At 27.6% G+C, this 72,089-nt stretch overlaps 7 protein-coding genes across 7 annotated transcripts; 6 read left to right on the forward strand and 1 right to left on the reverse strand.

Annotated features, from left to right (window-relative positions):
* The first annotated feature begins 210 nt into the window (after positions 1 to 210).
* On the forward strand, positions 211 to 1,558 carry LOC124925536 (transcription termination factor MTERF9, chloroplastic-like). Its single transcript, XM_047465572.1, has one exon. It carries the CDS (start codon positions 365 to 367, stop codon positions 1,496 to 1,498), a length of 1,134 nt encoding a protein of 377 aa, XP_047321528.1. The 5' UTR covers positions 211 to 364; the 3' UTR covers positions 1,499 to 1,558.
* Positions 1,559 to 2,422: 864 nt separating this feature from the next.
* LOC124926761 (transcription termination factor MTERF9, chloroplastic-like) lies at positions 2,423 to 3,996 on the forward strand. The gene has a single exon (XM_047467049.1). It carries the CDS (start codon positions 2,601 to 2,603, stop codon positions 3,780 to 3,782), a length of 1,182 nt encoding a protein of 393 aa, XP_047323005.1. The 5' UTR covers positions 2,423 to 2,600; the 3' UTR covers positions 3,783 to 3,996.
* A 4,497-nt stretch (positions 3,997 to 8,493) lies between these two features.
* LOC124927668 (protein DOWNSTREAM OF FLC-like) lies at positions 8,494 to 10,074 on the reverse strand. Its single transcript, XM_047468123.1, has 2 exons — positions 9,895 to 10,074; positions 8,494 to 8,974 (listed from the first exon to the last, which is right to left on the reverse strand). Exons 1-2 carry the CDS (start codon positions 10,064 to 10,066, stop codon positions 8,649 to 8,651), a joined length of 498 nt encoding a protein of 165 aa, XP_047324079.1. The 5' UTR covers positions 10,067 to 10,074; the 3' UTR covers positions 8,494 to 8,648.
* An 8,869-nt stretch (positions 10,075 to 18,943) lies between these two features.
* Positions 18,944 to 19,963, forward strand: LOC124923826 (probable xyloglucan endotransglucosylase/hydrolase protein 23). Its single transcript, XM_047463802.1, has 3 exons — positions 18,944 to 19,213; positions 19,293 to 19,486; positions 19,561 to 19,963. Exons 1-3 carry the CDS (start codon positions 18,944 to 18,946, stop codon positions 19,961 to 19,963), a joined length of 867 nt encoding a protein of 288 aa, XP_047319758.1.
* A 6,259-nt stretch (positions 19,964 to 26,222) lies between these two features.
* Positions 26,223 to 26,755, forward strand: LOC124923827 (xyloglucan endotransglucosylase/hydrolase protein 24-like; the record flags this gene model as incomplete). Its single annotated transcript, XM_047463803.1, has 2 exons — positions 26,223 to 26,465; positions 26,552 to 26,755. Coding segments are annotated over 2 exons (447 nt in total), but the record flags the coding sequence as incomplete, so codon positions are not given.
* A 13,904-nt stretch (positions 26,756 to 40,659) lies between these two features.
* On the forward strand, positions 40,660 to 44,311 carry LOC124927381 (probable glucan 1,3-beta-glucosidase A). The gene is made up of 8 exons (XM_047467789.1): positions 40,660 to 40,905; positions 40,989 to 41,108; positions 41,180 to 41,377; positions 41,456 to 41,614; positions 43,111 to 43,280; positions 43,372 to 43,527; positions 43,604 to 43,956; positions 44,035 to 44,311. Exons 1-8 carry the CDS (start codon positions 40,711 to 40,713, stop codon positions 44,214 to 44,216), a joined length of 1,533 nt encoding a protein of 510 aa, XP_047323745.1. The 5' UTR covers positions 40,660 to 40,710; the 3' UTR covers positions 44,217 to 44,311.
* A 19,964-nt stretch (positions 44,312 to 64,275) lies between these two features.
* LOC124923832 (60S ribosomal protein L23-like) lies at positions 64,276 to 65,535 on the forward strand. Its single transcript, XM_047463810.1, has 4 exons — positions 64,276 to 64,288; positions 64,378 to 64,575; positions 65,290 to 65,331; positions 65,426 to 65,535. The coding sequence occupies exons 1-4, from the start codon at positions 64,276 to 64,278 to the stop codon at positions 65,533 to 65,535; spliced, it is 363 nt and encodes a 120-aa protein (XP_047319766.1).
* Positions 65,536 to 72,089: the final 6,554 nt, after the last annotated feature.

Below are 72,089 nucleotides of genomic sequence, written 5' to 3' on the forward strand. Positions count from 1 at the left end.
CTGCTTAAGATATTGGAAAATAATTTATAAAAAAAAACAAAAATGAAAAAAATTTAATGTTTAAAATATTATAAAAAAAAGTTAAATATTTTAGTTAATAATTATTTAAAAATAATTTGTATAAAAGAGTTTGAAATTATTTCCAAATAAACATGAAACAATACAAAAGTGAGATTTTATCCTCTAAAACCCTAATTTTAGGAAACGCAAAGCTCTACCCGAAGTCACTGAACCAGAATCAGTTTTAGGGCGTCCGATTGTCGCCGTCGCCGTCGTCGTGTAGAAGCTCCAGTTCGTCAGGCAAGGATTCATTTCTCTCTGTTCTTCCTTAAATCACATTTGTATACCTTTAATCTCTTGAGACATGACTAAATATATCTACAAATCAATCATTTCTAACTCTCTCATGAAGAATTTGAACCAATCTACTTTCTTCAGACATCACATTTCCTTTTCTAATACAAACTTCTCCACATCTGCATCTTCGCCTTCTCGATCTGTTAACCGCGTTATCGCCGCAGAGTACTTGAATACACATCACAATTTCCCCCCAGAGTTCAAATCGAAGCTCTCATCCATTTACCGATCAATAGATCCAGATAAGTGCGACTCAATCATCTCAATTTTTAAAAACAACGGATTCTCCCAGACTGATTTGGAGCGAATCGTATGCCGAAAACCTAGCATTGTTGCTGCAAGCCCTAACAAAACAGTCGAGCCCAAAATCAAGCTTTTCCTCGACTCCGGTTTCTCTCCCGCAGAAACAGCAGACCTAATTGTTATTGATCCCGGGATTTGGAGTCGCAGCACAGATCATCTTTCCTCCACAATTGCCAAATTGAAGGAAATCTTTGACTATGATACCAGTAGAGTTCACATGTTTCTGAAAATTGGGCGATTTCCCTCCACTTGTTTGGAGAAGTATTTGATACCCAACATAAAATTGTTACAGAGTTTTGGAATTGAAACAGAGCAGATTCAGCGATACATTCCGAAGAGCCCGAGACACTTTTGTTCAAGAACAGTGAAGATGATGGAACTTGTTAAGAAGGCGGAGGGATTGGGTATCAGTAGGAATGGCAAAATGCTTCTTCCAACAATGAGAACTTTAAGTTCACTTTCTAAAGGTAGTTGGGAGAGAAAATTGAGGGTTTTCAGAGGTTTAGGTTTTAATGAAGATGAAATTGCTCATATGCTTAAGAGGATGCCATTGGTGATTAGTGTTTCAGAAGGAAAGATTAAGGATATTACAGAGTTTTTAGTTAGTAGTGGTGAAGCTAACGTTTCTACGATTGCAAGATACCCTTTTGTGTTGATGTTCAGTTTGGAAAAGAGATTGAAGCCTCGGTTTCAGGTGCTGCAAGCTTTGAAGAGTAAGCGTTTGATCGATGAGAAACATACTTTGTTAACTGTTTGCAAGTTAACGGATGCCTACTTTGTGAGTAAATTTTGTGTTCTTCTTCCTCAATCAGAAGATGGAACTTTATTGTGTTCTTAATCTGGCATAGTGTTGAATAGAACTGAATTTAACTGAGTAACTTTATTGTGTTCTTTTGTTCCAACTGGAATTTGGTGTTCTATAGGTATGTTGTATGCTTTCTTATTCAATACAATATGCTAAGAGTTGTGTTGAAAAATCAAATGTCACAAAAATGTTTTTTTACTTGAGGTTGAGATAGTTTCTTAAATTAAAAAAAAATGTTTTATATGACAATATGATATTCATATTCAAATGTGAAAAAACCTTTGAAATATGCAAAGGTTGAAAATATTCTATTTCTTTATATATTTTCGAATGTTTTAAAATAATACAATTCAATAATAATAATTAATCAAAAAAATTAATGTGTGAATAGAAATAAGTATAGATGGAAGTTGTCCTTTGGTATATAAATCAAAATTCACAATTGAATTGTTCGGAATGCAAAATTCTAAACTGATCATTCGTACATAAAAAAAAAATTACTAAATAATATAATTATCCATTAAAACTCTTGATTTAATTAACTTATTATTTTATTTTTGTTATTTGAGAGTGTACAGATTTAAGAAAAATATCATACAAGTTAAAACTAATTTTGTTCTCAATTAAAACTTGTGGTGGGGTAATAACAAAATAAGTATATTTTGTTCTCTGAATTTTGAATAGAAAAATTATAAATATTTTATTAATTTGAATTAAATAATGTTTTTCAATATATTTTAATTAAATATAGCAATTAAATAAACGGCAGATTGATTATAGAGATGCAGAATATAAGAAGAAAAATAATCGTTGTTAGATAAAAAGAAAAATAATCGTTGTTAGATAAAAAGAAAAGGTTAATAATGACTATTTTAAGAGTATTTGGTCAAATTGAAATATTTCTATTAAGTTCAGGGTAAATCGTTAGCTTTTATACTATAAAACCCTACATATCGGAAGAACCATCGGAACAGAGACAGTTTGAGCGTCTAATCGTCGCCGTTGCCGTCGCCGTAGAAACTCCAGATCTCACTCCTCCGGTCAGGCAAGTCTTCATCTTCTCCATCCTTTTCATTTCCTAATCATAGTTTCGTTAATCACCGGCACAAATTCGCAAACCAGAAGCAATTGAGCCATGATTACACATATCTGCAGAAACTTCATCTCTTACTCTATCCAAAACAGTAAGAACCATTCCAGTCTCTTCACACTCCACAGTTCTATCTCTCTTAGAAACTTCTCATCATCCTCATCCTCATCCTCAACCTCTCATCCTCCTTCTAGATCTGACAGTCGTGTTGACGCCATCGAATACTTGAATACTCGTCACAACTTCTCCGCGGAGATCGCATCGAAGCTTTCCTCAATTTGTCGCTCTATAGATCCAGAGAAATGCGACTCCGTAATCTCAATTTTCAAAAATAACGGATTCTCTCAAACTGATCTGGAGCGAATCGTAGTCCGGCGACCTAACATTATATCCGCAAGCCCGGACAAAACTGTAGAGCCGAAAATCAAGCTATTTCTCGACTCCGGTTTCTCTCCAGCGGAGACTGCAGATCTCATTGTTATGGATCCCGGGATTTTGAATCGAAGCACCGATCATCTCTACACCACGATTGTCAAATTGAAGGAGATTTTAGGTCAGGTTGGTAAAGTCTACAAGTTTTTGAAAGTTGGTAGGTTTCCATCAGCTCCTTTGGAGAAGAATGTGATTCCAAATATCAATTTGTTAAAGAGTTTTGGAGTGAAAACGGAACAGATTCTTAGATACATGTCGAAATATCCAAGGAATTTCGTAGTTCGAACAGAGAAGATGATGGAACATGTGAAGAAAGCTGAGGTTCAATTAGGTTTCAATAAAGGGTGCAATATGCTTCTTCCAGCCATAAGAATCCTTGGTTCAATGTCAAAGGTGAAATGGGAGAGTAAATTGAAGGTTTTTAGAGGATTAGGTTTTAGAGAAGATGAAATAGGTCAAATGATAAGGAGAATGCCTCAAGTGGTTGGGGTTTCAGAAGCAAAGATGAAGGAGATAACACAGTTTTTAGTAAGTAGTGGAGAAACTGATTTGTCTATCATTGCTCAATACCCTATTCTGCTAATGTTCAGTTTGGAGAAGAGATTAAAGCCGCGTTTAGAAGTGCTTGAAGCTTTGAGGAGCAGGAAGAAGAAGAAGAGTAAGATTTTGGTTGTTGATAAACATAATTTGGTAACATTTTGCTTGTTGTCTAATGCTGATTTCATGAATAAAGTTGTTCTTCCTCATTCAGATATATTATCGCCTTCTTTATTGAATTCTAAATTGGAATTCTAGAATAGAATTGAACTTATCTTTCAGGGTTTTGGCTGGTTTAAAGTCACAAACTGGATGTGCTTCCAATTGCCAATCTATTGGTATGTTTTCTAATTCAATACAGACAGAATGACATCAAATTATTGAGTCCATTTTGAAACTATACATTTTTAGAATAAATTGTTTGTAGTTGTTCATTGGGTTATATGCCAAATGAAGTTGTAATTGGATTATCTTCTTATTTCTTTTAAATATGTATATAGTCGAATCTCAGCTCCTCATGACCCGTCATTTAAATTATTCATACTAAGAATTGAACTCGGAGACTTTTAAGTATGGGTTTTTGTTTTAATTGTTCTTTGGTTTATTTGAAAATTTATGATAAACAATGTGTTGGTGCTTGAAAAGAGTTGACTGTATGTTAGGTTGAGGCTCTTAATAATGGTCCAAATCAATCCATTCCACTCCACATCAAACAACCATCAACATGTTCAAGCTTACAAACATTTGTGAACTCACAAAATAGAAAGGCTAATAGAGAATTGGTTAATCTTGAAGTTCAAGGTATTGAATCATTACTCGGCGACAACCGTCTAATGACTCGTATATAAGGAATCCCATCACATTGGCGGAAAGTCTTGTTGACGCCATCCCATTGTGATGGGTGAGAATCACACGTGTTCGATCTCGCCCTGGATCTGTCTCCGCACAATCCCTCCTCGGACTGCTTACATGTTGATCGTGTAGGTCCCAGTCGAATCAGTCTTTCCTCCAATGCCATAAACAATTTCTTAAGTGGTCCTATCTTTGCATTCTATCTTCACTCTAGCACTTAATAATATGATCAATCATGAATAAATTACTAAATATACATCTACTAAATTGCGGATTCTGTTAAGTCGATTTTTTTAATAAATTTAAATACCATAATATTATGTGGATCATCCTGTGATCTTAAATTGGATTGAGGGGTTTTTTTGGTTTTAAATATTGTAATATTATGTAAGTTGTATTATGTGAAAATCTTATTTACAATGGATTAGATACCTTAGATATTTAGTTGTTTTTATTAAAAAAAAAATTGGATGCTAAACATATACATCTACCAATTCTTCATTTCACTAAAATAGTTTGATTTAATTCTAATCATAAAAATAAAAAATAAAAACGATAAAGAGATTATAATAATAAAAAAAATTGTTTTACCCGCTAGAAAAAAAAAAATATACATGATTATTAAGGAACACACTCTCTATTTTGACATCATTAGGTAGTTACACTTAGACAAGAAAATAATTATTTAATCATGTTTATATCTTAATTTTAATTATTTATAAATTAGGTAGGTAAAATATAAGTATTTATAATCATATTTATTATTTTTTAATATAATGGTATTACTAATAAATAATATATAATAAAATAAAAATTTATTAAAAAAATATTATTTAAAATCTATATACAAAAATTTAAATTAAACATAAGCTATTATATTTAAAAAAAATTATAATATTAACATATTTTAAATCTCACTACATATATAATTTTAAAATAAAATATATATTATTATATAATTTAAATAAAAATATATAATTATTTTAATATTATATTTATAACTTTATAAAAATATATTACATTTAAATAATAATTTTAAACTGAAACTAAATAAATATAAAATTTTCAAATAAATTTATTAAATTTATGAAAATATATATTTTAAATTTTTTGTATATAATATTATGTTATAATTGATAAACAATATACAATAAAATAAATTTAATTTATATATACTCAAAAAAAATTGTATCTATATTAAGTAAATTTATATTTAATAAAAAAATTATGATATAAGAATATACTTATTCAATATTGATTTATTATTAAAATAAACTGATATAAACATTAAATTATTATAAATATTTACATTAATTAGAAAATTGAAAAAAAAACATTTCTTCTAAATTTTCATTATTATTATTTTTTAATTTTCAATTTATAAATAAATAAAATTCTTATCTATCATACTACACTGTAATGGCAGCTAATGTCATTTAAATTAAAATTCAAACTTAACTAATCTCATGTCCCTTTTGTCAAATAAATAATTTAAATTACCAATACATAAAAAAAAAATTATTATACCAATCACTTAACTTTTCTTTGTAAAACTAAAAAGTAAAATATGATTCTATTTTAGGTTAATGCTGGTTTCCACTGATACCCTCGCATTCAATATTTAACAAATTTAACTCATACTCATTAGTCACCATAAAAATACTGAATCTATTAGGGTCACCACTTCCATCACATCCATGGTTAAAATGACAATAATGCATCTCAAAAATTAATTTTTTCTTTGCACGAAACAAATAGAAATACAAAAATTTAATTTAAAATTTATTAAACTTATTATATCGATTAATAATTATATATATATATATATATATATATATATATATAATATTTTGACAAAAAAATCATTCGATAAATCGTTAAGGAGCCGATAAATCATTTAAAAAAAATTGTAAACGTAAATAATATATCGAGCACGAGAAGAACTCGTACCGTGACTAATTATATAGTGGATAGATAAATTATTTGTGCTTAAAAAATTGTGAAACTATATTTATGCCCATAATATTTACTGTAATTATGAAAATATTTGTATAAGAAAATTGATTATCAAATATAAATATATCTTTTTTAATAATATTAAGGAAATAATTATTACTGACCTAAATGCCACCCTAGGGTCTCAAAACGTCTCAATTAATAAATAAAATTATATTTAATAAAAAATAATTTATGATAATTGTGATATAAGAATATACTTATTAATTTTAATTGATAAAATTTAAATTATTATAAATATTTATATTAATTAGAAAATAGGAAAACAATATTTTCTTTTAATTTTTCATTATTATTAACAGGGAAATTTATAATTATTAATATTTTTTTAGTAATATTCAATTTGTAAATGAATAAAGTTCTTGTACTACACTATAATGACACCTAATGTCATTTAAATCAAAATTAAACTTAACTAATAAATCTCATTTCCATTCTTGTCAAATAAATAAATAAAATTAACAATACATAAAGATTTATTATACCAATCTACTTTTGTAAAACTAAAAATTAAAATATGATTCTAACTTTGCATACATTTTAGGTTGATGCTGGCTTAACAAATTTAACTATGATACTTATTAGTCACCATGAAATGATTGAATCTGTTTAGGGTCACCATTTCCATTCCACTCACTCATGCTTCCTATTAAAATGATAATAATAAATCTCAAAAATCAGTTTTTTCTTTGCAAGAAACAAATAAAAAGAAAAATTTTTAATTTAAAATTAAATTTGTTATATCTTACTAATAATTAAATATACATATATATAATATCTTGACAAAAAATAATTTGATAAATAGTTAATGAGACGATAAATTGTTAAAAAAAAACTATAAATGTAAATTACCAATCACGAAAATAACTCTTGTCGTGACTAATTACGAGAAGTGTGATAAATTATTTGTGCTTAAGAAAATGTGGAACTCCATTCCTGCACATAATATTTATCCTAGTTATAAAAATATTTGCATAAGAAAATTGACTATCAAATATAAATATTTTTTTAAATAATATTAAGGAAGTAATTATTACTGACCTAAATGCCACCCTTTTTGATTGAACGTAATTAAAAGTTAATTCTAATTTAATTACTTATTTTCTTTTGTTACTTTTTAGAAAAAAAATAGAAATGAACCACATAGTATCATCATTTTAGCTCGTGATATTCTTTTTAAAAATAAAAACCAACCAAAATTTGTAATCTCTTAATCAATGTTTCAATAAATGAGGCATATAAGAATTTTTGGTTCAATGTGAAATGTGAAATGGGAGAGTAAATTGAAAGTTTTCTAAGGATTAGGTTTCCAAAAAGATGAAATAGGTCAAATGATAAGGAGAATGTTTCAAATGATAACACCGTCTATATAGTTAGTAGTGGAAAAACTGATTTGTCTATCATTGCTCAATACCCTAATATTCTTCTAATGTTCAGTTTGGATAAGAGATTAAAGTCACGTTTAGAAGTGCTTGAAATTTTGAAGAGCAGGGAGAAGAAGAAGAGTAAGCTTTTGGTTGTTGATAAACATAATTTGGTAACATTTTTCTTGTTGTCTAATGCTGATTTCATGCATAAAGTTGTTCTTCCTCATTCAGATATATTATCGCCTTCTTTATTGAATTCTAAATTGGAATTCTAGAATAGAATTAAGCTTTTCTTTAAAAAATTTGGCTGGTTTAAACTCACAAACTAGATGTGCCTCCAATTGTCAATCTATTGGTATGTTTTCTAATTCAATATATAGATAGAATGACCTCAAATTATTGAGTCCATTTTGAAACTATACACTTTTTAGGATAAATTGTTTGTAGTTATTCATTGGGTTATATGTCAAATGAAGTTGTAATTGGATTATCATCATCTATATATATATATGCATATAGTTGAATCTTAGCTCCTCTGACAATGAGTGTTATGACCTGTCATTTCAATATAAGTTATTTTCAGTGCGAATCGAACTTGGAAACATTTAAGCATGTTTTTCCTATAATCATGATGATTTGCTTTATAGTCTATTTGATTTCTTGTTTCCGTTTGTTTGGCTTATTTGAAAATTTATAATAAACAATATATATATTGCGCTTGAAAAGAGTTGACTGAATGACTCAATTTAGTAATTTATTATTAATTTGGTTAGGTTGATGTTTTTAATAATGTTCCAAATCAATTCATTCCACATCAAACAAGCATCAACTTGTTCAAACTTGCAAATATTAGGGAACTCGCAAAATAGAAAGGTTAATAGAGAATTGATTAATCTTGAAGCTCAAGATATTGACTCATGACTCGTCGACAACCGGCTAATGACTCATATCTAAGGAATCCCATTGCATTGGCGAAACGTCTAGTTGAAGCCATCCCATTGTGACGGGTGAGAATCACACGCGTTCGATCTCGCCCTGGATCTGCTTCCGCACAATCCCTCCTCGGGCTGCTTACAAGTGTCACTTCACATATTTGGTCTTCATGATCTTCATCAATGTCGATCTTGTAGGTCCCGGTCGAATCAGTTGTTCCTCCGATGCTATAAACAATTTCTTGACTGGTCCTGTCTCTGCATTCTATCCTCACTCTCGCACCTATGAATACAATGAATTTTGAATAAATAACTAAATATACATCTAACAAAATTTAGCTGCTAAATAGGATTAATAACAATTTTAGCTAGACTAGGATGGTTGATTGTATTAAGTCGATTTTTTTGGATAAATTTAAATATAATAATATTATGTCGGTTAGAGTATGATCGTGAATTGTATTGAGTTGGTTCTTTGAATAAATTTAAATATCGTATAATTATTTTAATATTTTTTATGAAAAATTTATGTTTAATGGATTTGATGCATCAGATATTTGGTGGTTTTATAATTCTTTATTTTTTTTTGATATATCATCATATAAATTTTAACCATCCATGTTCTAATATTTTAATATGTTTGTAAATTAATATTAAAATAATTAATAAAATAAAATCTAAGTACAAAATATCAACATAATAATAATTTCAATTATTTTTTTATTAAATGAAAACATAATTATCAAGCTTATAAATATTAGTAACCAATAATAATTATTTAAAATATGTTTTGACTAAATAAATATAATAAAAATTAAAATATTTCATTTAAATATAATATAATATTAAAAATTATAAATATAACTTCTTTTTATTCATACTTATTCTAATAAGTCATGTTATTAAAAATAAACTTAGAAATTTTAATATTTTTTTACGTTGTAATTATATTTCAAACTTTAATAAATCAGTTTTATTAAATAAAAACGTTTTATCCTGCCATGTATCTATCAATTGAATAATTTAAATATTCATCCTTAAATCATGTTTTCATTTTCTTATTTATTAAACAAATTTAATAGTAAATTAAAATAGACAAATCTAGGCTAGCTATACAAGTTTGTTTCACTAAAAAAATATTTAATTTAACCATAAAATAAAAAGTGAGAAAAATATGAGAATAATAAAAAAATATAGTTTTACCTGCGATGTATCTAGTTGTGAAGGGAGTCTCGAAGCCAGCGCGACATATGTCGCAGTAAACCCGACCCTCCACCGTTAGCGGTTCTTCAAGTGGCCTGGCCAGGACGACAAAGAAATTCAGTGGCCATATTAGAAAAAATATCACCATGATTATTAGTGTTGTAATTGTCATTTTGCAATTCTAAGTTTATATAATTTTGATAGGAATTTGTTTCCTTTATATAGCTAAATTGGACACAAGCTAGCTTAGAAAGTAAGGTAATATGATTAAAGTAGTGAGAGTACTTGATTACAAAGAGCACGCCTTGTTTTACATCATTAGTTAGTTACACTTTGGCTTTGTTTGAGGAATTGGTTATTGTTTTTTTTATCCTAAATTCAATATATCATTTTAACTATCTAATTAATCTCTTTATCTATTAAAATATTAAAATTATCCTCTATTTTTTTAATATTAATTATTTTTTAAAAGGTAGAACTGCTATAATAATTTGGTCATACATTTTTTAAAACAGATTTTTTTAATTGGATGAAACATTCGACAAGAGAATACTTGATTATATTACAAGGAGAATGACTATATATAATGTTTAGCTAAAAAAAAAAATAATTTAACCTTTTTTTTAAACGATAATTCTAAGTCACGTATCTTTGCTTAAAAACTATTTATTTCTACCTTCATGATTTCAAACCATTTTGGAATTCGGCTATATCTGAATTTGACACTTTTTTTTTCTTTCAATAATTTGATTTGAATACAATTATAAAATATTATATATATATATATATATATATATATATATATATATAATTTTTTAAAATAAGTTTTATAGTAAATATTATTTTATATTAGATTCTTATATTTATATTTAATATATATAAATGTTTAATTAAATAAAAGATATTATATGAGTTTGTAATTCTAATTTTAAATTGTATTATTATTATTATTATATATTTATATGATAAATGTTTGAAAATATTTAATTTATATATATATATATATATAATTAAATAAAAGTTATATCATATTATATTATATTATATTTTTTCGTTAAATTATATATTTTTTTATATATTTTATTGAGTTTTATAACAATATTATTTTATATGTGTAACCCTGAAATCACTTTTTCTGAAAAAGTTGGAGATTCGAAAAAATTTAACTCCGATTTGTGTGTCACAAGTATTTTAATAAAATATTATTTAAAATTTTATATAAAAATAAATATTTAAAATTTTAAAATTAATTATAACAATAATTAATTTTTAAGATCAATTTTAAATAACTTTCTGGATTTAAAATAATCAAATCATAATTTGATTAAAAAAAGTATTGTATTTTAAATTAATTTAAAAATTATTCATTTGATAAAAGAGTTGCCAATTAATTTTTAATTTAAAATTAATAAAATATTTTATATACGTATATAAATGTATATTTAATCAATATGTTTTTTAAAGTCCGATGTTTGATGATATTCGGGAAAAGGATTTCGTACTATATCCTCTATGTCCGTTAAAGAATGGTCTATACTTATAAAATTTTGACTTTGAAAAATTGATTTTATTATATTTTATCTAACCAATTATTTTTCAAGTCTTAACATGTACATATTTTTCGTGCATTTAAAATTGTATAATTATATTTAAATGTTGGTACTTCGATGACGATGATTATCGAGAAGTGTACTTGAAAAATACCAGCTTAAGATGTTATAATTTAAAAATAAATCCAAGTCCTTACTAAAAATATTTTGAAATTATTTTTTTTTGTTTTTAGATTTTTAGAAAATAGTTTGGAGCTTATAAATAAAAAACAATTTAAAAATAAAAATCCCAAACAAGTAAGCCCTAGGATCGGTCCTCTCGGTCGAGGGTGTTAATTCCTCGATCGCGTGCGTTAGACCCTCATTTAGGTGTGAGAGGTCCTCGACCAAGGCTAAGACTCCTCGGTCGGATGCGAGAGCCTTCGATCGAGTGCGGAGGATCCTCAATCGGGGGATATAATTCTTTGATCAAGGCTAGAATTCTTCGGTCGTGTGTTGGGGAGTTCTCGGTCGGGGCTAAAATCCCTTGGTCGAAAACCACGTCGGCTTGTTTTGTCGGTAAAAAATCAAGCCAAGGCTTAAAAATCCCTCGGTCAAAAATCCCTCGGTCGGGTGTGGAGTTTCACGGTCGAGTGTAGGGGAGAGTTTGATTTTCTCGGTTGGAAATCAAACTCAACTATGATCCTCGGTCGAACACGAAGAACACCAAATTGCAGGTTTGGTGATTTCGATTGGAGTCTCCGTTCTTCGATATGAAAGGACGTGGAGCCTCGTTCTTCGATCGGGATTATGTTCCATTCAATATAATAGTTTTCAAGCAAAAAATAGGATTCTGATTTTTAGGGTTTAATAGAGTTTAAGGAACTTGTCAATAGCTTCCTTATACCTCATAAGATCAAATAAAACCAAAATATGAACACTGACGGTCTAATTCTAACCAATTCAAGAACTAAAATTTTTATTTTCATAAAAAATTTAGTTTTTGATTAGACATGATCGAGAATTCTTGAAATTGGTCTGAATATACTCTTAACATCCTTAGAAATGTGTTGGTAAGTTTTTTGGGTCACTTTTCTTGAGTTATAACTCAAGAACAAAAACCCAATTTTAAAAATTTTTAAAATCAAATTTGGGTACTTTTGATTTGGATTGATTGATTCAAATTAGTTTCGATAAAAAGCTTGTAAATGATCATACAATCGTTTTCCAAATCAAGAAATTGAACAAACAAGCAATATAGAAAACTGGTCGAACTGAAATATAAAAATTTCAATTTGAATTCATAAGTTGAATTACAACATGATTGGAAACTTATAGTGAGTTGGAGAGCACTCCTGAACTCTTTTAGCAGCTTTGTGATTACATAGAATCGAGTATTAAAACCTTATACAAAATTTCGAAATTTTCAAGAAGAGCTTGAAAATTTTAACGGCGGATTTCGTATGGAATGGTTTGAAAGCTTGGGATTTTGATCCTTGTATTCAGTTTGCCTAAGGGGTATTTATAGTCTCCTCAGGTCGGTTCATCGATCAAGTTGATCGAATTTCAGACAAAACATCATTAATTGCTTTTTTTTTGCTCTTCATCCAACTTGATCTTCTAGGTTATAATTGTTCCTATTATCGTAGGTAACATAATCACTAGGTTAGGGTGATCATTTCAGCATTTGAATCAATGAATTTAGTTGAATAATGACCGAGTTCAACTTTTGAAAAATCAAAAGTTTTGGCCGATCATCATTGTAGTTCGTCGCGAGGAAGAAGACAACAAGAGGACGAAACATCGTCGTTTTGGGCAGAAATGAGAATGACTGGGCGTTCCGTCAGCGCTTTGTTGTGTCTGGGCGTTCTGTCAACGTTTAGACTAACGGCGTTGAGGCGCATGTTAGTTGATCCGCTGCTTTGTGAACACGCGTCTCTTCGATTGCAACAGGCGATGCGTCTAGCTATTGGGCGTTAGATGATATTCTAGCGTATGGCTTTACAAAAAAACCGGAAAACCGATAACTGAACTAGACCGATAGCTTACCAGTTTCATTTTGCCGGTTTATTAGTTAATTAGTTCTAACGGTTCCGGTTAACTGGTTTTTTTACCTATTAAACGATTCGGTTTTCGGTTGAACTATTTTTCTAACGGTTTAACCGATAAACTGGTAATAATTTAATCACATATATATTTATATTAGTTATTTTGTAATTATTAGATATATTATAAATATTATTTAATAATCTATATATTTGTTATTATTAAAATTATAATTATAATTTGTATAAAATTGTTTTAATTTATTTTTAATTTATATGACTATTAGTTTAAAAATGGAGACTTTTAAAAATATTACATTGTTATAATAACATAATATATTATATAATATTTCTAAATATATCTATAAAATATTATTATAATATATTATATTATAACAATAATATAATATATTATAACATAGATAAAAAAAAATTGGAGAATAGTAAAACAGGCGCAAACAAGGATTTTGAAAATATATTTAATAAGTTTAATACTTAATTTAAGAAATTGACTTATCGGTTCACGGTTAAACCGGTTAATCGACCGAAACTAGTAAAACCAAAATCGGATAAACCTATACCAATATTGGTTGGTTAACCGGATTGTAAAATAAAAGATAAAACTGAACTTAACCAGAACCGTTTAACCGACCGGTTGAACACTTTTATTCTAGCGCTCATATGATATTTTGATGGTTGTAGAGTTTACTGCACTGGATTTTCTCAATTTCGACTATAACAGATCACAATCATTTTCAGCTTTAGGGCTTTGTAATCCCCGAAAAAACCCTCATTTCGGTTTCCGCGAAAATCTCGAGGTTCAAGAATTTCAACCTCGATTTACATGTTAGAAATCTTCTTTTTAAAATAAAACATTATTTTAAAAGATTTTTTAAGTGATTCCTGACCACTTTTGAAATTAATTAAAACTAATTAATTTTGGGTTCAATTTTAAACAATCTAGGGATTTACCGTACGAATTACAATTTGATTTTTAGAATATCCGTTGTTTAAATTATTTAGAAATAATTAATTTAAAAGATTATTTATTTGAAACTGAATCGCTAATTGATTTTTTAAAATCAATAAAAATGGCATACGTATACAAACTTATTGACCATAGTTTCTTTTAGTTTGTAGTTTAGTAATACTCGGGAAAGAGCTTTCGAGCTTCATCCTCCGTACCCGTTTTAAAACGGTCTCTACTTATAAATTTGGATTTTGAAAATCAGTTGTATAACGTTTTAGTTTTATCGATTATTCTCCCAATTCTAAGCATGCATAAGGTTTGTGCGGTATTTAAATAGCTATAAAACAATTATTTAAATGCTGACACTTATTGCTGATGATAACTTAGTGAGGAAAGTACCTGAAGAATATATGTCATTTAAAAGTATTAGGACTTAAACATAAATCTTAAACAGGCCTTTATCAAAATAGTTTTGTGGATATCCCAAAAATATTTTGAAATCATTTTCTAACTTTTCGGGATTTTTAAAAAATAGTTTGAGGTTTCAAATTTACAAAATTAATTTTGGAATTTTGAAAATTGAACCAAACAGGCCTATAACCAGTGTCTTAAGTCATGGGTTTGTTTTATCGGTCAAGGTCCAAGATCCTCGGTCGGACCCATCAGTCCGGGTTAAGAAGCCTCGGTGAAAGTGTTAAGAACTCTCAATCCTTGGCTAGGATTATCGGTCGGGATGTAAAACTACTTATCTTGGGTTATCCCTAGGCTAACTTTATCCGTTCTAGGTTTGAGAATTCTCACCCGTGGTCGATATTCCTCGATCCTAGGTTTCAGAGTTCTCAGTCATAGGTCCAACCTCTTGGTCGGATGTAAAAATCATCGGCCAGACCTCTCGGTCCTAGATGAAGAACATCGGTCAGACCTTTCGGTTCTCAATGAAGAACATTGTTCGGACATGTCGGTCATATGTTAAGTTCTTGATCGAACCTCTCGGTCCTCGGTCGAACCTATTGGTCCTCAAGAACACCAACATTTCAGGTTTTGCAATTTTGATGGATTCTTGGATTCTTCGATCCAAGGGCCTAGGTAGCTTTACAAAGCTCCCAAGAACATTTATAACATCACCCCAATGTATCAATCGACCTGGGTGATGATCAATTTGTTCAAAATAGTTTGTAGCAAAAAATCGAGTTTTTGGTTTTAAAGTTGTTTTGGAGTGTAAGAAGCTAGCCAATAGCTTCCTTATACTCCATATACTTGATTAATACCAAAACAAGAACAATGGGTGTTCGTTTGGACCAATTCAACAACTCAAAAATTTCAATTATTTCGAATTTTTTTTATTTAAATCAATCATGATTCAAACAGTTGCCCAACATCATTAGAAATATATTGGGATGATTTATGGACACTTGTTCTTGAGGAATAACCCAAGAATAGCAAACCCGTTTTTGAATTTTTCAAATTTAAATTTAGATTTTTTGTTTAAGGTTGATTGATTGATTTTAGCATAAAGAAAAAGTTTGTAAATGATTTTAGGATCAATTTCCAATCATAAAATTCAGCAATCACACAATATACAAACTTATGAAAACTGAATTATTAAATTTCAAATTCAAATTGGAAGTATGAATTAAAAGATGATTGGAAACATATCAAAGATTTGAGAACACTCCTTAGACCTTAGGGAAACTTTTAGGATGCGTGGATCCAAGCTTTAGAGACTTATGCAAAGATTTCGAAAAATCCAAAAGCTTGAAGCTTTAATGACGAATTTCGAATTTCTTTTGATTTAAAGTTGAGAGTGAATCTCTTGGCTTCAGATTTGTTGAAGGAGGTTATTTATAGCCTCCCGAAGTCGATTGGATGACTCAAGTGGATCGAATTAGTCAAAAACCATTAATGGCGTTTTGGATGTTCTTCATTCCACTTGCTGGAATAGGCAGTAATTATGTCTATGGTGATAGGAGAAATGATCACCATGGTAGGGTGATCATTCCACCTTTCGAATCAGTCGAAATGTTTGACTATCAGTTGTATTCCACTTTTGGGAAATCAAATAATGGGACTTCATCCTTATCTTCTCCAGCGATCGCTACGAATAAGACAGTGGAGGACAAAATGACACCGTTTGAGCATTTTTTGGCGGGCGCAGAGCGTTCCGTCAGCGTTCTGTGAAGACGCGGGAGTTCTGTTGCATTTTTATTGACGGAGTTAATGTCCGCGTTAGCTAATCGGGTGCGGCGCGGGCGCGCGTTCTTTCGTTGCAGCGGGTTACGCGGACAGCCTAGGAGCATTGGATGACAATCTAGCGCTCATCCATCGGTTGTGTTTTCGGCTGTAGTTTCCTCTCCGAGTTTTGGCTACACCCGATTATTGATTTTATTTTTATTTTAAAACCTTAAATATTTTTTAAATTAATTTTTTTCACCTTTCTTGCTTTAATTTTGATTTTTTAAATACATAAAATATTAAAATAAATATGATAAATATTTTTCTATTTTTTATGTTTATTTTAGGGTTAAATAAATAATTTTATGGATGAAATGAGTAACTCATTTCATCATAAATTATTCATTTTAATTACTTGATTTTTTCTAAAATTATTTTATGATAAAATGAGTATTTATCTAAAATAATTTTATTTTTTATTTTAGCCATTTTTCTTAATTAATTAAATTTTAATTATCACAATAATTAATCTAATTAATTGTTTTAATTAGATTTTTGACTTTGAGGTTAATTATTTTAATTTTTGTTATTCGGAAATAAATTAAAATAATTATTTTAATTTTATAAATTGGGTATATAAATTTTTAGTGCCTACAATGTTTGAAATTGATTTTTTTTTTCATCCCTTTGTGCCTACAAAATATATAAAATATTTTAAATAGTCATAATATTTAATTTTCCTATTTATTATTTATTATTTTTATTTTGGAGTTTTATGAATAATTAATTTGGAATAAAATAGATACAACATTTAGCCTAGATTAATTAACTTAATTTTTTTTATCCTTGAAATTAATTTGAAATAAAATGAATACAAAATTTATCTCAAATTATTTATTTATTTATTTTTCTTTTATTTTAATAAATTGAAATTTAATTATTATAATAATTATTTCAATTAATTATTTAATCATATTTTAGCTTTAATTTATATTGAATTTATTTATTTAAAATAATTATTTTAAAATTTATATACTGAGTAGTAGGCAAATATTTTAGTATTTATAATATGAGATTATAATATTTAAATTTATTATATATATAATTAAATAAAAGATATTACATATGTTTGTAATTTTAATTTTAATTTTTTTTCTTTTTCTCTTTTTGTTCTTTAATTGTTTGATTAAGTTATTTAATACTAATAACTTAAATTCAAATTTTGATTTTTATATTAAAATATACTATATTAAAAAATTAATATAATTTGATTTTTTTATTATAATTAATAACATTATTGTAATTATATATATATATATATATATATATATAAATTAATATATATATGTTATCTTATAAATAAAGATAACTTATCAAGATTATTCTGTATTTAATAATTTTTAAGAAAAAACACATTTTTCCTATTTACACACATATAACTTACTGTATCTCATTTTAGTCTTATGTCAGCATATTTTCTCCTTTAAAAATGAATTATTAAAACTTTCTCTCAATTCAAACATCCTTTAATATATTTACCATAACTGATTGTCATTTTATTGTTATATCATCATACATGACGAATGCCATTTTAGTCTTATAACGCGTCTCAATTCAAATTAATTATCCCATATATATACCACAACCTTTGACACAACCATTAACCGTTAAATTATTTGTGAGGGTTGAATTCAACTTATACATATAGATAATTATATATAATTATATATATATATATATATATAATTATCTATAGTTTATGTTTTAAAATTATAATAAATAAGTTTTTTTTAAATATTATATAGATTATAAATTAATTTATATAAATATAATTATTATGTATATATAATTATATAGATTATAAAATAATTCATACAAATATAATTATTTATTAAAAAAATAAAAATAGTAATAACCAATTTAATAAATATAAAAATTCACTCCTCTAGTCTAACAAGTCTAACAGTCAAATTAATTAATTTGTTGTCCCATTTTTTTAAATTATTTTGAATTTAAAATATATATTGATAGGCATATTTTATAACTAATTTTATATATATATATAATGATTAAATACTGCAATTTGGACGGTAACCTAATGTAGCCAAATTGTAATAAAAAAGATTCACAAATGTATGGTTTTGATTAGAGTGGGTGATATGGCATTGTTTGAATTCTGGAGCTTTGTTCAAGCCAAGCTGTTTACAACTGCAGTTTTCATGGAATTAAGGAACTATGAACCTTCCTTCTTCTCCTTTAACTGATTCTTTTCTTCTATATATTAATTAAATACTATCATCATTATCCATATAACACACCAACATCCATCATCAATGGCTTCTTCTTCTTCTTCTTCACTAATCACGATCTTCCTACTGAGCTCCGCTCTTGCTGCCTGCGCAGCAAATTTCTACCAAAACGTAGACATAACATGGGGCGACGGCAGAGCCAAGATACTCAACAATGGAGACCTTCTCACTCTCTCCCTAGATAAGTCCTCTGGCTCTGGTTTTCAGTCCAGGAATCAATACCTCTTCGGAAAAATGGATATGCAGATCAAACTCGTCCCCGGGAACTCCGCTGGAACTGTCACATCCTACTACGTAAGTTAAGATATAGACAACAAACAAACAATTTATATCTGATTTCTGAACTATTAATCTTACAATTGGGTGCATGCAGTTGAAGTCGCTGGGATCGAGTTGGGACGAAATAGATTTCGAATTCTTGGGGAATTTGAGCGGCGACCCTTACATTCTTCACACCAATGTATTTAGTGAAGGAAAAGGAAACAGAGAGCAACAATTCTACCTCTGGTTCGATCCCACTGACAATTTCCACACTTATTCAATCCTCTGGAACCCACAACGCATTATGTATGTACATAATTCATTCATCACACTTTCTTTGTTTCTATAATGATGACTCATAACATAAATTTTAATAACAGATTCTCAGTGGACGGGATACCCATCAGGGAATTTAAGAACGCAGAGTCAATCGGCGTGCCTTACTTAAAGAACCAGCCTATGAGGATCTATTCAAGCCTGTGGAACGGCGATCAATGGGCAACCAAAGGTGGCCTTGTGAAGATAGATTGGACCAAGGCCCCATTCACGGCCTTCTACCGGAATTTCAACGATGCCACCGCCTGTTTCTGGTCAGGTGGTAACGCCGGAAAGTCGTCTTGCACCGGCTCGAGTGACCATGCATGGATGAATGAGCAGCTGAACACGACGAGCCAAGAGAAGATGAGATGGGTGCGCAAGAACTACATGGTGTATAATTACTGCAATGACATCAAGAGGTTCCCTCTAGGGTTTCCGGCTGAGTGTTCTTTATTGAAGACATAAAGAGCGTTTATGTGTGGGAAAAATGTTAACATAATGTACAAGAGTTGCCAAATTTGTTAAGTCAAATTCTTATCTATGTATAAAAACACAAAAAAATGTGTCAAAGATAAATAAGAACATAAATTAGGAAAGAAAGAAAATTAGTTATAATTATCGGAGAGAGAATTAGACAAATAAATTAGAAAAATAGAAATTATTATAATTATAGGAGATAAAAAATTATTTATTTATAAAAATATTATTTAGGATATCCGAATTCTTCTTGTAGGAGTTTCCTTAAGATAACCATTAATTCTTCTATGGTGGAGCATATTTAAGGTATGATGAAAGTTCTAGAGACTGGAGTTGATGAATATCATTATGGTATTTAGCCCATAGATTATATGGTTCCACTCAAATTCATGGAAATGATTGATACATGAAATTGTCTGCGATTAGACGTAAAAAACAAATAACAAAAATGTTTTTGTTTTTGAAAGAAAAGAAACATACTCACGATGATCATTTGTCTATAGATGCATACACATAGTACATATATAGACATATATAGTAGTCACGTATTGGCTTAATGATGAGGTTTTGTTGTTTGGGCACGTCAAGAAACATGTCTCTGTAAAGTAACAAGGATTTTGTTACTAAGGTGAATCATAAGAGAGTATAACTCACCGATAGTGGAGAGGAGGGGGGAGGGGGTTAACACCGTCATACATCGGGAAGTATCAACTCAATCGGGAATCTCACCTCATCTTCACAATGCCTACGTCATATTGGACGGCTCATTGCCAAAGAGAATGATCGATCCCGGGCATTAATCTAGTTCAAACACTCGCAACATCGCTCAATTTGTAACAAGTTGTCGTTCCTTATCGACAATCTTTTTTTATTTAGTTTTTAGAAATATTGATATCTTATCGTGTACTTATGAAAAAAATGAGTTATATACCTTTTATGGCTTTTTCAAGCATTTATAAGGATAAAACATATGCATCCTCAGGGTGATGTACCCTTTTAGATGTTTCTATTAATTAGAAAACGTAATAAAATGATTTTCTTTAATAGCCAAAATTTTATTTTTCAAGTTATAGAAGTTTATATCGCCAACAGAGTCGTCAAAAAATTGTAACCCCAAAAATTCCTCCTACCTAAAAATCTGAAGGTTCGAAAATTTTCAACATCGATTTTTGTGTTGAAAATCTTTTAATAAACATTACTTATAGAATTTATACAAAAATGTATTGTTGATATTTTTAAATTAATTATAACAATAATTATTTTAGGATTAAGTTTAAATAATTTTTAGATTTAAAATAATCAAATTATAAATTTGATTAAAGAAATATTTATTTTAAATTAATTTAAAAAATAATTATTTTGAAAGATTATTTATTTGATTTTAAAGAGCTGTCAATTGATTTAAAATTTAAAATCAATAAAAGATTTGTATACGTGTATAAACGTAATTCTATTAGAGATTCGTTTGAGTTCGATATTTGTGATACTCGGGAAAAGATTTTCCCACTGTATCTTCCGTACCCGTTGAAGAACGGTCTCTACTTTATAAATCGGTTTTATTATATTTTATTTAACAAACTATTTTTTAATAAATTTTTCTTGCATTTATTATTATAAAATAATATCAAATGTGTATCTACGATTGATGTCGAGAATTATTAAGGAAAGTACCTGAAAAATAAATATCAGTACTGTAAGTCTTAGAATTTAAAAATAAATTCAAATAAGCTTTTATCAAAATATTTTTTTTATGAAAATATTCTAAAAATATTTGAAATCATTTTATATTATTTTCGAATTTTTAAAAAATAGTTTAGAAATTCTAATTGGTAAAAAACAATTTATGATTAAAATATCAAATAAATAGACCCTTAAACATATGTCTGGGTAGTGAATCGAGTTGGATACGCGTGTTTGGCCCGAAGTCAACTGGGCGGGCGCCTGGTCAACGCGGAGGTTGGATTCCTTGGTCGTGCGCACTGGACTTCGGTCGGGTGCATGGGTTCTCAATTGAAAACCATGACGGACTGATTTTCTCGGTCAAAAACCATGTTAGGCTGAAAACTCTCGGTCGGAGGCTTGAATTCCTTGGTCGGAGGCTAAAATCCCTCTGTTAGGTGCAAGGGAGGGCTTGATTTTCTCGGTTGAAAATCAAGCTCAGGTTTTGAGATTTCGATTAGAGCCTCCATTCTTCGATTTGAAGGGATGGGTAGCTTCGTTTAGTCTCAATGATCATTTATAACATCATCCTGATGCATTATTCGATCGAGAATGTGTTATATTCGATTTGAACGGTTCTTGAGAAAAAATTGATGTTTTGGGTATAAGGAGCTTACCAATAGATTCAAAACATGAATATTGGCAATACGTTTTGACCAATTCAATAACTAAAATTTTCATTTTTATAAAAATTTTGGTTTTTGATAAAAATAATCGTGATTACTTGGAATTGATTTGAACATATTCTTAATACCTTTAGAAACGTGTTAAGAAGGTTTTTACGTCACTGTTTTTAGGTCACTGAAAATTTTCAAAATCAAATTCGGATACTTTCAATTTTAATTGATTGATTTAGATTAACTTCAATAGAAAGCTTAGAAATAATCTTAGAATTGTTTTTCAACAAATAAAATTGAACGATATGTAAAGCTGGTCGAATTGGATTATATAAAATTTAAATTTGAATTTATAAGTTGAATTACAACATGTATTGAAGTTTACAGTAAGTTGGAGAACACTCCTGAACTCTTTTAGAAGTTTTTTTTGATGATCCAGAACAAAGCTTTAAGCTTTTACACAAGATTTTAAAATTTTCAAGAAAATTTGAAAATTTCAATGATAAATTGTTTTAGAGGTGGAGTTTGGGATTGGGATCCTTAGATTCATGTTGCCTGAGGAGGTTATTTATAGTATCTTTAAGTTGCTTAAGTGATTAAGTTGATTAATGTCATTAATGAATTTTGTTTGTTTTTCTTCAAGTTGATTCTCTAGAGTATGATTACTCATATGATCGTAGGTGAAATTATCTTCAGGTTAGGGTGATCATTTCAGCTTTTAAATCAATGGATTTTGTGGACTAACGCCGGAGTTCCATTTTTGAGAAATTAAATATTTTGGTTGTTCATCATTTCGTTCGTCGCGAGGAAGAAGACTAATTAGGATAAAAAACGACGTTGTTTATTTTTTTCGCGTTCGAGCGTTGAGGGAGTTGTTTATGGCCAAAGTGTGGACGCGTGGGCGTTCTGACAGCATTGGGCATTCTACGTGCGTTTGGGCTAACTGCGTTGAGGCGCGCGTTAGTTGATATACTATTGTGCATAAGCACTTCCTTTCCGTTGTAGTGAGCGACGCAACTTGATGTTGAGCATTTGATGAGGTCCAAGCGATCATCCGATGACTGTGTGGTCTGCTTTACTAATTTTTATCTTGATTTTGACAGCAAATTACGTCATAACCTTAAAGATCGTTTAAAATTGATTTTTCACTAATTTTATTTTATTATCATCCTATAAAATACACAAAATATTTAAACACAAATATTTATTTTGTCCATTTGTTTTATTTATATTTCATTTTTTTTATATTTTGTGACTTTATAAATAATTAATTTAAAATTTAAATAGCTACAACATTAATTTTAAATTATTTATTTAATTTATTTTAGCCTTTAAGATTAATTTGAGATAGGAGTATATTATTTTTCTCAAATTATCTTATTTTATTTTACTTCGCTTTTGTTTTAATTAATTGGGATTTAGCTATGATAATTAATTATTTAATCCTTAGTTTTGCTTTAATTTTGATTATTTTAAATTTACTTATTTAAAATAATCATTTTAATATTTATAAATTGGATAATTGAAATTTAAGTGTTTACTAGTATTATATAATTTTTTTTTAATATGTTTTATATTAAATATTATTTTATATGAATTTGTAATTTTTAAATTTAATGTATATATAATTAAATAAAAGATATTGTATGAGTTTATAATTATTATTTTTATTATTAATTTTTTTTATCTGTAATTTTTTATTAAGTTATTTAATACTAATATTAATTTTTTAAAATTTTATTTATACGATACAAAAATATTATATAAATTGGAAATTTTTACTATAACTATAAATATTTAACCCAAAATTAAAATAAATGTTACATATAGATAAATATTAAATTGTAAATAAAATAACTGAGTCAAAATTCTTCCATATCAATATATTTTTATAAAATATATATAATTTTACATTAAATATATATAAATAATTTATTTTTTTTTAAATTATATAAAAATATATGCACATTATTTTATATTCTTTTTCAAACATAATTTTAAATCAATATTTCCCTTTTATTTTATTTTCTCTTTAATTTAGTTAAATTATTTTATTTTATTCTAATTAATTCATATTATTAATTATTAATTTTTTAATTTTTATAATAATTTAATTCCTTTTAATTTTTAATATATTATAACTCATTAAACTATTAATTGTTTTTCAATTTAATACCTCCACTCTAATTAATAATTAATTACTTAAATAAAAGTTATATCATATCATATTTTTTTCAATTATATTACTGAGTAAAATAAAACTTTGGATAAGTGTAAATATTATTTTATATGAGATTGTGATATTATATATATATATATATATATATATATATATATATATATAAAATTAAATAAAAAATATTATATGAATTTTAATTATTATTTTTATTTTTATTCTTTAATTGTTTGATTAAGTTATTTAATACTAAAAAATTAATATATATATATTTATATATATATATTTAATACGTGTTATATATAAAGAAAAAATATTAAGAGAAATCATATAATATATAATAAATGATATTACATTAGTTTGTAATTTTAATTTTTATTATTTTTTTCTTTAATTGTTTGATTAAGTAATTTAATACTAATAATTTATATTTAAATATACATATTAAGAAATTGATGTAGTTTGATTTTATTTTACTATAATTAACAACATAATTGTAACTATATATATAAAAATAATAAATATAATTCAAAATAAATATTATGTGTAAATAAAGATCTTATCAAGATTTTATTTGTTTAATAATTTCTAAGCATCACCACATTCTTTTCAATTAACACATACATCATCACTATATGCCATTTTAGTCTTATGTCATTATATATATTTTCTCCATATCATCATACGGTTCTTTTTCAAACACACATTTCAATTCAAATTCCTTATCCCCATACATATATATATATATATATATATATATATATATATATATATATATATATATATACCCATCCTTTAACAGCTAAATCAATTTATTTTATATTATATATAGGTAAGTTTTCCACAACATTATTATCTAATTGTAAAACATAGTTTATGTTTTAAAATTCTAATAAAAAGGATGTTATATATATATATATATATATATATATATATATATATATATATATATATATATATATATATATATATATATATATATATATATATATATATATATATATATATATATATATATATATATATATATATATATATATATATATATATTTATATATAATATATATATATATATATATATATATATATATATATATATTTATATATATTTATATATATATTTATATATATTTATATATATATATATATATATTTATATATATATATATATATATATATATATATATATTATATTTCTATAGATTATAAATTAAATAATATAAATATAATTATTTATTAATATATAATTATATAGATTATGAATATAATTATTTATTAATATATAATTATATAATTACAAAATAATTCATACAAATATAATTATTTATTAATAAATATATAAAATTAAAATAATAATAATAACCAATCTAATAAATATAAAAAAATTAAAAATAATATATTTATTTGTATGTTTTATAACTAATTAAATTAAATCATTTACAACAAAAAAAAAAATATATATAGAAAAAGATTAAATACTGCAATTTGGACACTAACCTAATGTAGCAAATTGTAATAAAAATATTCACAAATGTATGGCTTTGATTAGAATGGGTGATATCATGGTATTGTTTTGAATTCTGGAACTCTGTTCAAGCCAAGCTGTTTACAGCTGCAGTTTTCATGGAATTAAGGAACTATGAACCTTCCTTCTTCTCCTTTAACTGATTCTTTTCTTCTATATATTAATTAAATACTATCATCATTATCCATATAACACACCAACATCCCTCATCAATGGCTTCTCCTACTGAGCTCCGCTCTTGCTGCCTTCGCAGCAAATTTCAACAAAAATGTAGACATAACATGGGGCGACGGCAGAGCCAAGATACTCAATAATGGAGACCTTCTCACTCTCTCCCTAGATAAGTCCTCTGGCTCCGGTTTTCAGTCCAGGAGTCAATACCTCTTAGGAAAAATTGATATGCAGATCAAACTCGTCCCCGGGAACTCCGCCGGAACTGTCACATCCTACTACGTAAGTTAAGATATAGACAACAAACAAACAATATTTTATATCTGATTTCTGAACTATTAATCAATCTTACAATTGGGTGCATGCAGTTGAAGTCGCTGGGATCGAGTTGGGACGAAATAGATTTCGAATTCTTGGGGAATTTGAGCGGCAACCCTTACATTCTTCACACCAATGTATATGGTATACATTGTGAAGGAAAAGGAAACAGAGAGCAACAATTCCACCTATGGTTCGATCACCAAAAGATGCAACACCAAATTCTTCAAGTATACAATCTCAAACTTCTGTAAGAGGAAAAATTGATCTTGTATTGGATCATTGTAGAGAAGACTCAGTAATTAACAAAATTAAAAGAGACTCATTTGTCTTTATTGCGAAAAATTGATAAAGGATGGAGGTCTTCATCGGTTTAAACAACATCTCGCGGGTGTCAAAGGAGAGATTGTAGCTTGTACTAAAGTTAGTTCACATGTGAGATATGAAATAGAAAAAATTTTAAAAGTTAAAAAAAAAGAATTATGCACGAAACAAGTAAGCACTAGAGACAAAATTTGAGAGAGGAAGAGAATGAAATGTATATGGAAGTTGTAATAGAAAAAAATTGACAATATATAGTAAAATTTTTATAAATTAATGCTCGATAAAATTAATAATTTGTCTAGTCTAAAATTGGGATCAGTACAAAATTGGACCCTAATCTATAAAATAATAAGATGATAACTTTTAGAAATCCCAATGTATATATTAGTCCCAACGAAATTTTAAATTAACAATTACTAAATGATTTCAAATTCTAAGATTGGCTAGTAAAACATAAATCTAAAGTCACTTTTCTTTTTTTTTTTTTTTTTTTTTTTTTTTTTTTTTTTTTTTTTTTTTTTTTTTTTTGTTAAACTTCAAATCTATATTGAGTTCATCTTTAAATTTTCTCATTGCTTTTAAGAGATGAGACGTTATCTTCTTTTATTGCAACAAAAGTTGTGAAGAGTAGTTGCCGCTTGCAATGCTTCTTTCCGAGTGACCAGTTCCAAAGCTATTTAATCATCATCAACTTTGTCATCGACCAAAATTTGAATGGTATCTGCCACAATTTCTTCAATGCTTTAAACCTCGTAACATTTATTTTCACTGGAATAATCTAGCAAATGATTTATATACCTTTTGTACCGATAATGCATACTCAAGTTGATTGGTCATGGTTAATTTTTGAACTTTTTAGTTTTGGAATCATAATTGATGTGATTTTAAAAAAAATTCAATGAGCATTTTATAGTGATCAATTTTTAACCATATTTAATGTACTACGTTGATATCATGTACCAACTTTTTGGTATTTTTACTTGACAAATTCATTTAATTTGTGAATGTATATTCATAGAATGTGCCTTGCAAATTGTTTTTGTAATTTATTTTTTATCTCTAACTAATATATATTGTAACTAGTACATTGAACTTAAAAAATAAAAGTCAGATGTAAAACCTCTTTCAATTAATAAATTATTAATTTATTGATAAAATAATATCTCGCTAAATTAATAAAATATTTTGGTCCCAACATTATTAATTTACTCTCAAAAGAGTTTATCAAGGGAAAACGACAAAAGAAAAGGTTGATTTAGCTATTTCGAAATGGATGATGGATGCATCAATTCCTTTTAATGTCGATGTTTGACGCAGCTTGCTCTTTTGGAGCTGGTTACAAAGCTCTTAATGTTTATTACTTGCGAAGTTATTTGTTAAACAAAAATGTTGAGCAAGTTAAGAATTTTGTGGATAGTTTTTGCGTCACTTGAAAAGAAAGGATGCACTATTATGGCAGATGGTTGGACATATCGACATAGGATGAATCTTATCAATTTTTTTGGTCTATTGTCCTAGAGGAACAACATTTTGAAATATGTTGATGAAACAAATGCTTCAAAAACTGAAGAGATGAATGGAACAATATTGATATCTGCATAGGACCCCACCTTTATAAGACCTCAATTTTTTAATATTTAATAATATTATTAATTATATATCATATTATCAATTTTTTTTCTCTTAAATATAATTTTTTTTATCTCTTTTTTAATCTTTTCTTTCCTTATTATAATATATTAACTATTTTTATCTTATTAAAATTTTAAAAAAAATATTTAATATTTTATGGGCCATAAAATTTAAATTTGCATATTTGCATTGGGCCCTTAATTCTTAAGGTAAACCCTAATTGAAGACAATGAAGTGATTAATGATGTGCGAAGGTGATGATTTTGGTGGGACTTATTTGGGTAAATGGTATAAGAATTTTGCAAATAATTAGTATAATGAAACTTATTGATTGAACTAGTTGACCCGCTAGTTGAATAACCAGTGACCTAGTCCCTTCATTGGGTTCATGATCATGGTTATAATGATAAGAGAGATAATTAAAAAAATAAATTATGAAAATATATATTATATATAATTATAAAGATATAAATTTAATTATTTAAAAAAAGAAACAAGATTGTGGAGTGTAGTTATCTACCAAAATCTTACCTTTTATATTTGATGAATTAAAAATGAGAAAATATTTAAGAGAAAGAAATATAATAATTCTTAAATAGAGTGTCATAAATTTCTTAAATTAAACATTATAACCATACATAAAATATTAATATCAATATATTAAAGATATATTGATATATTATGATTAATATTAATTAATATTTGTATACCTATATATATTACAAATTTGGTTTATATAAGATATAATTTTTAATAATTATTAATTAAATTTATATAAAAAACTAGTTTTATATATTTTAAATATATATATATATAATTATAATTTTTTTAAATAACTTTAAGTTAAATTTACCAAAAATATAACTTTATCATACAAAAAATTATATTTTATTATTATTAAAATATTAAAATATTTTAAATTTATAACAAAAATATATCTATATTTATATCTATATAATATATATTTATATAATTAATTATAAATGAATACATAAAAAATTATATAAAAAAATAAAAAAAATGTTATGTAATAAATTTATATTTAAATAAAAGATTTTTGGAAAATATTTTAACTAAACATTTTATTTTAATATTATAAATACTAATATATTTTAAATTTTACAGAAACTTAGATAACTTAATAACTTTTTTTAGTACAATGATTTGTAAATAGAGTGTAATAAATTTTCAAAATTAAAAGTAAAATATATTAATATATTATTATTAATATTAATAAATATTTGTATACCTATATATATTACAAATTTCTTTTATATAAAATATAATTTTTAATAATTATTAATTAAATTTATATAAAAAACAAATTATATATATTTTAAATATATATATATATATAATTATAATTTTTATAATAATTTTAAGTTAAATTTATCTAAAATATAACTTTATCATAAAAAATTTATATTTTATTTTTATTAAAATATTTTTAATATATAACAAAATATATCTATATCTATCTAATATATATTTATATAATTAATTATAAATGAATACGTAAAAAATATATAAATTAATTAAAATATTTTATGTAATAAATTTATATTTAAATAAAAGAGTGTTGAAAAGATATTTTAACTAAACATTTTATTATTTAATATTATATTATTAATATATATATTTAATTAAAATAAGTTATTAATAATTATAATATTAACATATTTTAAATATCACTAAATATCTAATTTTAAATTTAAAGTAAATATATTATAAAATTTAAATAAAAATAATATATATATATATATTTTAATATTATTAAAAACATTATATATATAGAAAAACTTTATAAAAAAAATATTACATATAAATAATGATTTTAAATTGAAACTAATAAATTTATCTAAAATATAACTTTATCATAAAAAAATTTATATTTAATTTTTATTAAAATATTTTTAATTTATAACAAAATATATCTATATCTATATAATATATATTTATATAATTAATTATAAATGAATACGTAAAAAATATATAAGTTAATTAAAAAAATTTATGTAATAAATTTATATTTAAATAAAAGAGTGTTGAAAAGATATTTTAACTAAACATTTTATTATTTAACATTATATTATTAAAAATTTTCAAAATTAGTATAATGTTAATATATTTTAAATTTTAGAGCAACCTATCTATTATATATATATATATATATATATATATATATATATATATATATATATATATATATATATATATATATATATATATATTAAATTTACCTAAAATATAACTTTATCATATTTATTAATTTTTAATATATTGTTATTACTAATCAATAATATATAATAAATTTAAAATATATATAATTAATTAAATATAAGTTATTAATATTTAAAAATTAATTATAATATTAACATATTTTAAATATCACTAAATATTTAATTTTAAAATATATATATTATAAAATTTAAATAAAAATAAAATATATATATATATATATATATCTTTATTTTAATATTATTAAAAATATATATATATAGAAACTTTATAAAAAAAATATTACATATAAATAATGATTTTAAATTGAAACTAATAAATATAAAATTTTCAAATAACTTTACTAAATTTATAAAAACAAAAATTCTAAAATTATTTTTACAAACAAAATATTATAAATATTATGTAAATAAATAAATATATATATATATATATTTATTTATTTATTTATTTATTTATTTATTTATCAAGAGAGCATATTTCATAATTTAATTTTCCAAACTCGCAACATGAACAACATTCTAGATTTTTGTACATCCTTCTTCTCCGAGTTAACTTTATTCGTAAATAAATAGAGTGTAATAAATTTTCAAAATTAAACGTTATAACCCTACATAAAATATTAATATCAATATTTTAAAAATATATTGATATATTATTATTAATATTAATTAATATTTGTATACCTATATATATTACAAATGTTCTTTTATATAATTTTTAATAATTATTAATTAAATTTATATAAAAAATAAGTGTTATATATTTATATATATATATATATAATTATAATTTTTATAATAATTTTAAGTTAAATTTATCTAAAATATAACTTTATCATATTTATCATAGAAAATTAAAAAATGTTTTGTAATAAATTTATATTTAAATAAAAAATTGTTAAAAAGATATTTTAACTAAATATTTTATTATTTAACATTATATTATTAAAATTTTCAAAATTAGTATATTGATAATATATTTTAAATTTTACAGCAATCTATATATCTTCATATATAAAAATGTTAAATTTACCTAAAATATAACTTTATAACCATACATAAAATATTAATATCAATATTTTAAAAATATATTGATATATTATTATTAATATTAATTAATATTTGTATACGTATATATATTACAAATTTTGTTTATACAATATATAATTTTTAATAATTATTAATTAAATTTATATAAAATAACAAATTTTATATATTTTAAATATATATATATAATTATAATTTTTTATAATAATTTTAAGTTAAATTTATCTAAAATATAACTTTATCATAAATTTTTTTATATTTTATTTTTATTAAAATATTAAAATATTTTAAATTTATAACAAAAATATATCTATATATATATATTTATATAATTAATTATAAATGAATACATAAAAAAAAATGTTATGTAATAAATTTATATTTAAATAAAAGATTGTTGAAAAGATATTTTAATTAAACATTTTATTATTTAACATCATATTATTAAAATTTTTAAAATTAGTATAATGCTAATATATTTTAAATTTTACAACCTATCTATTTTAATATATATATAAAAATGTTAAATTTACCTAAAATATAACTGTATCATATTTATTAATTTTTAATATAATGTTATTACTAATCAATAATATATAATAAATTTAATATATATATATATATATTTAATTAAATATAAGTTATTAATATTTAAAAAATAATTATAATATTAACATATTTTAAATCTCACTAAATATCTAATTTTAAAATATATATTATAAAATTTAAATAAAAATAAAATATATGATTATATATATATATATATATCTTTATTTTAATATTATTAAAAAACTATATATATATATATATATATATATATATATATATATATAAACTTTATAAAAATATATTACATATAAATAATGATCTTAAATTGAAACTAATAGATATAAAAATTTCAAATAACTTTACTAAATCTATAAAAACAAATATTCTAAAATTATTTTTAAAAATAAAATATTATTTCATCGAGTGATAAATATATATATAATAAATTTATAATTTATAAAATAAATTTAAATTATATATACAGAACATAAATTTGCATGGTAGTAAGTAAAATTATATTTAATAAAAAATTAATTTATGATAATTGTGATATAAAAATGTACTTATAAATTTTGATTTATTATTAAATACAAATTGAAATAAAACTTAAATTATTATAAATATTTAAATTAAAAAGAAAATAAGGACAAAATTTATTTCTTTTAATTTATTACTATTTTTACTATCATTATTTTTCAATTTTTAAATAAAGAAAGTCATCATCTAATGTCACTTAAATTAAAATTCAAACTTAACAAATAAATTATGTGATTTTTGTCAAATAAATCATTTGAATAAACAGTAGATAAAGAATTATTATACTAATATTTGTTTATTTGGATAACTTTTTTTTTTATCTCTATTTTATAAAACTAAAAAAAATAAAATAATATCAATGAGGTCGTGTACAAATTTTAACAAATTTAAATTGATTATCATCCTCACTATAAAAATATTAAATTTATGGTCACCACTTCCATCCCATCCTATTAAATTGATAATGATGAATATCAAAAATCAAATTTTAATTTTTCCAAAACAAATAGGAATACATAAGTGTAATTTAAAATTTATTAAACTTGTTATATCTAACTACTATTTTAAAATAAATAAATGCAATGTTTTGGAAAAAAAATATATCTTATAAATAATTAATCAGATCATTCAAAAAAATTTATAAACAATTGTTGCACTATATCCCATTAGAGCTTAGAATGGATGATCCAATGAGTATATATTACTCTCTAAATTGGGAATATGTAATAGTCTTCATTTTTTAAGCAAAAGTTTTTAACTTTGTAATATAAATTTGATTCCAACAAATTGTAAAAGTGTTAAAATAAAATTTAATTAAAAGAACTTTGTTTTTATTTAGATAGAGTGAAATGTTAAATAAAAAAAGTACTATTTAGACATTAACAATTAAACATTATTCGATTGCTGTGTTGAAAAAAAGTATAATAAAATAAGTGTTCACAATTTTGTGTAATTATTATTATTTTTTTAACTTAACATCAAACCATAGTAACAACTTCATCCAAGTTATTCTTATATTAATACAATTCATGTCAATATGATATTTTATTATTAGTTAATCTAAATAAATAATTTATTTTTTATTAAATAAATATGTGTCTTATTATATAATAACAATAATAATAATAAATAAATCAAGCCACAATCATAGTCAAGACATATTAAGCTTGCATACTTTGACCCTTTTGAATATTAAAATTATTATTAATTTCATTTTTTTTTATTGGAACCTATAGAAGAATCAAGACATATTAAGTTTGCATACTTTTACCATTTTTTGTTGACTAATTTTAATATAACTTGTAATATTTTAAAATTTTAATATCTTAGTTAATATTTGTTGTATTGTCATAGAATTCTGTTCAAATTTAAATATAAATAATCTTAAATTTAATTAATAAGTTTAATATTTGTTGCATTCTCATATAATTATGTTCAAGTTCAAATTTAAATCTTAAATAATACACCAATACAATTTAATTGGATTAAAATAATCTTAAATAATTATTTAGGGTAACTGATAGAACTTAAATATTTGATAAGATCATATACATGTTTTCAGTTTTATTCCATGTCAATTAAAAAATAATTTAATACAAAAAAACAATAATTGGACGATATTTTTAAAAATATATATATATAATATTTTTAAAAATATATATATATAGTGAGGATTACTAGCTATGTACATTGAAATGGGGAGGGCATTTATATAATATTTTCTCTGAAATTATACAAAATAATGTTTGTATATAATATAATACATTAAAATTTCATATTATTATAAAAAAATATAAACTTAAAATTATAATAAAATATTAAAAATAAATAATTATATTTGTAATATTATATATTTATTTATATTTATTAGTGTTTATAGGAAAATGACATCCTAATAAATATATAATAAAGCCTCTAAATATAAAATATATATACATAATAAAATAAATATTTATGTATATTTAAATATTTTATATATTTTGTAGGTTAAAAATAAAGTATAAAATAGTAAAAAAAATCAATTTCAGACTGAAAAATATTGTGATTTAATGCCGCCGTAAATAGAAGAAATGGCTACGAAAGACGCAATCGATGGATGAGCGCCCAAGCCTCATACCACAAATAGCAGTAAGCCGCATCGCCCACTACAATAAAAGGCAGGTGCTTCCGCGTAGCACTAGGTCAACTAACACGCAAATCGACATCAACTCTTTCCTCTCTTCTTCGCAGACTAGGAGTCGGATATTAGTGCATCGGGAAAGAAACTGTAGCCCAAATGTAGATGAAGCGCCAAACGCATACTAAATGATGCGCTCAGACGCGCATTCGCGTTTTGGCCCAAAACGACGTCGTTCCGAACCTGGTTTGTCTTCTTCCTCGCGAAGAATAGGAGGAACATCGATATTCAACCAAATTGAGTGATTAAAATGTTGGAATCCATCATTTCACCTACGATCATAAGCACAATCATGACCTAATTTGATAAGAACGGTCGAATAAAGACAAAAGTCATTAAGTAGGCAATAAATATGCATCATTGTCCAAGATGTAGGCAATGATCGAAATCATAAGCCTCCAATCCAACTTCCACAAGATTCTTCATTAAATTTTCTCAAGGTTTTCAAAATTTTGGAAATTTTGTGTAATTCTATAAGATTCATTTATAGATCATCACAAAACTTCATAAAAAGTTCAATAAGTTCAATAGTGTCCTTCAACCCACTATATACTTTAATTCATATTGTAATTCATTACAAGTTCAAATTAAATTTTTACATTTCAATTCGACCTATCTTTGTTATTGCTTGATTATCAATTTCTTAATCATAAGATCTTTTAAAAATTTTTAGCTGAAATTCAATTTTAAAAATTTATAAAATTGGGTTTTTATTCGCTCAAGACAACAGTTTAAAAGGCTTCTTAATATATTTTAAAAGATATTATGAAGTATGTTTACATGAAAACCAAAAATTCAAAAAGATTTGGAAAATTTTAGTTCTTCAATTAGTTAAAACCAATAGTTAGTGTTAACTTTTTGGTTTTATTTGATTCTAATATTCATATGAAAGCTATGGGTAAGCTCCAATTGCTGAATCAAACATCAAAAAACAAAATACTATGATTTGTCCAAAAATTGTTCGATTCGAATTCGACATCACCTTGATCGAATGATGCTTCAAGATGATCGTGGATGTGTTCTGCGTGAGAAGATGAAGCTCCATGTGCCTTCAGATCTAAGAATGAAGGTGTGTGGAGAAATCTCCAAACCTTAGTTAATGTTATGGACGTTCAACTGAAAAATCAGCCAATGTGTAGCGCGCGATCGAGGATTTCAGCATGGCCTGGTTCGACCAAAAAAAACAACCAGACACCTTTCTAACACAGGATCAGCATGCGCAACCGAGAACATCTAAGTTGACCGGGCGCCCATACCTATTGACCCGGCCAAATACAATCCAAACACACGAATTAGACTCAATTCGCGATTTGTACACTTCCTAAGAGTATGTTTGTTTAGGTCTTTTAATTGTTTTTTAACAATTAGAATCCCTAAAATATGTTTTAAATATTTGAAAAAAAATATAAAAAAATAAAAAAAGTTAAATATTTTCAAAAAATAAAATTTTAACAAAAGCATGTTTTGAATTTATTTTTAAATTATAAAACCTTAAACTAATATTTTTCAGGTGCATTCCTCAACAATTCTCGGCATTAATCGCAGATACTAACATTTAAATATTATTTTATAATTTTAAATACAAGAAAAATCAATACATGTTTATAACTTAAAAAATAATTTATTTAATAAAACAATTTTTCAAGTAAATAGACAAAATTTTATAAAGTAAAACCGTTTTTAACGGGCACGGAGAATGTAGTACGAAAACTCAGAATGTCACAAAACATTTAAGTCAATAGATTTCTAATAAAATTATGTTTATAAACGTATATAAATATTTTTATTAATTTTAAATATTTTTTAATCAAATCAAAATTTAATTATTTTAAATCTAAAAATTATTTTAAATTTATTCTTTCTATCATTAATTTTGAAGAATTTTTGCATAAATTTTTTAATATAAAAATTTACAACACAAATAAGGTTAAAATATTTAAAATTTAAATTCTTTCTTGACATGTAATTTTCAATTGTATTGAAATATATATATATATATATATATATATATATATATATATATATATATATATATATATATATATAACAATGTTAACTATTTTTGTTACAATTATTTTTTGAAACATTTTACTTGTATATATAATCTCAACCAAATATTCATAAAATTAGTCAAATATTTTTTCCAAATAAAAAAAATATATAAATAAATAAATATATATATATATATATATATATATATATATATATATATATATATATATATATATATATATATATATATATATATATATATATAATGATTAATGGATAATTGGGAAATGAATGGTGAAAGTATTAATAATTATATTGATCAATACAATTATATTTAATAAAACAAATCATATGATAATTGTGATGATAAAAGGATGTATTTACAGATTTTGGATTATTTATTTTTATTAAATATAAATTAAGATAAAATTTAAATTTTTACAACTAATTAAATTATTAGTTCACATTCAATAATAATATATTCCTTTTAAAATAAGACTCTTTTGATAAACTTTAGATTTTATAAATTTATAAATATTAAACGGTTTTAAGTTACAATTTTTAATAAATTCTAAATTTTACGAATTTATATATGTCAAACGATTTTAAGTTAATTCCGATTTTAACTGTTCTTCACCATTAATTTGATTATAATATTTCGATCAAAATTTATTATTTTTTTTTCATTTAAAAAAAAAGAATTGAGATTGGATTACTCAATCTATCTAATCATTGAAATATTCTGAATATGATAATAATATTTAGAATATTAAAACAGGTATTATTCTAATTCTAAGTAAATAGTTATTAAAGTCAGATGTATTTATATATAACTATGAATAAATATTACTGTAAAAATGTTAATGGCGGGTCAACTCAAAATTCGACCCAAGTATCTATTTACTCTCACATATATATTCAAATTAACCATAGCTCTTGACCCGATAATCCGAAAACTTTAATAATTAAGCATCATTTTATATATATATATATATATATATATATATATATATATATATATATATATATATATATATATATATATATATTTTATTTTGTAACTTTATTTTTGATGGTTAAACTTTTAAAAATATTCAAATTACTATTTTGTTTATTTTATTCTATACAAGTTTTTGTTAAAAATATTAAATGAATCTATCTTAATTATGGAACTAACACAATGTAACAATAGTACATAGCCTCTCAAATGAATCAAATTACAATTTTGTTTATTTACTTTTTTTACAAGTTTTGTTATTTATTTTTAAATTATCAATGTATATTAAAAAATAATTAAACACAAAGACATTGTTTAATAATAAAAAATGGTCAAAGAATGGGATACCGGATATGAACACATGCTAACCTGAAACTGACGCCAAAGACCAACTCCAAGACATTTGACATTTATGAGTTTTAATAATTTTGTAAATGATATATACTAAATTTTTGCATCTTTTAATCACAGTTCTTGACTAAATATATTTTTTTCATTCTAAAATAATATCAAAAAATCAATATATTTAAGTCATTTCTAAAAATTAATGAAACAAAATAAAGTTTGAATACATATTGACTAAACAAAACCTTCAACAATATATGAACCTAAAAATTAAATTGCAGCTCATTTTGTTTTGTTTGAAAAATATCAAATTGCAATGAAAGTTGAATTTGAAAGGCCCAATTTGAAAATAAGGTATATTATTAACACTAGCATTTAGCCCGTGCATTTGCACGAGTAATAATATAAAAACCGTGAAAAAAAATTACGGATAGCATTTTTTATTTTAATTTTAACCCACAATCCGACACAAATATTCATTTACTCAACATCATTATATATTAGTTAGTTAAAAAGTTGAACTTATATTAATATTAAAACGTCCCGCGTTTATCAAATTTGGTGTTGAATTTAAAATATAAGGTCTTTGTAGCCTAGTTGGTTAAAGAGTTGTACTTGTTTTGGTAGGTTGCAAGTTCGAAACATACCTCTAGCATTTTTAATTTTATTTTTAACCGTTTTAAATTTAAAAACGGGTCAACCCACAATCCGACCCAAGTATCCAAATTAACCACAGCTCTCGACCCGGCAATCCGGACACTTTAAAAATTAAGCATCATTATATATATATAGATTAGTTAGTTAAAAAGTTGAACTTATATTAATATTAAAACGTCCCGCGTTTATCAAATTTGGTGTTGAATTTAAAATATAAAGTCTTTGTAGTCTAGTTGGTTAAAGAGTTGTACTTGTTTTGTTAGGTTGCAAGTTCGAAACATACCTCTAGCATTTTTAATTTTATTTTTAACCGTTTTAAATTTAAAAACGCGTCAACCCACAATCCGACCCAAGTATCCAAATTAACCACAGCTCTCGACCCGGCAATCCGGACACTTTAAAATTAAGCATCATTATATATATATATAGATTAGTTAGTTAAAAAGTTGAACTTATATTAATATTAAAACGTCCCGCGTTTATCAAATTTGGTGTTGAATTTAAAATATAAAGTCTTTGTAGCCTAGTTGGTTAAAGAGTTGTACTTGTTTTGGTAGGTTGCAAGTTCGAAACATACCTCTAGCATTTTTAATTTTATTTTTAACCGTTTTAAATTTAAAAACGGGTCAACCCACAATCCGACCCAAGTATCCAAATTAACCACAGCTCTCGACCCGGCAATCCGGACACTTTAAAAATTAAGCATCATTATATATATATAGATTAGTTAGTTAAAAAGTTGAACTTATATTAATATTAAAACGTCCCGCGTTTATCAAATTTGGTGTTGAATTTAAAATATAAAGTCTTTGTAGTCTAGTTGGTTAAAGAGTTGTACTTGTTTTGTTAGGTTGCAAGTTCGAAACATACCTCTAGCATTTTTAATTTTATTTTTAACCGTTTTAAATTTAAAAACGCGTCAACCCACAATCCGACCCAAGTATCCAAATTAACCACAGCTCTCGACCCGGCAATCCGGACACTTTAAAAATTAAGCATCATTATATATATATATAGATTATCATTTTTTTAATTAATATTGGAATGACATATTTGACCAAAAAAACAAATAATAATTTATTTTGTTCAAACTTAAAACAAGCTCTATAGTAGAATGTTTAAACAAAGCTACCGTTAGAATTCGTTTGATGTTGATTTTAAATATTGAATAATTTAATATTTTATTTAATAAATTAAATAATTAATGATTAAAAGACAGTAGACTTTTTTTTATATAAATTTAATTCTTAATAAATCAAATATGAATTTACATTTAAAATATTAATATATAAATAAAAGAAAATAACATTTAAAAACTCAAATTTAAATATTATATAATAAAAGAAAAATGGTTGAGATTAATATTCTAATCTAACTGATCCACAAATCACACTATTTCTTTAAAGTAACTTCACTAACTATATTTTTAAAGTGGTGCGATTCTCTTTTTTCTCTCTTCTCACTCTTTGTCATTTTTATTGTTCTTCTTATTAAATTGTAGGAAAAAAGTAAAATAGAAAAAAAAAAAAAAAAAAGGTAAGTTGAAAGTTTGAGAATATTTGAAAACAAAAATCCTAGATCAAACAAGCCCGACGTAATATTAAGTTTTAAGTAAATATCTAAGAAAAATTAGGCGCAGATCCATAGAGTAGTACTCTTCCTATTTAAGTAAGAGTCTTCCTCTATCTCAAGAAGAAAAAGATCCAGTAAAAAATGGGAACTTTGAATTCATCCGTCGCCGGCGTCTTCACCGGCGGAGTATTCATATACATAATAACGTTATGTATACTCATCTCTTCAGAAGCTCACGGCCTGGAAATTCGAGCCGTCAATCTCGGCGGTTGGCTCGTCACCGAAGGATGGATCAAACCATCTCTCTTCGATTCCATACCCAACAAAGATTTCCTCGTAAAATACATAATCTCTCTAGATAGATTGATTAATCTGCGTTTATGGTTTACATAATAATTTTGCTACAATAATTTTTATAGGATGGAACAGGGCTGCAGTTCAAATCAGTGACTGTCGGAAAGTTTCTCTCCGCCGAGAACGGCGGAGGAGACATTATAGTCGCCAACCGCCCATCTGCATCCGGCTGGGAAACCTTTTCGGTAAGTCTTTATATCATCAAATTTCAAATAATTTGAATTTAGAAGTTAAAGATTCGATTTTTATTGTGCAGTTATGGAGGATAAACGAAACCACGTTCCAATTTAGGGTGTTTGGGAAACAGTTTGTGGGATTGAAGGGCACCGGAAATGGGTCGGAATTGGTGACGACCGCCGTCGTGCCTGGAAGACTTGAGACGTTTGAGATTGTTAGAAAGTCCGATGATTTGAATCGAGTCAAGATTAAAGCAAACAATGGAATGTTTTTGCAGGTGAAACCATTATTCCGTTTTCTTAGAACCTAGATCTATATCTGGATCTAACTAAGAATGAGACTAATCTACTTGCAGGCCAAAACAGAGGATAAAGTGACGGCGGATTTCAGAGGAACGGGTAGTTGGGGAGATGATGATCCTTCTGTTTTCGTTGTTACAAGAACTGGTGGGCCCCAAGGAGAATTTCAAATCACCAATGGATATGGTCCAGACAAAGCACCCAAAATCATGAATGTGAGTTTGTTTTCCATTGACTTTTTTTTTTACTATTAAATAAAAATAATAAAAATTATTTTAATTAATAAAAGTTCAAATTCTCAAAATGGGTTTGAAACTTTTTTTTTTTTTTTCTTTAAAATTTTATCATATTTTTGTATGGTAAAGTTATATAAAATTATGATTCTTTTTAACCATTTTAAACTCATTTAATTTATTATTTACGTGATATTTATATATAAATTAATAAAAGATCAATTTAACTACTAAAAGAAGATTTTAGCTTTCGATTCTCTAAAATTATCAATTTAGTAGTTAAATTAGTGATATTAATTTTTTATTTATTTATTTATAAATTCCACCACAACATTTAAAATTATTAATACAAAACACCATCTTTTTTTATAGTTTTAACCTTATAAGCCCTAAACTGTGGAGAGAAGATTCGATGTCCCATTGAATGGGTCAAACGCTGTGACATCATTCAAAAACATAAAAAAAAAATCTACATAAAAGATATATGTAGATCTTACATAAGTTTTTAAAATACACTAATTTTATATGATGTCACATCGACCCATTTAATGGGACAACCAATCTTTTTCCAAATTATAAGGTCTAAATAAGAGGTTTTAAATCAAAATTGGTCCAATTAATAAAAAAGCACACTTCTACCAACAAAATGTTTTAAATATTCCCAAATTCAAACGAATCTCCAAGATTTTGAAAACATGTATATTATTAAATCAATACATTTGAACTTTTTCTCTTAAAAAAATATAATGATTTAAAATGTTTTAATTAGAATAGGAGGATTTTCAATTGGAATGGTTTTATAAGAAAAAAATGATACTTATAAAGTTAATCAATTAAATATTCGGTTAGTTAATTATCTATTTTATATTTATTATACTTTTTGTTTATAAATTTTACATAATTAAATTTAAAATTAAATAAGTACAAATTAATAAGAAGAAAATTAACTTCTTTTTTTAGTGTAAGTTAATTTAACATTAACAACATAGTTTTAGTTTGAATTCTTTTTTAAAAATAATTTTAGACTAATATAAAAACTTAAATTATCTTAAAATTATATAATTTTATCTTTTTCTAATAGATTTGATGGTTTGCTAAAATATTCCTCAACCAACAATTTTTAAGGTTACATCTTGTTAAAAAAACAATATTTTTTTTTAATTATATCAGTAATTTTCAAACTGCATTTATTATTGCTTATAACAAGATATAACTTTTGATACATTGAATCGATTTGGTTAAATAGTTTATTTTGATTAGTTTGTCCAACCTATTAGATGGTATAAATCAAAATAATAAAATAACTTATGGAATTGAAGAATTTAGAGGTTTATTTATGGATATTCTCTTAATATCTTAGTCATATACTTGTTGTTTTTCTTAAAATATGCCCTTTAATTTTAAGGGAACACATACCTTTAAATGAATTTATAACTAATCAAATTAATACAATTTTTCATTGTAAATTTGTAATTAAGGATCATTGGAGCACTTATATAGTTGAAAGCGACTTTAAATTCATAGCAACAAATGGTCTAAATGCGGTTAGGATTCCGGTCGGGTGGTGGATTGCGAGCGACCCGACTCCTCCTCTGCCCTATGTTGGGGGTTCTTTGAAAGCCTTGGACAATGCTTTTGTGTGGGCAGAGTATGTACATTATTCAATTCATTATAAAAAACATATATTCTCCTTTTTATATTAAGCATAAATTAATTCTCAATCAATAATAATGTTGCAGAAAGTATGGGCTTAAGGTTATTATTGACCTACATGCTGCACCAGGGTCTCAAAATGGCTTTGAACATAGCTCATCAAGGGACGGTTCTATCGAGTGGGGATCAACTCGGGAAAATATTCAACAAACGGTTGATGTCATAGAAAAATTGACTGCCAGGTTCGTTTTTTTTACTTTGTCGAACTCAACCAAGTCTCTTTGTCGTCGATTTATAATAATATATGTTCGTTTTTAGGTATGCCAAGAGTAGTAGTCTTTATGCGGTTGAGCTAATTAACGAGCCACGTGCTCCGGAAGTATCATTGGACGCTTTGAAAGAGTACTACGCATCCGGTTATGGTGTCGTGCGTAAGCACTCATCCACGGCCTATGTTATCATGTCGAATAGATTAGGCCCATCGGATCCTCAAGAACTTTTTGATCTTGCAAGCGGCTTAAAAGGATCGGTTATTGATGTTCATTATTACAATCTCTTTGAAGACAAGTTTAAAGGTCTAACCGTTGAGCAAAATATCGAGTTCGTACAAAATAATCGGTCTCAAGATGTGAATCGGTTGACAACATCAAATGGGCCTCTCATTTTTATCGGTATGAACAACCCAACCCATTAATAGTTTTGTCTTAAAATGTTTGGGCTTGGGCTTTGAATAGTTTGTTGTATTGTAGGAGAATGGGTGGCTGAATGGGAAGTGAAAAATGCCAGCAAGGAAGAATACCAAAGGTTTGCCAAGGCCCAAATGGCTGTGTACGGAAGGGCTTCGTTTGGATGGGCTTACTGGACTTTGAAGAATGTAAATAATCATTGGAGCATGCAATGGATGATCCAAAATGGATACATCACCATCTAGTTTGGGATGAATTTGATATACATTTAAAGTCGAGATCTTGACTCAATCTCAATGTAACTCATACAATCTTATTATTCTAAATAAATATAACATTCTGGTTTTGAATAAACAAATTAATCAAAACTTTTAAAAATAAAAATAAAAAATTTGTCAAAAATGGAATTTGAACTCATGCCCTTTCGGACTAGTACCTAGTCCTTAAAACTGGCGCCTTAGACCAACTCGGCCATCTTGACTTTTGATAAGCCTTGTTAATTTGTTAAATCATACATATTAATTATTTTGTATATTTTAATCACAAGTCTTGATAAAATATTTTTTTCATAATATAATCGTATAAACAATCAACATATTTAAATTATTTCTAAAAATTCATGAAAAAAATAAATTATGAATACAAATTGACGAATCAAAACCTTCAAAATGAATGTATGTGAACCCAAAAACAAAATTGCACCTCATGTTGTTTTGTTTGGAAAATATCAAATTTAATTAAATGAAGTTGAGTTTGAAATTAAGGTATATTATAATTTTTTTTAATTATATATTTGACCAATTTTGTTCAAACTTAAAACAAGTTCTCTATTCGAATGATTCAAAGTCAAACAAAGCATGTTGATCTCTATTTACAAATATTTATAATATATATTTTATAAAATCAAAATAAGACATTTTTGTCAATTCTTTTTCAAAAAAACCCAATCAACATCTTTCTCTAACTTTACCAAAAGAAGAAATAGAGAAGATGACTTAAAACCAAAAGAAGAATCCAAACTTAATTTGACGGATGAATCTTCTTCAACATCCTCTCCAAGAAATTACTAGTACCCATCTTCTTAATTTTTCTAATATTCATCATTGATTTCTCGATATCATCATCTCGATTATTATAAGTATCTGTTAAAATGAAATGGGTTTGATTGATGTTAATATCTAATAATGAATTAAATTCATCAGCAATCTTCATCCTTTGATCTTCTCTTGATGTAGTTTTTTCATTACGTAAACGATGATCGACTTGAATAGGATATAATAAAGTTGGGATTTTTATTGTTGTTGTTGACTGTTGTTAATAATGGATGGACGCATTGGATTTGCTTATAGCTTCTTCTTAATGCAATCAATGCTTAGCCATTATTATTGACCCACAAACATATAAATAAATAAGTATTATTTCATTTCATTATTTATTTGTTGCTAATTCGTTAAATGTTGGTTATTTTTAACTAAGGATGTTTTTAGTGTATAAAAAGAAATAGAAAGAAAAATAGTGTTATTTTCGTGAAGCTGAAATCATTTAAATTTTACCAAATAACTAAATAGTGGAGCTAAAAAATCAGAAATTACTCAGAAACGTTCTTAAAACCACTCACTACACTACAAACTAAAATTGAAATACTAAAAATAAAGAAAATAACAATAGATTTAAGCAAACTTTAACACTCCTCCTTGCTTGAGTTACTGTAAATGTCAAGTTTCTCCCTTAGGAACTCGAACTTGTTCCTCGGTAAGGCCTTGGTGAACATGTATGCTAACTGAAGTTCAATCTTGCAGTACTTCAGCTTAACATACCCTCTTTTTGCACTTCCTTAAAAAAGAACAACTTAATCTTGAAATGTTTGGAATTTCCATGAAAAACAGGATTGTTCGAGATAGAAATTACAGCTTGATTGTCAACAAACACCTTTGTACAATTTTTTTGTCCCAGGCTCAGATCAATTAGCATTTTCCTCGGCCATAAAGCTTGATTTAGAGCAGTAGTAGGCAGTAGCAGCAATGAACTCTACTTCTGATGTGGATTGTGCAATTATCTCATGATTCTTACAGCACAATGAGAACACTCCTGAACCAAAACTAAAATAATAGCCCGAAGTACTTATCATATCATCAATAGATCCAGCTCAATCACTGTCTGAATATCCCTGCAAAGAACACTTCAGACCTGTACTAAACATAATGCCAAAGTCCGATGTTCTCCTAACATATATAAGGACCCCCTTAGCTGCTCTAAGATGAGTTTCAGTTGCACATTTAGTAAATCTTGACAAAAGACTTATATCATGTAATATATCAGGTCTGGTTGATGTCAAGTAAATGAGACAACCAACCAACCTTCTATAGAGATCCTCATCAAATTTATCAGCTTCATCATTCTTGCTCAACTTCTCCTTCAGACACATAGGAGTAGCCATACTTTTGCAATCCTCCATTTTAAACTTTTTAAGATCTAATTGGCATACTTTTCTGGTAAATTAAGAACTCATCAATTTTCTGCATGATTTCCATTCCAACGAAATAAGTCATCTCTCTTAAATATGTCATCTCAAAAGAACTTTGCATATTCTTTTTAAACTCTTCAACAAGGTTAACATTGCTTCATGTTACTAACAGGTCATCAACATATAAAAAGATGACAACAAAATTAATTTCATCACCTTTGACATAAAGAGTTGATTCATTTAAGCTTATTTTGAAGCTCAATTCCATCAAATGTTTATCAATTATATTGTACCAGGCTTGTTTAAGTCCATACAAGGTTTTCTTGAGTAAGTAGACTTCATCTTAATGCAATTTATTTATTTTTATTTTTTTAGAACGTTGTGTTCCGCTGCTCCTATGGAGTGCGACTAATCCTGCGGGTTAAGCACATAACCCACAAATACACTTGACCATTTAACCAGGCGCAGAACTTGTCGCCTGACGGGCTCGAACTCAGGACCTCATGGTGGCCTGAGGGATATCCACCTCTTGTTGCCGCTAGGCTAGAAGAGGGGATTCTTAATACAATTTCACAACAAACCCTTCGGGTTTCTCAACATAAATCTCCTTTCAAGGACTCCATTTAGAAATGCATATTTAACATCTAACTGATGCACTTTCCAACTTTCCAGCCTTTTTGAGCAGTCAAAGCAAGCCAATCTAGTTATAAGAGGAAATGTCTAAAAAAATTAACATCAAAGATCTGAGCATACCCTTTAACAACAAGCCTTGTTTTATGATTGTTAATGGAGCCATTTGTATTTAGCTTTGTTCTGAACACTCACTTCACTCATATCACCCTTCTATCCCTTGGCATCTTTACAAGCTTCCAAGTATGATTCTCCTCGATCATATTGATCTTCTCTTTCATTGTAGCTCTCCATTTTAGAATCCTTTCAGCTTCCCAATAATCTGCAGGCTTTCAAGGACATCAACATTGCAACTCTAGTAGATATCAAAAAACAATTTTGTGCTCCTTACTAGTTCATCATCCACAAACTCTTCTTCATTCAGTTGAGGATGTGGAGTTGGTTCTACTCATGCCCAATTTCACTTGTCATTTTCTATGAAGTGCACATCTCAACTTATCAGAAGTTTTCTAGTTTGAGGCTTAAAAATTCGATAAGCCATTGAAACTGTGTTGTACCCCCACAAAGATTACAGCTTTAGCCTTTTGTCTAGCTTATCTCTCTTATCTGTGGTACATAAGAAAAACACAAACACCCAAATACCTTAAGGTTTTTTAAAGAAGGCTTGTAACCATACCCTGTTTCAAAGGATGTTCTTCCTTCTACAACCATAGTTGACATCATGTTGAAAGACTGCAATGTACTCTCCATTGCCAATTTTGACTTTGGAGTTGAATGATGTGTCCAGTTCCTTGAAAAGGCCTCGATCAAATGTCATGTGGTTGATGCTGCCACTATCTACAAACCAGTTATTACATGAGCTATTTGTTTCAAAACTAGTTGCCACAAAGAGCTACTCTCCTAATGTCACACCCAAAATTTCATTTTAGATCGAGTAACTTCGGTCCTGGCCAAAACCATGGGCCGAGGCAAATCTGTGTCCGAGCCGAGGCAAATCTGTGTCCGGGCCGAGACAAATTTGTGTTCGGGCCGATGAATAATCTATGTCACGACCGAAGGGTCCGATCGAGGGGGTCAGACCGAGGGATCCGATCGAGGAGGTTCGATTGAGGAGTCCGACCGTGGGGGTCCGACTGATTATATTTTTCTAACTCATACTTATGTCACCTCATGTTTCCAACCCATACTTATGCCACCTCATGCTTATGCCACCTCATGCTTTCAACCCATACTTATGTCACCTCATGCTTATGTCACCTCACCCATACTTATTAAACCCAGCTGATGACAAGCAGGTGACCAACCCTTTTTGATTAACCCATGCCAATGACAAGCAGGTGATCAGCCCTTTTATTATTTTATTATTAAACCCAACTGATGACAAGCAGATGACCAACCCTTTTTGATTAACCCATGACAATGACAAACATATGACCAGCCTTTTATTATTTTATTATTAAACTCAGTTGATGACAAGCAGGTGACCAACCTTTTTATTATTTTATTATTAAACTCAGCTGATAACAAGCAAATGACCAGCCCTTTTTGATTAACCCATGCCAATGACAAACAGGTGACTAGCCCTTTTATTATTTTATTATTAAACCCAACTGATGACAAGCAGGTGACCAGCCCTGTTTGATTAACCCATGCCAATGACAAGCAGATGACCAGCCCTTTTATGTACTATATATATGACATCCCTTCATTCACTTTATCTTTTTCCCCCTTCTCTCTACTAAGAAAACCAAAGGCATACTTTAGGAGCAAGATCATAACACCCTTTAGAAGCAAGATCATAACATATAAGCAAGATCATCTAAGACAAGCTTTTTTCTCAACTCATCTTTAGAAACCCACACTTGTTTATATAATCTGTTTTTGCAAAGTATATTCTGTTTTCAAAGGCATGATCTTTTTCAAAGGTATGATCTGTTTTCAAAGGTAAGTTCTGTTTTTCAAAGGTATGATACGTTTTTGTGAACATTGATATATGGATTGGACGGATCTGGGAAGAAGGCTAGCCAGGTTGAGCTCTAGTAGTCTGATTCCAAAAATAGGTGTTGAGGTTCTATTGGGACTGGACTTTTGGGACGAGCTCTAGAAGATCCTACCCACACAGACAAGTGTCTAACTAGGTTGTGGACTTTAGGGATAGACTCCGAAGAGTGCCCTTCCAACTATGTGCTCAAATAGGATTCCTAACTTTTGGGATCAGCTCTGAATTGTAAAGGGCCATTATGTGCTCAAGATGTTTCTGTTCCAACACTTTTATAAATTGTTTTACAAGTCAGCACATCAATACAAAGCAACTTTTACTTGTCTTTTTATATTCTTTTTAAAAATACTTGATGGGTCTTTAGACTCACTATACTTGTGTGGTGTAGGTACACAACCATAACATTATGTTGACTTATGAAGGGAGGTTTGGATGGTGGGCAGGGTGCAGGGGAGGTGTGTGTGTAGGAGGAGGGACAAAATGAAGTTCAAAGCACTTTTAGGGTCTAGCACTTTAAAGACCACTGTTTTTGTAATATTGGACCATCTTTTAATTATTTTTGATGTAAAGGACCGTGTCTATTTTTAAAGGGCCGGGTTTTGTAATGCCAGTTATATATTTATAACTCTTCCGCAAATGTTTCTGTTTTTCCGCTTAAGTATGTACGTTTTAAAACATCCTGCACTCGGTCTAATAACTTTAGGAGTCAGAGTTGTTACACCTGATCTACAACTTGAGCCACATTTTATTAATGTTCACTTGGGTCACATCCTTCTGTTGCAGATTATTTTTGTAAATCTTCTAGTGATGCCCCATCATATGACACTTCTTATAGTGCACATCTAGCCTTCTCCAACATCAAGGTGAATGACCTTTCTTCTCATAGTACTTATAAGGATGAAAATCTAGTTTAGAACATCTACTTGTGCTTGGAGAACAAATCTTTCATTCCTCATCAATCTTCTTTGTTCTTGTGTCTACAAGGCACTCAAGATTTCTGCAATAATGACTTTAACAGGTCTTTAGTTTTATTTAATGAGAAAATGGTAGCCTCAAACCTTTCAATAATAGTTACCAACACTTTGAACCGATCTGGAATCGGGAAATTTAGTGTCAAACAATCTTACCTTGTTGATAATTGTGACTAATCTGTTATAGTACTCCTTGATGGTTTATGAATCCTTCATCTTCACTATCTCGAATTCCCTAACTAAATTAAGGATGTGCATCCCTTAATCTTTTCATATTATTCCTTGAGAAAACTTCAGACCTTAAACGTTGACTTTATAGTCATTATCCTGATGAAAATCTTAGTTGACACAACATCAAACAAAGTAGCCTTTGCCTTCGACTTCCTTGTCTTCTTCTCTTTGTGATTCTTTATCTGTGTTAGTGTTGGGTTAACTTGTAATTTTGGCACTATATACTCCTCCTCAACAGATTCCTAGAGATCATTTGCCTCTAGATGAGTCTCCATTCGAGCAACCCAAATATGGTAATTTTTACCATTTAACACATGTGGTGTTAATGATGTAAAGGGTATATATATCTGAATCCATGGAAAAAGATAGATGTCGTGTGAGTTTCTCTCACTCACATATCCCTCAAAAAGATATCTCTAATACCAAATTCGTTGGTTATTTTGAACTAAGAATGCCTTTTAGAGTAGAAGAAGAAATGGAAGGGAAAATATTGTTATTTTCATTAAACTGAAATCATTTAAATACTAACAAATGACTAGATAGTGATGCTAAAATATAGGAAAATAAATGAACATGATTTACTAAAAACTCTCATAGAAACCACCCACTTATCATAAACTAAAACTGAAATGCTAAAAATAAGGAAAAATAACAACATTTTCAAGTAAACTTTAACAAAAGACTTGATAGTTTTTTATATGAATTTTGATATACGCTTTTGGGGTACCACTTCTCGATGATGTCGGAAGTCATTTATGCACTGTAGTTTTCAGGAGCGCATTGGAGTTTTCTACGCTTTTCAGTCATTGCTGATCGCTTCAGATCGATATGTTCCTTGATCTCCGGACATGAATCTTTAATTCCTCCTGGAAAGGAGGTCCGGTTCCTACTTTTTGGCCCCACCCAAAAAATGGCGCACGCTTAACGGAAGATGTGATGAGTTATTCTGAAATGGGATTCCTGCTTCAGTCAAATTCAATGCATTCTTTCATCACTTATGTATCAAGCATCAAATCCCCCATTTTGAACTTTAATTACCGTAAAAGAGCCTCGAGTGCTAATGGAGGACAAGCGATGACTATTCCTTAATGCCCTCATCTACAATGAAGCGTAGAGATTAGTTCAACCATTGGTGTGTAAAATTGAACTTGTCGTTGCTGGACCGCCCAAACGCCGAGAAAGACTCCTTAACTTAACACTCTTTTTATCGAGAGTTTTGGTTAGGTAAAGATTGAAATCTTTATCCAGGAAGATAAATCTGGCTCCTTCTGATCTTGCTACTAGAAAGAAGTTTTATGAGTAAAAGATTTAATCAAATACCTAGTTTTTTTAGATGAGAAGTATTTACCATCTAGATACAATTGGAAGGCTGTTGAGAATCCACCGTTGAAATGTATTTTACCAAAATTAATTTTAAACATAAATGTAATTTGTGGACAAGATATTTTTGGATAACGTAGAGTAGATTGATTTATGAACTGGGGATATATTACAATTTGATAATTATGTTGTTTAAACCGAAGAAACAGTTCTTTGAAACCAATCAATTGTATACGGTTTCAAACAGTTCTGTCGACAATTTAATCGTTTTTCTCGAGAACTTACGAGCTCAATAACCTATTGAGTAACATTTTTTTTTATTTCATGTCATTTTTTGTTGTTATGCTTAAATAATTTTTTTTATCAATTTTAATATACATTGACCTTTTTTAAACAAAAAATACAACTAGAAAAATATCGTAATAATATTTTGGAGACTTCTGAACAAGATATTGATGTTGACATAGTTGAGACTTATTTAAAAGTGCAATTAGATACTTTAAAAAGTTGAAGTTTTTCCCTTGAGAGATTACTTTCAGTTTCGCTTATGTATCTATTAGGGTTTCGAGAGACCGAATATTATATAAACTTGGGTCATAACCTTATACTATTATGAAGTAATCTTTATTTTTATCGTTTCAATAATATTCTTTTCTGGTGAACGTAACTAATATTTATCTTGGTAAACCATGTTAAATTTGTGTTTTTTCTTTATTGTTTACGTAATCTCTTATAATCGTTTTTAACCAACATTTAATATAAAAAATATATATGAACTATAAGAATTAAAGGAGATGTTAAGACCCGTTTTTATAAGTTCTCATTTCAAAAGAGATTAGTTAGATATGGGGCTGTAAATGAGTCAAACTGCTTGGTTAAAGCTCGAGCCGACCCGTTTAATATTCTAGTCGAGTTTGATCTCATATAATATTTGCTCGATAGTTTGTTGGGTTTTTTCGATTCTATACTATATAATATATTTTTTAGAGAAATGATTGGGGAGAGAATTTGGGTGAGAGAATGGGAGAAGGACTGGCGTAGCGCAATCTGATTGCCTGGAAAAATCAAATAATTCCCCTATCTTATAATTCCCCTATCTTCTCTCTTTCCTCCCACTTTTTCATTTTTCAATCAATGAAATTCACATCATTTTCTCTCTCATTCTGACCCTCTTTTATCACTCCTCTATTTTTTTTTATTTTTTTAATATTAAAAAACTTAAAACAAATTTTGTGTACTCTCTCTTCAAAGTTCATATGATCCACATTATTATATCTTATTGTCCAAAGGTTAAAAAGCAATACTTTAATTCCCTAAATTATTATAATATTTTACATATAATCAGAGACGACCCCGAGTTTTGGGTTGCCCTAGCCCCAGTAGTAAAAATATCGATATATATTCGTTGCTCTAAGTCTAGTTTAAACAATTAATTAAAAAAACTGTTTTTGATGAGATTTGAACCCATAAACATATAAGAATTTTAAGTTTTTATCATGAACCAATAAATTATAACATTTTATGTTTAAAATTACAATAAATTTAACTTAATACCTTAATAATTTTAACAAATGAGTTGCCCAGACAGTGGAATGCCTTAGCTCGAGGGCTTACCCCAGGGCCGACCCTGTATATAATCTCTCTTTTCTTCAAAAGTGTAATATTATCTTAGATCACTATTGTTTTTGCTTTTTAAATAACTCTAATTTTTTTGTTTTAAGAAAATTCGGCGATAGAGAAGAAAAAAAACTCTCTTATATATCATTTTGGAATTTTGAAGAGTTATGATAGTTTCATATTTTTTTTTAATATATCATGTTTTGAATGTTGAATAGGTATAGAAGTTTGATATTTTCATTTTGAAAATAAATTTCGGTTTGAATTTGAGCTTGAAAATTAAATTTTGATCAAGCTTTCGAGTCGAACCGAGTTTATAGATAAATAGTTGACTCGAGCTCAAGCTCAAATTTATAAACTCGTTCGATTCGAGCTAATAAATACTTAATTGAGTTGAGATTCAGCTCGTCTCGGCTCATTTTCCGTCCTAATTAGATATAAACTCAAAAACTAACTATTAACTAATTTAAATAATATATATTTTAAATTATGAAATAGTCTTGGTTTATTATATATATATATATATATATATATATATATATATATATATATATATATATATATATATATATATATATATATATATAATATGAAAGAGATAGATAAAAATAACATTTAATTCATATTTAATTTAAGTTATCATATAAATAAATAATATAATATTTTAGATAAATATGTTTTTAATTAAAGAGAACTAATGCTCAATCTTCCTAGCTCAAGGGGAGACTCAACCATCTAAGTAGACTTAACCCCAGGGACGGACCCAGAATTTGGAACTGGGGTGGGCTTGAAAAAAATTTAGGGTGGGCTTAAAATAATAACGAGAAATTTTGAAAAAAACAAGTATATAAAAGTAAAGTTTTACCATTTTTTTAATAATTAGATAAAAAAAACAATGAATTGTATTAAATTTTTTAAAAAAAATTAAGGGTAATGTCATATTTCTACCGTAAAAAAAAATATTTTTTTTGATGTGTTTTAGCCCACCCGAGCCCTACATAGATTCTTCTCTACTTAACCCAATGATTATTCTAGTTTGAAGGCATATGCTAGATTAGTGTCATTAATTGATAGTTGAAATTAGGGCTGCAAATGAGTCAAGCTACTCGTGAGCTACTCGTGAGCCGCTCGGTCAAAGCTCGGCTTGAGCTTGACTTTGACCGAGCTCGAGCCGAACTCGAGCCGGCTCGTTTAAAATTCGAGTCGAGCTCGAGCTCATATAATGCTTGCTCGATGGCTTGTCAAGCTTTTTCGAGCCTAAGTATATAATATATAATTTTTTTTATTTAATATTAAAACTCTAATAATATATTTTTTCCCTCTCTTTTTCTTCAAAGCCCATATGAAAGGCCCATAATCCATAATTAAAACCCTAATTTCTAACACATCTACGACTTTCATCTAATCCCTCTTTTTTATTTCTCATCTAACATAATCTGACTATTCATCTAATCGTCTCTTCTTCTCTCATCTAACCTGTTCATCTAATAGCCTTTCTTTCCTTCTTTCTACATTTTCTCTTCCATGCCTCTTCTTTCATTCTTCATTCGTTTTCTCTTCCATCTTCACCATTTCTTTCACTCTTAATCTTTTCTTCATTCGTCTTCACATATTTTTTCAAAAGAGTCTTACAGTTACATTACAGGTAATTAAATTTATTTTCTCTTTTTATGATAACTATTGTTTTTGCGTTTTTATTTAACTTTGATTTTTTTTACTTTAAAGAAATCCAGCAACAAAGAAAGGAAAAAATTATTTATTGGTGAACTCAGTGGTAAGGTAAGTCTTGTTCATCTTTTTTTCTTAAAAAAATTTATGCTTATATATCTTTTTTATGTATTAGGATAAACTTAGACTTCGATTATTCTATACCTAGGTTGGATGAATATATAGAATAATACTTATTAGTTTCGATTATTCTATAAAAAGATTAAGAAAAAGATGGAAATAATTTTTTTTTAAAATAAATTATATATAATAAAAGTATATTATATATAATATTGAAAGAGATAAAAAAGGGTTAATATATTATATATAATAAAATAATATTAAGATATAATAATTAGTTTAGTATAAAAAGAAATAAATATGGTTAATATTTTATTTATAATAAAATTATATTATACTTATATTGAAAAGAGATAAAAAGATACTTCTATTATATTATACTTATATTGAAAAGAGATAAAAAGATACTTATATTATACTATATATATATTTTTTTATATATAATATATATTATAATATAAAAAAAGATTGAGAACCCTTCGTCACCTTCGCATTTTCGGCCAATCTCCCTAACGAACTTAAGGTATTAATTTTAGAAAAACCAACCAAAGAGAGCTAAGAGGCCAAAGCTACAACAATAAAGATACAAGCGGCAACCAGCCAAAGTCAGAGACAAGCCCACAGCCTCGATCTGACTAATCTAATATAATACAAAAAAATAAGAATAAAATGACTGGCAAAGGAAAGTACGCTTGACAGGAGTTTCGTGGAAAATAAAAACCTTTTTCGGAAGCGATGACTTACGCCCCTCTTTCTTAGGGCGTTTAAAGAGCGTGACTCGGAGTTTCCTTAGGTAGCCACCGACCTACAGTTATCCTTAAACTTCCGTGCTTGGTGGAGAAGAAGCGAACAAAGGTACGCTCGCTTGCTGTCTTGTTCTCTGTCGCGAACTGGGATCGCTCGCCAGCTAGGTCAGATTGGAGCAACATTGTATGAGAACATATTACCCTCGGGGACTTAAGGAATGATATAAAAAAACGGGGAAAAATTCAAAAAGAAAAATGAAGTCGAAGAGCCCAGATTCCAAATGAACAAATTCAAACTGGAAAAGGATCTTTCTGATTCTCGAAGAATGAGGGGCAAGGGGATTAATCGAGAAAGATCTCTTGTTCTTATTAGAAGATCGTGATTGGATCCGCATATGTTTGGTAAAGAGAATAGTCTTCTCCTTTGAAAATAATTCAAAATGAAAATGTACTTTTTCTATAAGTCGTCTCCTGGAGAAATAGAGTTCAGAACATGAGCAATCTAGTCGAAGAAGTACTTCCATATCCTCCCACCCATTAAAGGTACCAAGGTACTCGTCTATACCTCTTTTAGTATAAATACTATAGCACGATTGACGAAAATAGGTAGATTGGACCAACTCTTCGACTAAGATCATACTTAGTTCTGTCATAACCACTATGTCTGCTTTTTATTTTTTTTTCAAAGTATAAATTTGGGATTGAATTAATCCCTAAGGGTGCATAATTTCTATGCATAAAGCTAAGTGGAGAAAAGGTGTAATTACCAGATAGAAGCACGTTTTGAATACCAAGAATATCAACTTCTGAAAGTTTATTGATATAGTTATTTAGTTTAAATACCAAACTATGAAGAGAACTTTTACTACTGTGATGAGTTAAATCATCCACCGTCCTACCATCAGTATATGATCTATACGTTAGATGGTAAAGCATAGTATAGACAGGCCTAAATCTTGATAATGTCATGCTAAATATATGAATATATTAGTAAATACACCATGCATCGAAACTGACTCTGTAAGCGTAATAATAAGAATAATAGTACCAACCATGATTGATAGTGTTTTTAGCTTACCGCTGGGAACTTTATTCTCTATCTTTTTGGTTTCCAAAGGAATATTGTTATGGTGCCTTGAAGGGTGCATTAATCCTTTAAACCCAGTACCAACGGGTATGAGTCCTCCTAAAACAACATTTTCTTTCAAGCCTTTCAACCAATCGATACGACCTCGAAGAGCAGCTTTTGCTAAAACTCGCGTTAGCTCAATTCATAGCCTTCCTTTCTCCTTCCCTGTCAAGATGAACAATGCGGCTAAGCGTGCAGATTGTTGGTTTGGCGCGAAGCTCACTTGTCTGAGTAGAAGTGCTCTCCTGCAGCCTAGATCTAGCTCAGCTTTCTAGTTTCGTACTGACGGATCGTAATAACATAAACTTTTTCAGAGTCTGGGGACCGACAGAAGTCAAGGAAAAGTGCCGGTGGGTGCAGGTTGCTGTTGCGTCTATTGCGATGCTTTGAGGCGGTTTCTTATCTAGAGCTGAACTAACCTTACAGAAGGGTGTTGATCCTCGCACCGAACTATTTTTCTGGTGCTACATCATAGGCATACTGGGAACGTAGATAATTGTAACCATATACATATGAAATGAGAGCAATGGAGTACCAATTCTCGGTCAATCCTGTAACACGTGCAATCCCATCTCCAACTATCGCTTGCTTGTTTTGCTTCTAGCTGTCAGTCCTCCAGAATCGTTTCTATCGCTGCCCTCAGAGTCACTGTCAGACTGCCTTCTCTGCATTCTCATCAGCTTGATTGGCCTCCAAGAAGGATTGTCTTTCTTCTCGGAGAAAGGAGTGAATGTCGGAAAGCAAGCGGAAAGGAAACTTCTAACTGCATTACCGGGCAGAATGCCAGAAGATTAAATGTCACTTGCTTAAGATAGGGACTGAACTTCCTTAGAACATAGATAAGCACCTGAACTGCCACTCGGATTGGAGAGCGGGTACTAATATTTCTGATTGATGTATTTCAGTTAAAAATCCTGAAGTAGCAAAACCTTGAAATTAATATATATTCAATATTATCTAAGATAGCAGCTGACATTTTAGCAATTCCAGTGAATTTAGTGGCTTCAGAAGCAACATTTAGTGTTGGAACAAGAGTCATTAATTCTTACCGTTTATCGCTATCTACGAATACAGTGCAAACTCTACTTTGTGGAGGTGATTGACTTCGACATATAAATGGAATGAAAAAGAAGACTAAAGTAAGTTTTATAATTAAATTCTTATGTTATATACTGAATTTTATTCTTATTTAATTAAAGAGAAGACATATCAAGAAATTTTGTTACGGGTATCTACATCTTAAAGTAAGTTAAATTTTAGTTATTTGTTTTAACATTTATTTTTTATATTAATTATTTTTAAGATTAAACATTTCATATTATTGAATGCAGGGTAGTTGTACGTGTGCTATGATTGAAGAACATGAGTTAAAAAGATTAATATATTGAATGTTCAAACAATTTTTATTGTTTTGTACTTTAATTTTTGAATTTTATGTTTTAGAATTTTGATTAGTAATGGTGATTTAATGTTTTGGATTATTATGTTTTATAATTTTGAATAGTTATGATTGTTTCATATTTTAATTTTGAAATATCATGTTTTTATTAATATGTATGAAAGATTGATATTTTAATTTTATAAATAAATTTGGTTCGAGTTCGAGTTCGAGCTCAAGTTTGAGCTTGAAAATTAATTTTTTGTTCAAGCTTTCGAGCCGAGCTTGTAGGTAATATAGTCGAGTCGAACTCGAGCTCAAATTTATAAGCTCGTTCGAGCTCGAGTTCGAGTCGAGCTAATAAATACTTAATCGAGTCGAGCTCGAGCTTCAGCAAACTGGAGCTCGGCTCGGCTCATTTGCAGCCCTAGTTGAAATTGGTAGTTAAAACTTAAAAGACATGTTCTAAATTTGTGCTTCACTAATTAGCCGTTAAAAGAAATTCCCTAAATAAGTCTATAACATTTCAAGGTATTACAATTTAATCATCAAGTATTCAAATAATATAATATTATTCTTTATAAAAGTTCGTTTTCTCTCTCTAGAGTTTTTATATTTATTGAATCAAATATCGAGTGTTACTTCGAGTAAGATTGACTAGTTATTCATTCTTTCGAAGATCATATCTAGTACCGTACGGATCATTGGTGGAAAGACCAAGTCCGTGACATATCGCACAGGCATGACCCTCATTTCAACTCAAAGCACTTCCGGATGAAATCGAACAGTGATTTTTTTTTGTCTCTTAATTCGACTTTTACCACTTACTACCTTGTTAGATTTTTTAGATATATAATTTTACATTAATAAAATTATATAAATATAATATTATTTTTAATTGTTATAATTAATGTGTGATAGATAAAAAAAAAAATAACTCTATTAGATTAAATAATACAAAATTACAAATAACTAAAAAAAATTATGATATTGAGAAATGAATTAAGAAGATATTTATTTAAATTTTTCATCCTAGGTCAGTCATTAATTGTGGTTACAGCATAAATAATTTGTGAAAACAAAGTTTTTATATATAATCACCTAGCCTTATTAGGTGGGTATGATTATGTAAAATATTATAATATCCTACATACTATCTAAAAAAACTCCTTATATATTATATATTATATTATATGAAAAATGATAGAGAGCGCCCACTTGAGACAGCGACTGGGAGAGTGATGCGTGGGTTGACAGGTGGAATATTCTCTCTCATATTATTAATTATTTTCTCTCCTATTATTAATTATTTTCTCTTTTCTTATTAAGTATTGTTGTCATATATATATATATAGAAGAAGACAGCCATGAAACTCTCTGCTCTTTTGAACATGTTCAAATTGAAGAATCGACAGAAGGAGAGAGGAGAGACGGCGGCGACTGCGGCGGCAACTGCAAGTGTGGCTTCGGCGGCAACTACGACGGCTGCAACTGCGACTGAGACGGGGAAATGTAATAGGAAGCCTTCAAGGGAGTGGTGGCCTAGCGACTACGACTGTGGCACTTACGTGGCTGAACCGGGGATAGATTGGAAAGCTTCTGTCTATTTAAAGAGGGTTCATAACTATCATGCTCAAAATTCTGATTGACCTTCTTCGTTCAATTTATAATGATATATATTTATATCTATTTTTTTATATATCAATCTAGCGACTATATTTTGCTAATTAGAACGATCATTATGTTGGAGCAAAGATCGATATTCTAGCTTGTTTGTAATTGTTATTAATGGTTGTGTTTGATTTAAAACATTTTTTTTTGTTAAATTTAATTATGTCCCTAATTTAAGACTATCTTGTTCCTTGACGGCCATCCCGTCTCAGAGACAACAAACAATCTTTACGTCTTATCCTTGTACTGGAGAGCATCCATGGTGGCGTAATTGAGAGATGGTGTTGAAAGCGAAGAAAGGGTAGACATTAACCATGAGGTATGAACCGGTTTGTTTTAGCATGTTGTTGATAAATGGAAAGGGTATGAGCTGGTGAGGGCAAAGAGACTGATAAAGTGTCCAAACTAACCCACTTCCAACACATGATGTCAAATTGGTCGAGTTTGACCGAACATATGAAATACATTATAAGACCGAGTTTAACTCTGCCAAGATAGTCTAACGGTAAGAATCGACTTAAAATACATGTCACATTGTTTAATTCCATATACATAAAAGTGAAACCATGATTTTTTTAATATCATGCTAATTTTCTTTAATTAAAAAATAATAATAAAAGTTTAACTAGAGAAGAATGGATCATGTAGCAGGTATTAAGGATGTGGGATTGAATATACTTATAAATAATTTATTATGAATTTTAAAGAAATTGAATTGACAAGAAGTGTTAAATATGTCAAAATAGTGTTACTATAAAAGCTGAATCAAATGAAAAAAAGGAAATAAAAGAAAATTGGAGAGGCATATAACCTTCTAAGTACAGTTTTAAATTTGTGTTTATCCAATTTATAAATCATAGAAGTTGTCTATATATATTTATCTTTTATAAGCTTTTTAATCGAATTTAAAATTAAGGGTTTGAATAATTAATAATGAATTAACTCTATTAGTAATATATATTAAGATTGTTTTTCCATTTATTGTAACCAGAATTTAGATCCGAAAAACATCTATTTTCATATAATCTTGTTTAATTTTATTAATTTTCACATTATTTTTTTTATTAAAAGATAACTAGTTGTAACGTCTAAAAACGATGGATATCTTAAAACGTTTGTTCGACTTGATTTTAACCTCATAACTTACATTTCTCTCGAATTCCGAGTGGGATGGAGAACCAAAATAATAGGGTAAACTAAAGTCTAATTTGATGTCGAAATTATTAAATCTCGTGACTTATCTTCCCCTCGAACCTCGTAAAATGATATAAGAGTATGACTTCCTCGGAAATCATCTTGTGTAAAATGAGGTGAGGAACCGAAATAAGATTTAATGATATCGATTAGACTAGGTTTGACTTTTTAGAGTCACCACCAAATTTTCTCTATAAGAAATCGAAAAAAGAAAAAATATTATACGTTCTCGAACGTGAATAAAAGAGATTTTGATCAAGGTTCGAGGCTTGTTTACATGTGAGAAAAGACAAAAACGTTATGTCTCTTAATCCTAGGAGTGGGAAAAATTACCGATATCATAGGTATATCGAAAATACCGTACCGAAATATATCGAAAATATTGATTTTTAAGGTATACCGAAAAAAATGTAAGGTATGGTACCGATACCAAAATTATTGGTACGATAAAGGTATGAAATTTTTAAAAATTTTGGTATATCGAGATATACCGGAATACATAAATAGTATTTATAAATTAAAAAATATATATAATATATATAATACTTAAAAGGAAATAATTAAATAAATTTGATATTAATTTAATTATGAAAATATAATTTTTAAATAATATCAAAATAGAATTATACTGAAATATTATTCAATATATGAAATCTTGACCTTACTGATGAGATTGATTTTTTTTTAAAATAATATGTTCTTTAGATATCAAATGTATAATATTGATACCATACCGAAATTAAGGTATACCGAAATCAAAGTAAGGTAAAAGTATGAATTTTTTGTATATCGAAATCAATATTAGGTAAATGTATGCATTTTTTGTATACCGAAATTTTCTGTAAGGTATAAGATATGGATAAAACATCAAGGTATACCGTACCGACCCACCCATACTTATACACATTGAATGATAGTTTCTATAATAAACTTTGGTCATTTTATATAAAAATATTTCTTTTACACTTCGTTTATTTAACACACCCTAGTAATGCATCTAAGTATAAATCCAAACTTAATCGTGCGACTAAATACTTGTAACAATCCATCCTTAAGGCACGCGTCTAGGTTATCATGGTACCAAGAAATAAATATGTAAGATTGAGATAAGTACACATATGGGAGGACTATATCTCAATAGCACCTGAAACACACAGGATCAAATAAATTCAAAGTTAGAAAATAAAAATATATAAAAATCAAAACAAGACTTAATATATCTATTTTTATTTTTATATTTTTGTTGGACATTTTTATTTAGCCTTTTTTATATTATTTAGGGTTTTTAAAGATTTTTTATATTACTTTTTAAATCCAAAACAAAAGAGAAATAAGAATGATGAATGAGTCAACTAATTGACAATATGAGTTTGGGCATAGGTGTTTAAGCCATACAAGTTGTTGGTTTAGATGGTCACGGGTCAAACTTGAGGTGGAATGAGGTATTGGATTCAAATCCTAGCAGACAATACAAATAAAATTTGGCAGCTCACATCAAATCTAGAAACCATCCACACAGCAACGAGCCACGTTGAAAGAGTACTACGCATCCGGTTGGGGTCGTGTTCAGGCACTCATCCATATTAAAGATATGGAAGCTATTAAAGATAAAGGTATCCATTTACCTTCCAAAGAGACTAGAATTTCAAATAAGTTAGGCTCATCGGATTCTAAAGAACTCTTTGGTCTTGCAAGCGGCTTAAAAGGATCGGTTATTAATATTCATTATTACAATCTCTTTGAAGACATTTTTAATGGTTTAACCGTTTCAGCATAATATAGAGTTCATAACAAATAATCGGTCTCTAGATGTGAACGGATTGACAACATCAAATGGGCCTCTCATTTTTATGGTATGAATAACACGACCCATTTATAGTTTTGTCTCAAAATATTTGGGCTTTGAATATTTTGTTGTATTGTAGGAGAATGGATGGCTGAATGGTGAAAAATGCAAGCACGGAGGAATATCATGAGTTTGTCAAGGCCCAAATGGATGTGTACGGAAGGGCTTCGTTTGGATGGGCTTATTGGACTTTGAAGAATGTAAATAATCATTGGAGCTTCTGATGGATTATCCAAAATGGATACATCACCATCTAGTTTGGGATGAATTTGATATCCATTTAAAGTCAATTGAAATCTCAATGTAACTCATGAAATCTTATTATTCTAAATAAATCTAACTATTCTGGTAATGGTGTCGATAAACAAACTAGTTTAAATTTTTATTATTTTAAATTATGATGTTAAGATTTTATAATTTTACAAATTTATAAATTATTTCGATTTTGATTGTATATAAATTTATATTTACATATTTTTTTTAAATTATAATTTATTTAAATAAATGAACTTGTGTTATTGATTTTATAATTATAATTTTATTAGTGATGTTTATTTATGATTATTTTTAAATTAATTTTATGTTTAATTATATATAATAATAATAATATATTTTTTAAAATAAACTCTTAATATTTATAATAAACTCTCAATTTTACAAATTTATAAATATAAAACAATTCTACTTAGACTTTGAATTCCTTCGCCTTGACCATTAATTTGATTATATTATTTTGATTAACTTTATTCATTCATTTTCTTCTTTTTAAAAAAAATTAAAATCAATCTAAACTTTTATAAATGATTCAAGTTATTTCATTCATTTTCTCTTTTAAAAAAAGAAAAAATTGATATTGGACCCATCAATCTAAACGGTTAAAAATGATTCAAAATATTTCATTCATTTTCTTCCGGGAAATTTGATGAAATGGCCCTAATAAGTAGTCTAATTCCAAAAAAGGCCCACGGTTGATAAAGTTGGCAAAAAGGGCCTTTTTGCCCTGTGAAAAGTCTGTAATAGCCTTTGCGCGCCTGTTTTACTGCTCAACTACGAGAAATGTATTTCTCGCATTTGGTATTTCTCGCATTTGGTGCTCAATTACGAGAAATGTATTTCTCGCATTTGGTATTTCTCGCATTTGGTGCTCAATTACGAGAAATGTATTTCTCGCATTTGATATTTCTCGCATTTGGTATTCCTCGCTTTTGGTATTTCTCGCATTTGGTAATATTCTCCGTCACGAACCCTAAATTTAGGGTTCTCATATAAATACTCTAAAACCCTAATTTCATATTGTCATTGTATTCTGAAGCTGCCAAAATGTCGAAGCGAGGTTAGTGTTTTCATCTTCTATACAATTCTCTGTTAACTACATGTTTGATACTTGATAGTAATTCAATGTTGAAAAACAACGTGTTTCAGGTCTTCCTGTGGCGGCTACAGTCAACTGTGCCGACAATACCGGCGCGAAGAATCTCTACATCATATCAGTGAAGGGGATCAAGGGTCGTTTTAATCGATTGTCGTCTGTTTGTGTGGGAGATATGGTTATGGTGACGGTGAAGAAAGGGAAACCTGATTTGAGAAAGAAGGTCATGCCTGCTGTCATTGTTAGACAACGCAAGCCCTGACGCCGAAAGGATGGAGTGTTCATGTATTTTGAAGGTGTATTTTGAAGTTGATTTAGTAGATTCTGATTTTGTTTTGTGTTATAACTTGTTACTTGTTTAACCAATTCTTTGTTATTCTTTACTAGAACAGTTAGACTGAAGAACCCACTTTTTTCACGATCTGATTGATACAATTCCTTATTTGATTACAACTAGGGCAAATCAAACAATTTGAAAAGCATGCACATTTCTACAAGTAAACAACTTAACCAAACAAAGCTCATCATAATCAGATATCTGTTTTGACAATCAAAGTGTCATTTTGTTAGTGTACAATTTGACTTTTTGATTGATTGTCATGTCTCACTTCATCATCACAATGTCTTTAACCCCCTTCTTCACTGCAATTCACTTTTGTATGACAAACTCTCAATGTTGAGGATTTAGAAATAGTTTTTCTTTAGTATTGGTTTTAAAGGGTATTTGGATATTGTATATACCCACTAAGATATTAAAGAAAGAGTATTAGGGATAATGAATAGAGTTTATGGTATGATGAATGATGTATTTAGAAACACTATACTCACTTATTTGCGTTCAAAGTCTTACATATTTCTTGGTCTTCTCAATTTTGAACAATCACAACACAAATTTTTTTATATGTGAAATTTGTTGATTGTAATATGTAAATATCTTGGTTGATAAATATGTTGTTACTATGCAGATAATGCTGGTGTGATAGTGAATCCTAAGGGAGAAATGAAAGGTAAAAAATGTCTCAAAATGTGTTAAATTACTATATCATCTTTATGCCTCATTCATTCACTCACCATTATTTGTTTGATGGTAAAAAAAAACAGGTTCTGCCATTACTGGTCCAATTGGAAGGAATGTGCTGATTTATGACCCAGAATTGCAAGTGTTGCCAATGCTATTGTCTGATAAAACCGGGGGACTCTTTTGCTTTTAAAAAACTTTTCAATTTTGTTTTTTGATTCACAATTGAGATTAGAATCATATACCCTTTCAATTCTTGTGATACGCATAACATATTTATGAATGTTGATGTATGTGAGTATTTTCAATTTTGGGTCATACCAAACATTTATTCAAATATGTAAAACATCTAGTCAAGAAAATGTGAAATAAATAAAGCAGATGGTTAAAAGGTTTATATCTAATACCAACATATATAATGTCAACAATTCTTACAGGACAAAGCAAAAGTCGCAAGGAGTTTTTATGTTCTTATCAAAGCACATAGTTAGCCTCTTAATTTCTCCATAGTTAGCCTCTTATTGACATGATTCCATTAAGATTATAGTTGTTGAAGCATGAGTCTGTCGGATTGACATGAAATAAAGAAAAATCTGTATCTTTTATAAAGGATATTTTAGCTATCACTTTAAGAGATTATGCATGTTTTATGATGAAAAATGCTTATAAATTTGTACTCGTAAAATGAAACCAGACAACGATTTGTCAATTATCATCTGATTTCGGTTTTCATATTCATAAAAGTATTTCAAAACATGTATTTTTCATCCTGCGGTCTTAATAACATAATGGGTTTAGCAAAAAAATAATAAACATTTGGATATAAACTGACTGTAAAACTCCACAAATAAACTGTAATTTTCACTCAACAATCTGACTGTAAAAACTCCATAAATAAACTGTAATTGGCATAGTGTTTGCTTAAAAATGATGCACAAGAGAGACATAAAGACAGTAATAGTTTACAAATTTAAACAGATTCTGGTTCAACCCAACAAACATATTTCACTAATCTTCGTCACTATCATTCCCGAAAACTGAAGCTATTGGAATCTTTGCCTTCTTCTTTGTCGAGCTACTGTTTGAAATCTGGCCAACATAAGAAACTGTCTAATTAGGAAACAACAATGACAAGAGTCCCAACGGAAGTAACAAGGAAAAACAATTGCCTCCCTTTTTGGCTTAGCTTGTTTTGCAGATTCTTGAACTTTGGCAGTAGAAGCAAACAACCAGGTAATAAAAACTGTACGAAATTCTCAAGACCTTCCAAACTTGATGATATCAATTCCCCTCTAAAGACACACATATAAAAGAAATATGTGATGCCTTCTGCTAATAAATGTTGGTTTTGTAAAAAAAAAAAGAAGCAAGCATCAAGCTCCAATTATTCGGGTATGCACACATACAAACTGCAAAAAGCATATCTCTCGTTTCTTAGCAATCTCCCCTGTCTCCTCTAACTCCACGTAAAGTTTCTTCCTTTGGATATTTTCTTCAGCAGTATAAAAATCATCCTCTTCCTGTTTTCCAACTCCCAATTTTGCATCCCGCATACCAGACTTTATTGGCTCAATTATTCCTTAATATAAACCGAAAAAATAATTTACTACCCAATTATTTGATAGAGAAAACATAACAGATGCACAAACAATGAAGTTCCTGAACAAATGTTCAATTCTCGTGTCTATATTAAGAGCCAGTTCACCCATAAAACCTTGCTATAACATATTATAATCAATCTACTTCAATAGAAGAATTGATGTTTATTTACCTTGTTCATCCTTCCCAAGACCTTTTCCTTTCCAACCCATCTTTTGGAGAAACCTAAATCCAATATTAGAAGATGACATTTGTGTATTCAATGAAGCTTGTTCTACATTATCAAGATCAACATTTTCAGTAGGCATGTGATTAATTGGCAGATAAAACACAAGAGTATGAATTTCTGAAATATATGTAAGACAATCAAATTTACATTTGTAGAAATCCAACAACCAGCAACCTAAGAAACATCTCGATACTTACATCCACCTTTTCCGGTAGTGTATCTCCCGGATTCGTTCCTTGTCTGCTGTTATAGCATCTTTGGTGATTCATTTTATCCTGTATACATAAGACTAAAACCCTTAGAACTAAAGAAGAAACGAAAAAAACTCAATTAATCACAGAGAGGAAAGATCAAACTTTAGGGATTCGAATTTCTAATCTCATATAATACCAACCATTTCCTTCAAACTCAGTTGACCTATCTAGCCAAGTCTGCATATTTGATGAAAGACCCAATCTCAAAGATTAATAATTTGAAAGAACAAGATCTAGCTAGAGAATACATACAAGGCTTTAGAAGTGTGGTGTCGAGGTCGGAGCGAACATTGCGTTCGACGGTGACGGGGGCAAGTGGAGCCTCCGATGATAAGGCGTTCTTGTCTTCTTGAGTCGTCGTCATGTATGTGTGTTAATCTGATATCCAGAGATGAATGCATCGCGATCGCGTCCTCCATTGGAGATTGTTCTTTCGTAGTTTATTGTAGATCGATTCGAAACCCTAGCGAGAAATGTCCGAATCTCAATATATATACTCAGATATACCAAATGCGAGAAATACCAAAGGCGAGAAATACCAAAGGCGAGAAATACCAAATGCGAGAAATACCAAATGCGAGAAATACATTTCTCGTGATTGAGCACCAAATGCGAGAAATACATTTCTCGTAATTGAGCATCAAATGCGAGAAATACCAAATGCGAGAAATACATTTCTCGTAATTGAGCGATAAAACAGGCGCGCAAGGGGTATTACAGACTTTTCACAGGGCAAAAAGGCCCTTTTTGCCAACTTTATCAACCGTGGGCCTTTTTTGGAATTAGACCTCTTATGAGGGCCATTTCATCAAATTTCCCTTTCTTCCCTTGTAAGAATGATTCAAATTATTTAAGCATAAAACATGGTATTTAAAATATATATATATATATATATGAAAAAAAGCTCATTTAAACGTATGTACTTGTACAACTAGCTCACTTAAACATATGTACTAATAAAAGGTCATTTAAACGTACGTACTAGCAAAAATTGGCTCATTTAGCCTCTTTTAACAACCATGGTTAACTTTTATTTTTAAATTTATATATTTATTAATTAAATATTAATATATTTTTTCTCTCTTTCCTTTTCATTTATTATTTCATTTATTACTAATAAATAACCCTTTATTTTATCTTTTTTATAATTTTTTATTATTTTATATGAGTATTTATAATTAATTATTTTAATTTTATTTTATATATATGAGAATCGTTAATTATTTTAACTCTATATTTCTTCTTCTTTTTTATATATTTTTTATATTCACATTAATTATTTTAAAATTGTTTGATCCCAATAATTAAATATAACAATGAAAATTCTTTGAGCAATAAAAATCCTTCAACACAAAAATAAATCAATTAAGAATTAAGAATTGAATAATAATAAAAACTCATTCATCAAAAACTAAAAGAGTAATAATCAAATATTAGACAAAACAATTCATTTACTACTAATATAAGTCGTGAATAAAAATTAAATAAAAAATTATTAATTTCATTTTTATTTATATTAAACTAAATAAGAAAAAACCCTTTTTCATTTTTATTATATTAAATTAAATAAGAAAAAATCCTTTAAAAAAATATTACAATAAAATATAAAATTCATAAATAAGTTGTTAAATTTTTTTAAAAAATGAGAATTTAAGAAATATGAGAAATAAAAACTAATAAAAAAAATGAAGTATAAAAGAGAAATTAATGAAAAAGAAGGAGAGAGAAAATATATTACATAATTTAATAAATGAAAAAGAAGGAGAGAGAAAATATATTAATATTTAATTAATAAATATATAAATTTAAAAATAAAAATTAACCATGATTATTAAAAGAGGCTAAATGAGCCAATTTTTTATAGTACATATGTTTAAATGATCTTTTATTAGTACATACGTCTAAGTGAGCTAGTTGTACAAGTACATACGTGTAAGTGAGCTTTTTTCCTATATATATATATTTGTCAAGATACCACCTTCGGACCAATACCTAAAACAGACGCCTTAGAACAACTCGGACATCTTGACTTTTCATAAGCTTTGTTAATTTGTTAAATTATTTACTAAAGTTTTACATATTTTATTCACAAGTTAATTCATTATATAAATCATTTCAAATATTCATGAAACAAAATAAATTTTGAATACAAATTGACTAAACAAAACCTTCAACAAAATGGATGCATGTGAACCCAAAAATTAAATTGCACCTCATCTTATTTTGTTTGAAAAATAATGAATTTGAATGAGTTGAGTTTGAAATTAAGGTATATTATCAATTTTTTTAATTATATATTTGACCAGTTTTGTTCAAACTTAAAACAAGATCTCATTAGAATGTTTCAAACAAAACTAATTTACAAACATTTATAATAAAGTAATCAGATCATATATATTTTATAAAATCAAAATCAGACACTTTTGTCAATTATTTTTCAAGCAAACCCAATCAACATCTTTCTGTAACTTTACCAAAAGAAGAAATCAGAGAAGATGACTTGAAACCAAACTTAATTTGACAGATGAGTCTTCTTCAATATCCTCCCAAAGCAATTACCAGTACCCATCTTCATCTTCTTCTTAATCTTTCTAATCTTCATCATCGATTTCTCCATATCATCATCTCGATTATTATAAGTCTCTGTTAAAATGAAATGGGTTTGATTGATGTTAATATCTAATAATGAATTAGATTCATCAGCAATCTTCATCCTCTTGATCTTCTCCTGATGTAGTTTTTTCATTACGTAGAGCTCTGCTAAACCGATACCAGATGCAGCCATTAAAACTCAATTCAAATCTTCTTATTCTCTGTATTGAAAATGATCGATTGGACTTTGTTTCTCTGTCTGGAATTATGGAAGACGTATTGTAATTTATAGACGATGATCTTGAACAGGAAATAATAAAGTTTGAATTTTTATTATTGTTGACTGTTGTTAATTATGGATGGACGCATGATTTGCTTAGCTTCTTCTTAATGCTATCACTGCTTACGCCATTATTATTGACCCACAAATATCTAAAAATAAAATAAAAATTATGAACTTTAGTGTGAGTATCAACTTCTTATTGCCCAACTCCTTATTGCCGTTAAGTTAGAAGAGATGATAAAACGAGACAATGAACTATGTATGTAACCCGCAAACACACTTAACCAAATGTAAAACTTATCATCTGACGAACTTGAACTTAAGACTTGAAAGTGAGTATAACTCCTTATTGTCACTAAGTTAGAGGAGAGGATCTCACAAACATATAAATAAATAGGAAAAAGTGTTATTTTATCTTTAATTCTTTAAAAATTAAGATGGAAAGACTTAATAGTATTTCATATGAATTTTGTAGAAAAAGTTTTGTGAGAAAAAGATTTATCAAATTTCTTGTTTTTTTAGATAAACTTTAATTACACGTGTAATTTTTACGGATGATATTTACATTATAAAATATTGTATTATAGTTAATCGCATATATCACAAAATATTGAATTAGCTACTCATTAGCCGGGCCGGCCCTGGGGTAAGCCCGACAAGCCTTCGGGCTAGGGCAGCCCACTCCCAAGGTTTTAACTAAATGTATTGTAATTTTGAACATAAAATATTGTAGTTTAGTGCTTCTGGATAAAAATTTAAAATCTTTGTTTTGATTATGGGTTCAAACCTTACCAAAAACTATTTTTTATTAATTTTTTTAACTCGACCCTAGGGTAACAAAAAATTATCGAGCATTTTTCTAACGGGGGTTGGGGCAGCCCAAAACTCGGGGCCGGCTCTACACATCTATATATATATATAATGATACTTAATTTTTAAAGTGTCCGGATTGCCGGGTCGAGAGCTGTGGTTAATTTGGATACTTGGGTCGCCTTTAAATTTAAAACGGTTAAAAATAAAATTAAAAATGCTAGAGGTATGTTTCGAACTTGCAACCTAACAAAATAAGTACAACTCTTTAACCAACTAGGCTACAAAAATTTTATATTTTAAATTCAACACCAAATTTGATAAACGCGGGACGTTTAAATATTAATATAAGTTCAACTTTTTAACTAACTAATCTATATATATATAATGATGCTTAATTTTTAAAGTGTTCGGATTGCCGGGTCGAGAGTTGTGGTTAATTTGGATACTTGGGTCGGATTGTGGGTTGACCCGCCTTAAATTTAAAACGGTTAAAAATAAAATAAAAAATGCTAGAGGTATGTTTCGAACTTGCAACCTAACAAAAACAAGTACAACTTTTACCAACTAAGCTACTAAGACTTTATATTTTAAATTCAACACAAAATTTGATAAATGCGGGACGTTTTAACATTAATATAAATTCAATTTTTTAACTAACTAATATATATATATATATATAATGATGTTGAGTAAATGGATACTTGGGTCGGATTGTGGGTTGACCCACCCATAAACTTAAAACGGTTAAAAATAAAATTAAAAATGTTATCCATAATTTTTTTCACGATTTTTTATATTATTAATCGTGCAAATGCACGGGCTAAATGCTAGTTAGTATGTAGAGTCTTTAATGAAACTAGCATGAATGCACGAATAAGAATATATATATAATATTATTTATTTATAAATATTTTAGATAAAATTAAGTTTGATCTTAAACTTAATATTAACATATATTTTATCATTTCGGCATCTAC

The sequence above is a fragment of the Impatiens glandulifera genome, chromosome 2 (assembly GCF_907164915.1).
Source record: "Impatiens glandulifera chromosome 2, dImpGla2.1, whole genome shotgun sequence".
NCBI classification, from domain to species: Eukaryota; Viridiplantae; Streptophyta; class Magnoliopsida; order Ericales; family Balsaminaceae; genus Impatiens; species Impatiens glandulifera.

Coding starts and splice junctions, on each gene's coding strand:
- LOC124926761 (XM_047467049.1), top strand. CDS start 2,601: ATGATTACACATATCTGCAGAAACTTCATCTCTTACTCTATCCAAAAC.
- LOC124923826 (XM_047463802.1), top strand. CDS start 18,944: ATGGCTTCTTCTTCTTCTTCTTCACTAATCACGATCTTCCTACTGAGC. Junction 19,214..19,292: donor GAACTGTCACATCCTACTAC/GTAAGTTAAGAT, acceptor GGGTGCATGCAG/TTGAAGTCGCTGGGATCGAG. Junction 19,487..19,560: donor TGGAACCCACAACGCATTAT/GTATGTACATAA, acceptor TTTTAATAACAG/ATTCTCAGTGGACGGGATAC.
- LOC124927381 (XM_047467789.1), top strand. CDS start 40,711: ATGGGAACTTTGAATTCATCCGTCGCCGGCGTCTTCACCGGCGGAGTA. Junction 40,906..40,988: donor TACCCAACAAAGATTTCCTC/GTAAAATACATA, acceptor TAATTTTTATAG/GATGGAACAGGGCTGCAGTT. Junction 43,528..43,603: donor ATAGAAAAATTGACTGCCAG/GTTCGTTTTTTT, acceptor GTTCGTTTTTAG/GTATGCCAAGAGTAGTAGTC.
- LOC124923832 (XM_047463810.1), top strand. Junction 64,576..65,289: donor TGCTGTCATTGTTAGACAAC/GCAAGCCCTGAC, acceptor GTTACTATGCAG/ATAATGCTGGTGTGATAGTG. Junction 65,332..65,425: donor TCCTAAGGGAGAAATGAAAG/GTAAAAAATGTC, acceptor AAAAAAAAACAG/GTTCTGCCATTACTGGTCCA.
- LOC124925536 (XM_047465572.1), top strand. CDS start 365: ATGACTAAATATATCTACAAATCAATCATTTCTAACTCTCTCATGAAG.
- LOC124927668 (XM_047468123.1), bottom strand. CDS start 10,066: ATGACAATTACAACACTAATAATCATGGTGATATTTTTTCTAATATGG. Junction 8,975..9,894: donor CACAACTAGATACATCGCAG/GTAAAACTATAT, acceptor TTGTATTCATAG/GTGCGAGAGTGAGGATAGAA.